The 72,089-nt window shown below is 44.9% G+C and overlaps 1 protein-coding gene across 1 annotated transcript; it reads right to left on the reverse strand.

Annotated features, from left to right (window-relative positions):
• Nucleotides 1–11,406: 11,406 nt before the first annotated feature.
• LOC119436846 (cytochrome P450 4V2) lies at nucleotides 11,407–54,323 on the reverse strand. The gene is given in 12 exon segments (XM_049660994.1): nucleotides 11,407–11,657; nucleotides 12,147–12,256; nucleotides 12,258–12,320; nucleotides 16,109–16,175; nucleotides 19,074–19,248; nucleotides 23,350–23,502; nucleotides 26,829–26,955; nucleotides 27,018–27,087; nucleotides 32,005–32,192; nucleotides 35,373–35,458; nucleotides 49,780–49,892; nucleotides 54,045–54,323. Coding segments are annotated over 12 exon segments (1,602 nt in total). The 5' UTR covers nucleotides 54,310–54,323; the 3' UTR covers nucleotides 11,407–11,472.
• Between the last annotated feature and the right edge of the window lie 17,766 nt (nucleotides 54,324–72,089).

Consider the following 72,089-nt stretch of genomic DNA (forward strand, 5'->3'; position numbering starts at 1 on the left):
ACCATGGCGCCGTTTTGCCATCCACTTTCTGGGATGATTCTACAACTAGAACTAACCCTGGGAGTGTTAGCCAGTGCCACCATTCACAAACCTAGGCGGCGGATGTGGAACATACTTCCTGCCGCAGGCATCACGAGTACGTGATCTTTTTGGGGGAAGGGAAGTGGTTAATAAGCGCGGTGGACGTTCCAGCGGTGAATGTTCCACATCCGCCGCCGAGGTTTGTGAGTGGTGGCACTGGCTAACACTCCCTGGGTTATATATATATATATTGGCGCGTGTGCTCTAGGCAGACGACAACGACGATGGGGGAAATCGGACTCCGTGTAGTGGGTCAGTGGGTTTTGGCTGACGACGAAGAAGACGTGCCTCTGTTCTGTTTGTGCCACTAACTCCACTACCTATCATTCTATCTCTGGGGGCGTCGGCACTAGGACACTGTAATATGAACATATGTGATGCCATATTTAATTTTGTAATGGAAACAAGGAGACTGCCATGCTAATTTGTTTTCACAAGACAACAAAAATATTTGCTTTAAATTTTGAGATCCTGTAGCATGAAAATGAATATTAACGATTAGAATTCATTTATTATCTCATTCTTAAGTAAGAAAATCCCATTTAAGTATCCTTCATTTTTCTACCCACTGCCGCCTGATTCATGGCCAATCCCCAGTAGTGGGTTGTGCTATTTCTATAGGCACCAAACCAAACCAAACTCCAAGGCTCTACATCTACATCTGCTTGAACAGGTTGTCCTGCTGTTCTTGAAGAACGTCTCGCTGTCCTCTCTTGGCGTTGTGCCGCGACAGTGGTGGACGTGCGGAGTATATTTACCACGCCTGATGCCCCGGACTCCTTCTGGAACTCGTTCATCTAGCCCGGACGCATTGTCACCAGTTCCGACCCCCGTGCATCGCTTCAGTCGTCGACTGCTAGGCCTTGCCCAGGAGTTCTAGCTCCCCTCTTCAACCACATCGTTCCAGGAGCTCCACACATCTGGCAATGGCCGAAACCAGCCCACCGCAAGCACCCGAATGCAGCCGGTCTCCCAGTCAACAACAGGTAACTGTTCTTCACCCGCTGGTTCCCGATCGCTATCGTGGTGCAGCCTTCGAAGACATTGAAGACTGGCTTGACAAGTACGAGCGCGTCGCCCAGATTAACCATTGTACTGAGCAGCAAAAGCTCTCCCCCGTCTATTTCGCGCTTGACGACAGTAGCCGTACTTGGTACAAGAACCGCGAAGCTAGCCTATCGACATGGCGTGACTTTCGGCAGAAAATTTGCCGAAAGTCACATTTGCAAGTGCCGACCGACGCGACCGCGCCCAGCAGTTGATGGAGCTACGGGTGCAACAACCCAATGAGTCGGTCACAATGTTCACCGAAGACATGGCCCGTCTCTTTCGTAGAGCCAACCCGAACATGACTGAGGATAGGAAGTTACGCTACCTCATGTGAGGTGTAAAATAACAGCTGTTCGCGGGGCTTGTGGGGAATCCACCAGTCACGGTCACTGATTTTATCAAAGAGGTTACGGCTATTGAGCGGGCCCTTCATCAACGATGCGGGCAGTATGATCGACTGTCCACCAGCACCGCAATCAATGCCGCCGCATTGACTCCAGAGTATCAGAGCCCATTTATTTATTTATTTATTTATTTATTTATTTATTTATTTATTTATTTATTTATTTATTTATTTATTTATTTATTTATTTATTTATTTCACATACTTTCAAGGCCCGAAGGCGTTACAGAAAGGAGTGGAATCAAAAACAAAGAATAATGCTGTAGAATTACAAACAAAAAATAATAACAAATGGCATTCTGAACAGCGGTCTTGAAGTTGGTAGGGTCGGTGATGAGTGCGACTGATGCGGAAATACGATTCCAGTCCGTGCTTGTCCTAGGGATGAATGAGTCACTGTACCGGTTTGTGTGGGACGAAATACCGGTCAGTGTGGGACGAAATATAAGACGGAGGGGCAAGAAGGGTTTCTTTTAAAAGGGGGTTCAAATGAAAAACTTTGTGAAAAATGGAGAGACGGGAACATTTGCGGGGTAAGTTTAGAGGTAAGTTAAGAGTTCGTTTCATTGATGAGATACTTGCATATCGAGAATAATTAGACAAGATAAAGCGTGCACTGCGGTTTTGAATACTCTCTAGAGTGGAAACTAATGAGGACTGAGTCGGATCCCAGATGGCTGAAGCATACTCCAATTTGGAGCGAACTGAAGTTTTGTATAAAGTTAGTTTCAAGGAGGAAGGGGCAGAGCTAAAATTACGGCGCAAGTAACCAAGCATGCTGTTAGCGTTATTAGTGACATAGTCAATATGCGAATGCCAAGAAAGTTTATTTGATATGTGAAGGCCGAGATACTTGTAAGAGGTAATTGACGTCACAGGTGCACCATTAATAAAGTAGGTGTGAATGGCAGTGTTACGAGATATACGCATGGCCTTGCGTTTATTTGAATTTAGTTGCATACACCAATTAGAACACCACTCCGTTACACGGGTAAGATCATCCTGCAGTTCTTGGGAATCGGAAGGAATAGTATTTTACGGTGAATAACAGTCATCCGCGAATAGTTTTATGGAAGAAGAAAGAACGCAGCTCGGAAGATCGTTAATATAGATTAAAAAGAGAAGTGGATCCAAGGGCTGAGCCTTGAGGAACACCTGCTGGTACATTAGAAAACCGAGAAGTACAGTTATTAGCGTTTACAAACTGTGTCCGGTTAGAAAGAAAATTTTTTATCCACTCGAGTCAGCTGATTTACTTCTGCTTAAGCGAGTGAGCTTAAGCAGAAGTAAATCATGCGATACAGAATCAAATGCTTTGGAAAAATCAAAAAATATGCAATCGATGCCTGTACCTAGATCAGAAATTGCAAAAAGATCGTTCGTAAATGATAAGAGCTGTGTTTCACACGAAAAGAACTTACGGAAACCATGTTGACAGGGGTTGAAAAAAGAGTTGGATTCTAAAAACTCAGCCAAATGCGAATATATTATATGCTCGAGAATTTTACATGAAATTCTTGTTACATAGGCCTGTAATTGCTGGGTAAGTGTGTGTTACCTGATTTGTGAACTGGAATCACCTTTTCCACGCACCAGTCGTATGGAACAGACTGCTGCAATGACTGAGTGAAAATGTGCGACAAAATAACAGCAGAAAATACATTGGTACACTTCAAAATTTTTGAATTCAGGCAGTCTGGGCCGGCAGAGGAAGACGTTTTTTGATTCCTAATTAGGCAGCTAACACCAACCCAGTCAATAGAAATTGAATCCATGGGCAAAAAACCTGAATTGGATACAAGCGGTAATCTATGTGGCATCGCGGTAACATGGGAAGAAAATACATCATTAAATACATTACAGCACTCTTCAGGAGCAACAGGTTCATCATTGGGGTATGTTAATTGGATTATTTTACTAGGAGTACCGTTAACTATGGTCCAGAATTTACGAGGATTGGTTTGCAAAAGCGACGGAAGTGTGGCAGAATAAAAATGCTGCTTCGCACTAGCGGCAGCTGCGTTGTAATCACTTTCAATGTGGTAGTAAGCGGACCAAGTAACTGCGGGAAGCTTTTGCGCGACGAAACAACCGCTTTTTTTTTTTTTTTTTTTTTTTTTTTTTTGTTACGAAGTCTCTTCAAAAAGGGGTTGAACCAAGGGGACCGTGGCTTGCAAACGACTGCTCTCTGCGGCACGAAGCGTTCGATAAGTGACAACAATATATTATTGAAAATGCACCAGTTTTCTACAACACAACGCTGATCGCAATTAGCGATGTAAGAAATTGCGAAATTTTACGTTTCAGCGGTAATGGAAGCCAAGTCGGCTTTGCTGTAATCGCGGATGATCTTCGCAGTTTTTTTAGCAGTAGCCCGTGTGTTGATATGAAAAGTGAGTGCAAGGTGATCACTTAAGCCTTTTAAGTAATGAATTGGGGAAACTACATCAGGGTTCGTAGTGAGAATCAGATCAAGAATGTTAGATGAAGAGGCAGACACGCGTGTAGGTTTCAGTACAAGCTGAGTGAAGTGGAAGTCCAAACAAGTGTTCAAAAACTGGATACCCTGAGAAGACGGGGGCTTTGCCGTGTCGTTATATATGCCAAATGATATCGGGAAAGTTGAAGTCCCCGAGAAGAAAAAGCGGCGAGTAGGAGTATCTGACAACTAAATTGTTTAATGCGTCATGAAGGTCATCGCAAAATGACGTCGAAGCTGTTGGAGGGCGGTAGAAGGTGCAAAAAATGACATCTCTGTTGTCGAGTACAACGCGCATGCAAACAAGTTCTAGTGGTATTTCTATGGAAACGGAGTTAGAAGTGAGCGTTTCAGTAACTGCACTCAAGACACCTCCACCTGTTCGCACACCACGATCGCAGCGATAACATGAATACAGTTCCTCACAATAAAAAATTTCGCTAGTGTTTATCTTAGCAGAGAGCCATGTTTCGGTGAGACATACGATGTCAGCAGCGCATGAATCAATCTGTCAGGACATTGCATCACGTTTATTTAGTAAGCTTCGCACGCTAGTGAAAAAAACTGATATGCTTTTATTCCATTGCGCATGTGCTAGTTATGTTGTAATACTACCTTCGACAGTTTGACGCGACCGAACTGACGAGCGTGCTGCACGTGGCATGTCGACTTCGCATACATTGTCAGTGGTAGAACAGTAAACGTAACACTTGTTCAAAAATAGCTTGTTTAGACGTAATGAGTATGGTTGGCCTGATGCCTTAGAAAAATCTTGTAACTTTTTCCTAGACTGGCACGTTGCTCGGCATAAATCTTCGCCCACAGATACCCCAGTGGATTTCAGATTAGATTTTAGACCGTATCTTACGCCTGCAAGAAATGCTCAGCGGCGTGCACTCTCTACCGTATCGTATGGTACTGCGCGCACAACATGACACTACCTACCCCCCCCCCCCCCCCTCCCAACCAGCAGTGGGAGGCTGTGCTGCTCAGTGCATGCCCAGAGGACCAACTCTGGGCAGTCCGGCTGGCCGATGTGGCCGCCAAGACTCAAAGTCTGGCCGCCGCCTCAGGAAGGAGGGCTCCGGTGGGGCTAGTCTCCCGGCCCCCCGCCTCCCTTGACCCCAGCAAGGACATTCATTCAAGTTTTGTCTCTCTCTCTATCTCTCTACTCGGGAGCAATGGAAGGACCTGCTGATCAGCTCGTGCCCCGAGAACCATCTTCGTCTACGGCGTCCTGGACTGAGGACGCCGCCCACATGGGGACGACCGTCGTTGTCTGCTTTTTAAAAAGAAGTCTATTTCTCCCTCTATCTTACAGCGTACGCGTTCGCGAGGTTATATTAGGAAAGCAACAGGTGCAACTGTGACCCAGATCATTCGGGTAGAGCGGATTAAAGACAATCAGAGGTACAGCGAGAATTCGCCGCTGAGTTCTTTTGTGAATATTTCACGCCACAAGGTCAAAAGAACTTAGGAATGTTTCCAACGATAGCGGATGGCCGTGATGGCATTCGCTAGGCATCAAGACCGCAAGACGGCATATATTCATGAATGCACATCTTGCTTATTGCGTATGTTCTATGTAGCGTACTTGTATGATCTGCTCATACGACATTGCAGCATTTTATGTATTCATGAACTCTTCAAGCAGCTGTGTGGCGAATTGTACCCATTTTCGTTTTTTGTAACTTACGGAATAAGTCAGCATTGCTCCGTACAAATTCTCCGTAATATAACAGACTTTCCGTATTACGGATCGTCCGCTTTCCTACCCGTCGTGGCAACTCGGTGGTTACGTTGCGCCGCTCAGCACAACATGGCGGGTTTGATCGATTCCCAGCCGCGGCGACCGTATTTCGATGACGATGAAATGCAAAAAAAAAAACATTCCTGTATTTTGATTTAGACGTCTGGTAGGTGCTTGTTAAACCCAATAACTGGATCAATCAATCAATCAGGTTTCCCAGCTGTTACGTTTTCTATTTCCGGAAATAAGGGTGACGATGTTTCATTAGCAGATTTCTCCGGAATCCAGATCAATTTATTACAGTGTAGACTGCAAGAACTGTTTCGGTTTTTCGGTTCTTTTGCTTTTCGAATGAAGCAAGTATTTGACAACATCGAACAGTGAATTTTCAAATCAAATATGTATCGAATAGCAAAGGCTATTCGAATGATATTCGAAATTTGCAATGTGCGCACACCCCTAGTAAGTATAATAAAATGTAGCATGTAGTGTTTCTAAGTGTAGTCGAACAAAAAATCGTCATGCAATGCCATAGATGTGGACGAGAAGCATTTGATTATTTCTTTAAACAAGGTTTTGCTGCCAACACACGGCAAACTCAATCCGAGCCGCTGTTTCATTTTCTACGCGATTTCAGTCGCCTTCCTTTCATGCGTATATATGTCTAGACGTCTCACTCCTTTCTTAGTCACTGTGAATTTTAGCTGACTGTGTGCAGTGAACACAATCACACATTCAAGCATGTGGATTCGGTTCCCCAATCTCAGTTGAACTGCCCATTTCGCACTGTTGTTCTCGAGTCTGACGACTCCGTTTTCACAGCCTTCGAAAGCCGATAGCTATCGTTCATTGTTGCCGCAATGTGCTTAACCTTGTGGTTTTTTTTTGTCTTGCAGTGGCAAAGATGATCCAAGCTCAGGCCCGGCCTAAGCAGAATGAAAACATACACTCAGGTTTAATTTCATCGTTCAGAATTTCAGAAAAAAAAAAATAGGGAAAGTGGAAGCTGGAGGAGGCTTTCACGCTCTAGTAGCCGTTGCGCAGCAGTGTCGTGAGAAACAGACTCTGCATTAAGCAATCAGCACGGCGTCGACGGGCATTTGTGGCCTCTGGAGACATAACACAAGCAGTCTCCGCAATCTTCGCCATTCTGGCTCATTGCAGCGAAGGTGACAGGGCTGCTGTGTAAACGTACTGGAACAGGGGCTGTTCACCGGTGCGAGAAGTGCTACATTTTTTTAGCACCAAGCGTTATACGCTTCGCTATGCATTGAGTTCGTTTGAAATATTCGATGCAAATAAGTTTAAAAGAAAACATAATCAAATTTAATAGATTCCTATCTTCCCGGTAATTCCTCTCTTTGCTAAGGCGAGAAGAGGAGCCTTGGTAGTTGTCTTACGGCATTTTTCGAACACAATTTGTTTTGTTTTTTCAAAACAGTCACCCTAGAAGACGACATCGTCGTTTGTTGTATTTTAGATACACGCCAGCGCGTCGAGTTCAAAACCATGGCGATAAATATGGGTTTAGATGATCAATTGTGAGTCAATTTTGAAATCATAGAAAGCACGGTAACCAATTAGGTACCAATGGACTGAGGAGGCTAATATTATCAATAACTTAAGTATTTATTGGCATTCCAGTTTGCGGCAAAGTGTTGGCACAGCACTGCAGTATTAGGAGAGTCGGTCGATCCAGCAAGGTTACAGTAACCTGACAAGGCTTCGCATTATAAAGCTATTTTTTAAACTTCTTTACCGCACTGTAAAGATGATGGCCAATGACACAGAAAAAAAAAGGGGGGGGGGAATTCACCGACGATTACGATACTCCCTAATGCAAAATTTCAGCGCAGCTCTATATACGTGTTTTCATTTCGCGATATACTGAAGCAACGCACCTATCACCGCACCGACTGGCAGAGCCGTTTCGCGCGGCGCTATATATAGACCGGCCACACATTTGCCGCTTCCCGGCCACTGCAGCTTATGCAACCGTAATCTTTACTGGGAAACGCTTGCGGCGAACGCTATGCGCGAAGGCGAGATTTCCGGTCCTTTTTTTTTCTTTCCCCCGCACGGCCCAAGCCGCCGCCGCCACGAATGCACTTACGTGAGCGCCATCTGGCAGTGCTTCAAGGTGGCGTCCTCCGCTTTCCTATTCGCGCTCTCTTCGCTATCGCCGTCTTTCATCTCACGCAGCACTCCACGTTCGATCTTTCATTCCTCACTGTGCTCATTCGCTCAGTTGCGCCGGGAGACGCCGACGCTCAACGCAGGAGCAGGCACCTAAGAGCTGTACTATATAAAAAAAAAAACTCGCACACAATTACAGCCGCTTCATATCTGTAAAAGGAGGAAGTGCAGTTTTGGTGCTTTTTTCAGTAATAATGGCCAGTCGTACAACTCTAAACGCACTGACTTTTATAACGGCACCCATTCAGATTTGAAGAGTGACGGTGCCCTTAGCTTTAAATAATGGTAACATTATAATAGTTGAAGTTTGGATGTTTTAGTTAGTTTGCCCTATGTCCGTAATCTGGGGCCGTGTAACGTAAAACTATTCCATTCTGATTTGATTCCGATATCATGACGTCAAATTTACGTAACCGCCGACGAAAACATCGCGCGTTCACCCACATCGTTGTTTGAATAGCCTGTTGAAACGCTCACCTCGTTTATAGATCACTTTTGTTAGCTCGCAAAGCGAATAGCTTTGCCTAGCGGGACAGGATTTTCACATATAATTGACTGACCAGAGCGTAGAAGCACGCTGAAGTGTAGAGGGTTTTGGTGGGGCAGAGCTAGCGCAGTGAAAGTAGATAACCGGTTGAGGAGGGCGGTACCGGCGTCTGCGATTTGTCCGCTTGCCATCGCTTAGCTTGTGGTGACGGGTCGAACATCGCGGCGGCGTTCAACTGCAGGTTAAAAATTCCCCTAAAACGGCCGTGTCTTCAGTGAAGAAGAGTTGGCAGAGCGATGTAGTATACGTGCCGAAACGTCTCGATGACAATATACTGTTACGCGAAAATTTTTATTATATACGCAAAGAAATACATTCTCGCCGGATGCTCCGAGTAGTGAGTGCCAGAGTGATCCGCGGGCGGCCATCTTCTATTCCTTTCGGAACGGGGCAGTCTCCGGCTATTAAAAAAAGTACTTTTGTTGGGCATAAAATTAATGGGGCAAAAATGTAGCTGTGCTGTATGGCGTGATAAAGCACTCAGTCTCACCTCTGCTGTTGAATTGACTATGCTTCTATCGGGAGCTGCGCACAACACCAATCCGAATAAGATCGCGGGATGAGGAAAGTCGACGGCAGCTTCATTTTACGCCGCTTTGCTGGATCAAAGGAGGGTTGCACCGCAAGCTGCGCGTCGCAGTGCTGCATGCGTAATCAGGTAAATTCAACAAATAATTTGAACCCAATTATTTCGGTTTACATGGCCATTCACATGGCCATTTTGAAATGTTGAAGCACGGAACTAGACTTTGATGACAATTCCCTTCAACTTTCCAAAATAAACATGGGCCATAAGGTTTCGAACGAAGAAGTTAATCAATGCAATTAGCTGAATTAGTGAATGGATTTATTAATTTTTTTCTTGCAAATGATGTCCACCTGGGCACATAAATAATGAATAGTGACGTGATTCGGCCAACTTTTGTAAGCTTTTTTTTTAAGTGTTCGAATGAAAACACACACACACATGCACTGTATATCTAGTCCACCTGCATTTCCTTGGTAACTTCCGGATTAATTATTACAATTTTGCCAGAATTATCGATGGTAATGACGCTTATTCCCCTGCGGAGCCCTGCGTAAACGTAAAATCTTTCGCTGATTATTGAGGTACTTATACAGCAGTGCCTGTAATTGAAGATCAAATAAAGCTATACGCCACGTTAAAATGTGAGTATGAACAAGCTCGCAAAGTATACCGTCGCACCACTACGAAGCGCTGAAGAACAATTATCGTTGAAAGGTCACTGTACATAGATTGGAGCACTCAGTCATGCACCGCAAACCTGAAGGTCTCATAGCAGTGCACTCGACTTGTTTTAATTTCTCACTTGTTGGCATTGATTGCATCGCGCGATATTATTTTTTTTTTCTTCGCTGTTGGAATTGACCATGTCCGGTTTCTGCCAACTACAGCATCTGCTAACTGTTTATAGCGTAGCCGCTGTAGTCGTGTATTTGAGCAAATTCTCGGACATAGCTGTCGTTCGATGTACGTGGCAACCGCATGAGAAGTTTGTGTTTGGTGTTTATTTATTCTGTAAAACCATGTTCAAATAAAGACACATGCATCCGTCCTATAGATAATTACCGTGGTGATAAGGATAAACGGTTTGCTTCTGGGTTGCTACGCTACACTGCAGTGTACAGACGAAGGAGGAAAAGGGAGAAGGAAATGGTCAATAAGTGATGCGCGCACGCACACAATCGATAGCGCGCATAGAAACCGATATGCAATAGAGTAGCCACGTCTCGCAGCCAAGAACTCTGTGCATATCCAATAGCTCTCACTTAAAATTTCAACCCATGGCCGAGTCTTTCTGGGACGGCAGAATATGAAACTGCATGGCAAATCAGTTCTGCGGAAATCCTTGAGGTGGAGGAAGTTTGTATGAATGATAAAAAATAAGCCTTCTAATCCGAGAGTAGGGAGAAGCTGAAATGTAAACCCATACGCATTTCTCAGAAAGCTTCGTAAGCGAAGAAAAATTTCTCGTGGTACGGGCATAGACACCGGGATGAATGCCTTTTCAAGGCGGAAAGTGTACCATCTGATCTTATCAGGAGGGCAGCAGATGGCCCGAGTGAAGCCAATTTGATCAACTACTCTAAGCATGGGGACATTGATATTCCGAAACACTGTTTTAAATAGCCTTTCAATTCCAGGCATCACGTATGGCACGCGATTTTAGCCACTGGCCGCAGGCATCATAAGAAGGATGTGCTTTCGGCTCCTACCGGCGAGAAGTTTTCCACTTTCGTTTCCCTCTTCCTTTATTAAGATTATCAAGGTTATCACAATTTTATCCCTATTTCATGTTTAAATTCTACACTTCAATGAAACAGCCGTTATTTCCCTTATGATTACATTGGCTTCATTATCTGATGGATTCATATTGTTTTTCCTAAAGATCGAGCTCTCTGGTTAGTCGGATTCTTCTTGCTCAGTGAGTCAATTTGGAGCATTAAAGTCCTTTATTAAATCACTCAGTCAACCTTAAAGCAGCAAAAGCTAAAGGATTAACATCAGATTGTTCAACAAAATCTGTCCAATAGCTCCCCATATCCTTTATGTTGTTCTTCATAGGAGTAGCCGATACTCATGATACCCTTTCGCGTAAGGGTACTCATGATTCAGTATAGGAAGGATGTAGTAATGTTGCAGGTTGTTGTTGCAACTGCAGGTTTTTAACCTGCAGTTGCAGGTTGATGCAGTAATGTTGCAGGAAGAACATGAGAAATTGTGGCGGCCACACTTATGTTTCTACCTTCTCGCTACCGCGGTGGTAAATCACGCAGGTCTTCAGAATTACGAGGAAGTATCGTGAAGATAATTAAAATGCTTTCTTTGTTAAAAAAAAACTTTATTTTTGCGTCAAACTGAATGTACATTGAAGATGTCAGCGAGAGATGTCGATGAAGAGTGTAACGCGGCACATGTTCCGGGCGCGTGGCTGCCCTTATGTTCAGCTGCTTTCAACTCGATGAAGGAGCGTTCTCGGTGTGAATTTTAATTCGAGGCCTTGAATGGGCTTCAGGACCAAGTCTATGGCTAACTCAAGCTCGTCGATAGGAACTTTGGAACTGACGTTGAAGCGGCGTAAAATGTGTGCGAGAATAACCTTTTCTTCTCTCAGAGCGAACTTTTGCCCTATAAAGAAAAAAAAAAGGGGGGGGGGGAGAGGAGTGAGGGGGGGGGGGAATAACATCAAAATTAAGACTAAAGTACTTGAGTTGCATTTTTGCACTTTGTTACGTTAGGAAGTGAGGCAACCGTAGAAAATGATAAGTCTACTCGACAATCTGGAACGTTATTCGTGATAATAACCTGGTTAACGGCTAACTAAGAGGACAGCTAACCTATAAATGTATTAGACAACTTATTAATATCTTGGTTTAATGGATACACATTCGATGAGAGGTTGCTAATATTATGGTCATATTTACAAAACATAAGCTACGGTAAACGTTGCCTATATAACCATTCTTGTTGAACAAGAAGGAAGTGTGAAAACATATCGTTATTTGCTTTTAAGCCATCTACTACAGAAGCATTTTTTTATCACAAAGACGCATTGCTGCTTTGAAGTTGCAGTTTTAGCGAGCACATGTGCAAGCTATCAACAAACTTTTCACTTACCGAGACAGTTTCGCGGTCCCGCTGAGAAGGGCGCATATGCGTAGGTTGGCATGCTTTTTGCACCCATGAACCTCTCGGGCATGAAACTGTCCGGGTTCTTAATGTACCTGGGATGTCTCTGAAGAAAACAGAAAGCCACGATGGCTACTGTACCCCGAGGAATAGTGTGCTTTCCTGCAAGAAATAGAGGGAGAGAAAAACAGCTACTCAGATGCACACTTAAGCACACCGACTGCTTACACGAATAGTTTCGCTTTAGTGATTGGGTCCCGGTACAATAAATGAAAGCTTACACACTTGCAAATAATATTAACTTCGCCACCATGGCCTTGAGCGGCGCTGGCAAGCGCCCCAGGGGCGCTATAACGTAAAATGATTCCAAACTGTTTTGATTCCAATTTCGGCAATCAGCCTCCACGATTGGTCAGAACATTTTCGGGCCACTCCCAACTTCGCCTGTTTGTCACGCGACGTCACGAAAACCGCGATAGCTCCACATATGATATAGCGTGTATACACTGATTATGCATGATTAAACCGCACAAAAGAAAAATAATCATTCCTGCATGATTCGACGCCTTTTCACCATTAGCCCTTGCTATGGGTCCAATGTTTTCTGGCTACAGCCCACTTCGCCACGGGAGTTCAGTTCTGTCACGCGACCTCACAAAACCGCGAAAACTCACCACGTCAAGGTGACGTGTACGCGAAAAAAATGCACTAATATGCCGAACAAAACTGAAATTTTTTCTGAATAGCCACAGACTGCTCCGTTCCGAAAGGAATAGAAGATGGTTGCCCGCCGATAGCTAAGGCCCTCGCTACTCGCATCTGCCGGTGAGCATGTATTTATTTACGCACGATAAACCCTTTTGCGTGGCAGTAAAACGTTATCGAGCCCTTTCGGCATGCATACGACATCGCTCTGCCAACTCTTCCTTGCTGAGGATCCGTTTTAGCGGCATTCTTATCCTTCCATTGCACGCCACCGCGATTTTCGACCAGCCACCGCAAGCTAAGTAAGGCGAAGCGGACCAATCGGAGAAGCCGGCACCACCGTCTTCATGTGGTTATCTATTTTCACTCTGCTGGCTCGGCCCCATCGAAACCCTCTCCACTAGAGCGTGCTCCTCGCCTCTTGTCAGCCAATTAGATAAGAAAAACCGCTAGAGTGTAGACAATGTTATTGGTTTTGAAAGCGAACAAAGGTGACCTCCTATAAACGAGGAGAGTGTTTGATTGGGTTGAATTCAGACAACGCTGCGGGTCACCGCCCGATGCTTGCGTCGGTGGTTACGTAAATTTGACGTCAGGAGGTTGGAATCAAAACAGTTTGGAATCATTTTACATTATAGCGCCCCTGGGGCAGTGCCTTGCCATTTGAGTGCCAAGTGCCAAAACATGCAAGAGCAAATATTTCCCACAGGATAATTCATCTGCCTACAGCAGAGAAAATCCGGAGACAACTTAGCACATCCTAATGAAGAGCGAAGGTTTTCACCCTGCGAGACCCGTAGGTAAGGTTCACCCTTTTAGAAGCACTGGAATTCAAAGCGAATGGCAGCATTAACCGGTCATCAGTCGAGATAAGCTAGAGACGATTAGCGTGTTGATAGAAAAAAAGTATTGAACAGATTCACAGGACTCGATCTGCTAAAGGCATAAGTAACTACACAAGGTAGATTAGAGGTTTCAAGGAAGCGAGAAAATATTAAGCAGAGATAGTTAAAATGCTTAGTTGTTTAGATTACCTGATAGCTCAAGCAGGCTAGGTGACTGTCGCCACCCCGTTTCGAAGGAGATGCCAATAATAATAATAATAATAATAATAATAATAATAATAATAATAATAATAATAATAATAATAATAATAATAATAATAATAATAATAATAATCGGGATAGATAAAGTACACATACACAAATACCCAAGAAAGTCAACGGGGGAACGCCGCCGCTATAGCTCAATGGTAAAGCATCGCACGTGTAAATACAGAAGACGTGGGTTCGTCTCCCTCCGGCAGCAGGTTGTCTTATCGTCCACTTTCATTTCACCTTTCCTAATTATTTCTCTATTTTAATTCAAAAACAAACAGATAATTTTACACATGCTTTCGCTGGCTTCATCGTCTGTTCGATTCATGTGGTTTCTGGTAACAACAAATGGAGCCCCTCGGTTTCTCTAATTTTTCTCGCGCACAACGTTAACTATAGGTGCACATAGGTGATTCACCTTAGCGCAATAAAAATTTGGAACATTCAGTTCAGTTTTGCTGCACCGATGTCACCATCAAAAAGGTTAAAACTCCCATAAATTTGAAATTTTGGTGATAACACAAACGCGAACTTGAATTACGGTGTTTGACCAATTGTGAATTTAATTAGTGACATATCTAAAAACTAGGTCACTGGTGTTGGAGTCTAACCAGTAAGCCCACGTTCGATTTATCGCAAAACTATGCACCTTGGAGCACAGAAAATATCAGTGAAGGCATGGGCGTGTGTTCCTGTGGGTGGACAGGTTTATATGAACGCTCTTGCTAGATTATGTCACAATGTATTGAAAGATGACACTCATAAAATATTTCTGTGCGCTTTGCAGACGCGTTAATTCTTCTAAAAACAAGAAAGCAGAGTCCTTGGAATACATAGGTGCAGTAACATCTGCATTCGAATTTAGCATGGCTTTGTTGGTAAGCCATTGTCTTCAGCTAATTTTTTGAGATTTACAGGCTCCAATAGTTCAGATTTCGCTCGTGTTTGGTCGACAAACTAGGCCATGCAAAACAGTACCGCTGAATGTGTGATGTGTTGTTGAAAGTGCGTAGAATCTATTTCCTTAAATTTATTATATTTATGTGCTCCAGCAATTACATATGCGCGAAAAACTGCGTTTCATCGAGTGTTTTCACATTGCGGCTGATAGAGGCGTTGGTTGTTCATGTCTCATACTTGTGCTCTTGAGTGCATCACAATCCACGAACAAAAAATAACAAACCACTTTTAAGGTACGCGGCGGTGTTTTGGTCGTGGTATCATAGGTGTTGTTCACTGACGACAGTTGTCTGCAAGGAAATCATGAGTGTATCCGGGTCTGATGCGAAGAGTCAAGAAAAGCGAAGCCATCGGGCCGCCACTTTGTCTGTTTTATTCATTCTAAATCCACCTCAAGAACTTTAGATCGTATTTGCGTCTGCATTTATAAAACTGAAAGCCACAGAGATCCATGAATTATTTGAGAAACGCATGAGAAAATTGAATTTTTAAGTATTTATTTTTTATTTATTTTTTAAAAATTTATATTTTTAAGTACGGTGTAACTTGAATACTGTGGTTCTCTAGTATAGTTGAGCCGACTCCAACCCGCCCGACTTCCTCTTCTTATAAAAGCTAAACTTCGTTGACATTTTTTTTTTTTTTTTTTTTTGCAACTGCTGGTCTTCTGAGCTACGCCCACTGATGGAAGCACGTTACCCATATGATCGGCGCGCAGAATTTTTTCGTACGGTTATCAGTTAAAATCTGACTTAATTTTAGTCGCGAATGACTTTTTTTCTTGCTTTTAGATCTTATTTCTGCCGCTGGAATATAACACAAAGGACAAGCTGGGAGAGTTCCAGACGATTGCAAGGCGCTCAAGGCGCAAGCAACTGGCCCATGGCTAATTCGGAGGGCAAACCTACTGGGACATAAGCTAAGGCACGAGAAAGACAGGACACAGCGCTCGTGCCTTAGCTTGTGTCCCAGTAGTTTGGGCTCTGAATTAGCCCTCCTTCCATACCAACTCGCCCATTTTTAGCTTTTGATCAACTGTGCCAACAATATGTTTTGCTCACTGGAATACTATTTTCAGGTTGAGCAATACTACAAAGCAGCTTGATTTGCCTACATTTTGAACGCACAGCCGCGGTTACAATGTACAGCTACTGTGGCAGGTAAAGCGTGACACAAGAAATTGCCCACCAATTTTTGTGTCTCTTGTTATCAAACGGCCCAAAAGTGGTCCCGGGGGATAGAGCCTCATAGCCTCCTAGAGAGAAAAAACACAGAATGTAATTATAATACTGATGAAACTGTAAAAACTTTTACTAATTTCTCGGACTACAATAAGGTTCCACTCAGTAGGTGGCACAGCTACTTAGATTGCGTAGACACAACTGTGCACTTATTTACTGCACGAACGGGAAATCGGGAAGAGGCTTCGCCAAAGCATACGCCCAAACGCTCTAGCTGACGTTAGATTTCAGTATATGAAGTAATTCTGATGAATTTTCCGTTTTCTGGAACACTTTTATAATGAACATACATTGAACCTAAATACATTCTTGCGTTTTAAGTGCAAGTATTTTTTTTCTCTCAGTCATTATGTAATATGCGTAATTGCGTACCTTGTGCGCTTATTTACATGTGTAAGCGTAATTTCATACATATCATTGTCAGCTGTAGTAGAATATTCTCCATATAGCCAGACAAACCTATTCACAGTTGATCAAATCTATGTGTCATGCTATTTTGATACAACGTAAAGTGTTCTTATTAAAGCCCGTACAATACATCTGAAATCTCTATTGTAGAACCCCTGTAATGCTGCAAATGAGCTGTATAACGATTAATGTCTTCGCGTCAGCAATAACAAGCCGAACAATCCCACGTTTAGCAGCGCTGCTCTAAATCCGAACGGTAATTCGCAAACACAAACTCAAGATAGCACAACTGGTAGCACAAGAAGCATAAATCTGAACTCTGTCGTAGCACGTCAGTGTTGTTTTTAAACTTTAGGGCAACCGGTGGCCAAATGAAATGTCAGCACATAACAGAAGAAACAAACGAGATGCTGTGTCGTCTTCTCTGGGGCTGTCTTCAAATTTCCATGCGTTACACATGCAACGTACAAGGTGTTCAAAATATTTGTGCCAATACTTAAAAAAGAAGGTGCACGCTATGCGTGCGCTGCCGACGCAGCATTGCTCACTGCATTCCTGAGCAACTTAGTTTTTGCGAAGCGCACAATGGAATAACTAAACAAACAAGATCAACCCAGGTGTTAAACTATCCAATTATATCCCGAAACAAACTATTAAGTTGACAGCCTATTAAGGAACACATAATGATCCGTTTTCATGAAGATATTGCTAGCGGGTTTGGTTTTTCTAAGCTCCAACGAAAGCATGTGACATCTAATACAATAAAGCGTGACAACAAGCTTACACGCAGAAATGTTGGTGCCCCCCCCCCCCCCCCCCCCCTCCCTTCCCCCCCCCCCAAAAAAAAAAGTTGCAGTGGCTTAGCTCGGCTATGCCAGGATATACGTAGCGTTAGCAAAGGTTCAGCTGATTATTCTTAGCTTTCCTGTTTGTCTAGATTGTCAAGGATTAGCTTGATTGTCATGCTTACTGCTGCTCCAATGACACACACGTGGTATACGTATTATGTGGCACATGTATATAGCCTTCTTCTGTTCATTCCTCCTACGCTCAACCGCTAATTGCCAGGCAACTACTTCGGGATCCGATGAGTCAAGCTTCTCCGTTCTTCTGCGCTGTTGAGCAGCATTTGCGCTCTCCTTCTCCATGGCTATACCACACTGGCAAACGCCAGTCAGAAGCGCAGCGGCTCCAGCGCAGTGTCAGACGGCGACTGCACAGCGAGCGCGCGCCGGCGCCAGTGCGTCTACCACGGCTACGACGTCACTCCTCTGGAATGCGCAGACCGGCGGCGGTGAGTCGCACGCGGCGGCGGCGGAGTGCGCGAGAGGTGCCGGCTCCGGTGGCTCCGGTGCGCAAGCCGCGTGACATCACTGATTCTTGCGCATGCGCAGCACGGCTCTTGATGTGCCGCGCGAAACGGGCTTGGCTAGGCCAGTGTAGCTAACGCTACAAAAACAAGCTTCGAACGAATGATCTCTGCTGTTCGCAGAATAGTGCAAGCTTCATCGTAAGATTTACTTTGAATTGGTCAAGAGAACAAGGAAAACTACTACGTTGTGGGTTGCATTCGTATCGCGTGTGTCTGCTTTTCTCGATTCCTTACTCAAGTTAGCTGGAACACCTGTATGGCAAGAAATTTCTCTGGATAATGATGCGATTAGCTTTCTTGAAATTGCATGTTCCCTTCAGGATGTAGCCATAGTCAAATGAAAAGGTTCTAATTTGACCCTGCAATCGCTCAGTGACGGTGGGAGTCAAGGATACAATACATGTCGTTTTTTTTTCCAGTTTTGCCATGTCTTCGTTAAGAAAGCATAGTGCAGCATATTAAAAGCTTTTGGAAGGCATTTTGTATCGCGTGCCTGCCTCTCAGTGTTTCTTTAGAATAGTTACGTGTTTTACGATCATTACTAAGTTGTTCTGTCGGTTAATCTAGCAGCGTCTAAATAAACTACAGAATAATTCCTTAATTTGCATGATAGATTTGTGAATTAGTTCTCCCCTTTGGTATATTACTTTTGATATATTAAACGAATGTTTTTCACATCATTGCTCTAAAACAACCTAACGACATTAGTAAGACGTTAGTACGTTCAAAGTCATGCACAGAACGGCAAGAAACATTTATGTACTGCGTATGATTCACACGCCTGCCTAACTGCCATAATAGCGCTTCGTGGAGACATTGGCGCGAGATTTCCTCACGCTAACCTTCACTGAAACGTTGCAATTTGTGAGGATATGATAACCCAAAAGCATTTCTTTGAATTTCGTTGAATGACCCTCAGATAAGCAATCCTTCTGAATCAGCTTGCACAGAACCGTCCAAAAAATGGCGGCATGAAGTGCTTGGCATTATATTGGAGGGTGTTACTTTGTGCTAATAAACGTTACGCATGTTACCTTGCAAATAATCAGTGCTTGCTGTTTGAAAGAGGATATATATCTTGAAGTGCTCAACCAACTATTGAAGTTGGACATATCGTGCGTTGACGACATACCTTCAGCACGCATTCCGTATACGTGAGACCTTTTATTTCTTCTAGGGTTAAGTGACTTCTCCCAGTCGTCTCCAAAGGCTGCGTCGATCTCGTCCCGGACCTTTTCTTGAATCTCTGGATGGTGGCCGAGTAGGTAAAGCGCAAAGGCGAGTCCTGTCGCCGTAAAGTCGAAGCCCTAGATGTGAGAAATCCGTACATTATATAATTTGAATTTACCTGATTTAGGCTGTTATATCCAATGTGTAGCAAAAGAGTTTGTGTCCATTGTTTCACTGACGCATAACAATTTCAGCTGAAACAAAGGGGGAATTTTCATTGTGAAAAAGAAACCTTGATTGCGAGGTGGGCTGTCATTAACCTTTGTATAATTGTGGCGAGAAATGTCCTAATGCAATGAATGATTTGATGCGTGGCTTCGCACCCAAAATTTTCAAATTGCACAGCATGTATTTCATAAAATATTCCATGAACTTTACTACAGAATGTTCGCAAACTACTATTTGTCCTTGTGGCGTGCTTCTACAGCTTTTATTTAACTTTTTCATAGATTTAATTTAACCGTAATTTATCAATCACAAATCTAAGGAAGTGACATATGAGTTTGCAAGCGTAAGTGCACAGGAAGCTGGGAAAGCGTTTGTTAACAATATTTTACACAGCTTTACCCACAAGACGTTAATGGAGAAGTAATTTAAGTACAGTGCGCCCGTCTCTGATCATCTCCAGTCTAATTACATAAAAAAGTATTAGCATTATATTTATAATTTACCAACTATTTGCCCTTACTCTAAAATAAGTATATCTAAGTTTCAATTGTACACTCGATTCAGGAAAAAGAGAAAAATGTGTTTGGGATGGCCCACCAGTTCGATTATCATTCATCTGTTATGAAGAAACAAACACGGATATTTCCTGCTTCGTGCAATTAAGTGACAAAAACGTAGTCCTGGTGTGGAAGCGAGGACTTCTCATTAACCTGATTCTGAACTCATTAACCTGAGTCTGATTCTGAAAAAGTTGGTAATGAACGATTCGGGGGAGGAAGCCGTAGTTTTTACGGACTGGCTATTTTGTGCTGGAGACACACTGACCAAATGTTAGCTGTTCTTATTCATTCCTGGAGCTGTTACGCTCAACCATTAGCCTTTTTCCCTGCATGCGCCTCCAGCCAATCTCTATGCGCTCCACATAATATATCCGACCTTGAAAGCGCGACGCTTCAAGAAGTTTCAGAATGTGGAATGAGCCACGTCCGACCACACAAATGTCTTTGTAACAGTGGTTAGTCGGTGTAAAATGGTCACCGGAAAAAGGTATGCAATGTACGCTTGTACAATATCATTATGTACGATATCAACACTGTCCCCGCGAAGAACTTCCCACACAACATTGATCACCTCTATAGGAATGAACAAGACGCATTATAGGAAAGTATATGCGCCCTTAATTTGAGGAAACTTAGACTGAATAGAATCTGTATTAGTTTTAGTAGCTTTAGCAATGGAGCGTTATTGGTAGAAGGGCTAAACAGTGTAGACCGGTCTAAACGTTAAGCTTTCGGGAAATATTATTCAAGAATTATGGCAGCCAACTGCGTAAAATACGTCAGTGCAGCTATGCTATTTGGACAGACACTGACAGACCATTAAATGCCACAAAAGCTGCAACCCAATCAATGCTACACATCATTTGAAAATTAGTAAGGCAGATGTGTCTGAAATCATGGAAACGCAACACACTGCCCAGCCATGCGTGTTTCTGCGCGTGTGTATGCGCGTGTGTGTGTGTGTGTGTGTGTGTGTGTGTGTGTGTGTGTGTGTGTGTGTGTGTGTGTGTGTGTGTGGTGTGTGTGTGTGTGTGTGTGTGTGTGTGTGTGTGTTGGGTGTGTGTATGTGCTAAGAGTTGAGGTGGCTGGCCATGATTAGGGAGTTTTCAAAATGGGGGCCATGCTTGTAAAAGAGCACAAGGAAAGTACAAATTCAAGAACGCCAAAAGCGTACAAGGACGTTAGGGCACGCAAAGACACTTGGTGATGGAATTTCTGAAACTGCCTATACTGTCCTAATTTTAAGGCTAGTTTAGATTTTTTTTCGAAAAATGCAAATTCGACAATATAAAAAGTTTCAAACATACCCTTCGGTTCATGAACCTCCATCGCACGAATCAAAGTGGAAACCACGCCACAACTCGTATACTCGGTTTATAGAAACGCTGTTGATCTAGTGCTTTCCTTTTGCCCGGCGGCTGACACATAAAGGTAAATACCCACCCGTCCAGTGACATACCTATAGGTCCCTCCCTCTACCTGTTACCAAACGTGATGGATGAACCACCAACTAATATCTCCTTTGTTGAAGCGCATACGCACCAGGACGATTCTATTAAAGGCGATTCACTGTCGTCAGCCACTTCGTCGACCACTTTGTAATACAAGCACAATTAAATGCTAATTAACTGATCTTTTATGACTAAAACCTAGTGACAGAAAGCTGCAATTTATTTCAGCGAAGCCTGACATTATAAATACAATAATTCAATCTCCGTACGTGTTCATGTATGTTTTTATAGCACTTCTTATCTTAAAAAGCACTGCATGCATCTTCGCGTGAAAAACGACTCCTGAGGCGCTTCACCGCTGTACAACGTCTCCTAGGTTAGGTGCATTTTCTGTAACAAGATCGTGCAACACAAGTTGGCGATGTTTCATAGAGTGCAAGAAGAAAACGCACGGAAGTTGGACGTGCAGAAAGAGTCGAGGTTGGCTAACGTTAACTATGGGCAAGAAGTAGCATGGTGTCACGGGCAGTCACAATTTTGTTTTCGTCTTAGGAAAGCTTAGACTACTGTTCTGCTTTATTTTCAATGTGAATGTAAACGGACGCTGATCTCGTTTAGCAGACGTCCACGACTCGGTTTGTCTGTAATACAAAACATATAAAAGTGAATGAATACGATGTGAGGGCGCAGTTTGAAAATGACAATAATTCTTGAAGCGATATTAATATTGAGAGGATTCTAACATGGCGCGCACTTTTTGATATGGACATATTCATATTTGGCATGCATTTTTCGCGTGTATATGGAGAGTTATGTGGCACACATATACTTAAACGAATATTTTTCTAAAAAGCCATGCTCACGGGCATTGCGATAAAGAAGTCTAATAGTTAATAATTTCTTTTATGTTTGGTTACTTCTTTAACAGACTTGCTGCTCTCCGCCGCAATCCACTCATTGACCAAGGTTGGAAAATATTTTGCATTGACGCTACCTTCCTCTTCGAAGCCCTCGTTTTGATCCTATTTCTGCCAGCTAGTTCCGTATTTATGATGACACATTTTGTCTCTCTGGTTCTATAGCCTCCTGAGACCCGAACACAACCACGGGACATAATCACTCTTCAAGGTGGTTTTTATTGTCTAGTGTTACGAACCTGAAAAACAATTTTACAATCTTAAATACAACGGTTGCCTTCCAAAAGCTGCGTCTTCACGTACAGGAAAAAAAATAACGATCTCCATGATCTCCTCATGTTTACTATGGTAAAAAGTGCATTTCATTGCTTAAACGCAGACATGAAGATGGAACTACATGTCAGTACATTGCCATGTTGCTGCCGCGTCCGGTATGTTCACGCATTCTCAGTGATTTCGAAACACACCTCAATGTTGCTTTCGGCCATCTGGGACGACACAGAGGTCTGGATCAGTTGCGTGTCAAATTTCTCAAAATTAGATGACAAGAATATGAGTAAGCCACTTCTGCACAGTTACACATGCACCGTACTTCCTACACAGCATGAATATATTGCGTAATCACTTCCGAGTGAATTTCGAAAAAATGTTGAAGGCAGTGTTCAATGCATTGTACAAGGGGTCTTGGGATGATAGTGCGAGAGAGCCCACACCATTTATTTTTCACTAGCGCAAGTTTAAATACTAACTGCAATGTAAAAAGTATTAGTATACTTAGTATACTTAGTATTAGTATACTATTAGTATACTTAGTAAAGGTTGCAAATGGGTGCAGCATAGTTAGCTATCCCTTTGTATTCAGCCCCCTCCGTTTAGTGTTGTTCCCTTATATCCTTTCCCTCGGTTTACGTGAAGAAAAGCCGACGCGCGTCTCTCTGAGGCCCTGCATTTTCTTTTTCCTTCTACCTCGTGCCACCTTTAGGAAAAGATAACAGGCCCTCTCAAGAAACGGGTCATAGAATGAAAACAAATGTCGCTGGCGATAATTTCGATTTCGCAAGCTGTTAGTTTAAATGGCTTACCCCAATTAGTGTGGAGAGAACTTCGTCTCTAACATCAAGTTCACTGAGAGTGCCTTCGTCGACGAACATTCGTACAAAAGTTTCCAGCAGTGAGTTTTTCGAAACAGGATCTCTGATGCCTTTCCGGTAGTCGGCGATTCTCTTCTGCAGGATCTGTAAATGAGTTCAAATCTTCTCGTCAGAAAGGCTCGCATATTGGCCGCTTTGCTGCCGTTGCCTACAAGTTTCTTCATTCGCGGTTGTCGCTCCCCACTTTGCAATTAATAATAATAATAATAATAATAAATTTATTTGGCACCTATATTACCCATGCACATCAGGTACCAGAAAGCACTGTTGGGACAATAAATATATTAAATATTTACTATTTTTAAATATTAAGTATTATCTCAAAACTCCTTGCATCGCAGCGCATGTTACTCGCAGCCAGTATTGCCAGGTCCGACGAGGCGGCGTAGCCAAAAGCTAGAGAAGTTGTAGCCCAAATGTAGCCAAACACAAAAAAGGCTCCAAAAAATTCGTAGCCAAATATAGCCATTTTTATTTGCAGTTTTATTTGTGTATACATTTTCACATTCGACTACGGCAATCCTATTTTGCAGAACCCGTCGTAACAAAATGTCCGTGCCGCCGTGACGGTCGGACATTGAAATCAACAACAGCGATATCATGCTTGCACAGAACAAATTTTGGTTGGGCCCGGAAGCTCTTAGGTTCCAGCGAAATGCTGGAGAGGGCGAAATCAGTGCTATTATTTTATGACAGATAGTACTAAGTTATTATTTTTAGTTATTTACAGTAATATTAACTACGAACTCCGCTTTTTAGCTGTCGTGAACGCAAAATATGTTCATCACCATCGATCTCTGACGTCATCTCTGCCTACGGCGTAGAAGTTCAGCAGCGATCTGCGACGGCGACGTGCTCACGGCTTCTTTTTTATGAGCTAAAATAAGTCTTTCGCGCCATGATATCTTGTGTTATTTGTCTCATCGTCCTATCTTGTTATCTCGTTTTTTTTTCAATTAGCTTGGCCCGGTTTAGCCGCCATCTTTGGTCTCTAGCACGGCAAGAACATGCCTTAAAATAAAGTGTCAGACAACAGATGCCACTCACTGTCTGAATCGGTATAAGCGAAGCTTTAAAAGATTACTGCGCAAAATGATACACCAGTGTAAGAAGCGCGCAGTCGTTTACGGTGACGAGCAAGTCCCGACCATAACTCGCTCGAAATGGTAGAAGCCGCGACGGCGCACAAAGAGCAAAGGTAAACAACACATTGTTAACAGTGGTTATGCTGTGAAAACCGGTTACTGTCAAAAAGCAAACCATGTAATTGTGTTAATAAAGTTTTAGAATAGGGGCCCCCAAAGAGCTTTGCGGGTGTTAGTTGGGGCATGCAGGAGTGAAGAGTTTTAGAATAGGCGTTTTGTGTTTGCAGATAGCGTGTTTCGCTTGCAGCGTCACTATGGCGTCAAAGAAAGCGCTTATAAATATTAAAATAAAATATACCATTTTATGGTAAGAAGAGTGATTTAGATTTTCGTGTTTTTGCGTTTAATTACACTGTAGAACTTATTTTATTAGCAGCAAGCAACATGTTGCGCTTAGTTTTGAGTAACCATCTTTACGTACCTTCACCCAGCCAAGTCAATCCGTGTTAGGCCTACGAACCATGAAATCGACAAATGAATTCGGAATCAGCAGCGTCTAATGAATCAATCTTCATTACACATGTTAGTTGAGAGAAAGCGATAATCGCAATCACTTCTCCTAGCTTACGAACTTCACGCGTGCCCAGTTTGGTGCTAGGTTAGAGCCGTCGCTTCGAGGGGCGCCGCCATGCTCGTTGACGAAAGCTTTTGAGGCAGCTTTTGGGGCTCCTGCTAAATCGACGAAATAGCGTGCCCGACGCAAAACCCAAACACAGTTCGCGTCTTGCGCATGCGCAGTGGCTTCGACGCTATTTCTTTGGGGCCCCAAAACGTTTGAGGCCTCTATTGTAAAACTCTCTACTTGCTGGTGTTTTACGTGCCAAAACCACGATATGATTGGGAGGCATGACGCAGTGGGGACTCCGGATTAACTTTGGCCACCTCGGGTTCTTTAACGTACACCTAAATTTAAGTAAACGGATGTTCCTGCATGTCGCCTTGATCGAAATGCGACCGCCGGGGCGGAGAATCAAACCCACGTCCTCGAGCCAGCAGCGCGGCACCTCACAAGCTAAGCTAACACGGTGGGGGAAGTTAATGTGACGTGGTGCACTGATGTCATTGTGGCAATCATGGTTTGATATTAGCAGAATGAGTATCCGTATCCGTGACATTACGTGCAAACCATCTAGAAGTAAAAGCACCAGAACCCACCTTTGGCTCGGGGTCTTGCTCCCATTCTTTTTTATACGTTCTCGCATACTTGGCCCACTTCCCCATGCTTGGATTCTCCTCTCTGAGGAGGATCCGATCTTACGTCCAACCTATCGAAATGAATCTCGAATGTAAGCACGAACAAAAATTCATCTAGCAGGAGAAGGAAAATGGCAGTAAAAATTCGCACGAGAAACATGGAGTAGGTCGAAGCTGTGCCCGGCGTGATACTTCACCCAGAAGACATGGCCATGAACACACTGGAGCGTGTCATCAACCCGTGCTTCCCTTCTTTCATGTCGGCGCCACGATCGCCCGACGGCCCCGACCCTATGTTATTGCTCTCCCTTCCTGAACATAGCATTGTTAGTACAGTGTGCTGTGAAAAATCTACTACTGCTAGGTTCATCCCGATGCCCGGGGAACGGGTGCATAACGGTCAAGCGGGGTGTAAGTTTAAGTGCATCAAAGATAAAGCCACCAGCTCAGACAGCGGCGCAGAGAGGGAAGGAAAGGCGAGGGGGGGGGGGTCATTCGGGCACGCACACACGCACAGCCAGGCGGCCGGCTCAGCCAGCTAAAACACAGCCTTCGAGATTTGCTTCTACCCGATCAGAGCCACCTCTGGAGTGTGGATTAGGGCGCCACTTATAGCCCAAACAAAGCCAAGTCGCAGATTTTCAGTAGCCCAAATATAGCCACATAGCCAAGTCGTCCAAGTCGACGAGAAAATTTTTTTTTCTGTAGCCCAATTTGGCTATATATAGCCAAACCTGGCAACACTGCTCGCAGCTGCAAGCCATTCACCATCTTAGCTCTCCGACAGATTTGCTTTCACTGATCGTTTTCGATAATTACCAAATTCCTGAAAAAAAAAGCGTTTGAGTACATTTGTCGCGCAGCTATCTTTCCGTCTTAAACCGAAAACGCTGAGCCCTCGTTATAATATAGCCCATCGTTGGGTGCAAAATAACACACAAGTGGTAGCGCCATTTCCATTGATTCGGCACTTGTCCCTGATTGATCACTTTATTAGAGTAAATGGGTAATGGCCGGAAAGGTAACTTTTGAGAGCCACAGAATGAGACAATGGATGAATAGAATACTCACGTTATTGACAAAGACCTTTGCCTCTGCCACATGTTTCAACATATCTTTGCGGTCTTTGCTGAATGCATAAATGTAGTCGAACCAGTGGTGGAAATTTGTGAATCGTTTTAGGATGTATTCGCAGATTCTGGAGACACAAAAATATCCTAATATATAAGCCAAGATCCGTTTCAATTTTCCAGAACTTACGCGTCATGAACTTTCAGGTATCCCACTGACTCAATGTCATCCTCGTTGTAATCGATGCCCATTGTTGTTTCTGTAAAACAGAATGAAAATCATATTATCTGCCCCACTTAGAAAACGTTTTACTAGGGCTGGAAGTGAGATAATTTTAATGCATCTTTTATATCCTAATAAAGGGTACTCTCTTCCATCGGGCGAGAGATCGAATTAAATATTTTTTTCTAATGCATTTAATGTCCGGCGTTGCGTCATGGAGTATCTTTCGTGATGTTTTGCACAATATTTTTTATTTCAGGTATGCAACACAAATTCCGCAATAAATTAGTCGTTCTGACGCTTATTTAATAAATGCGTTAATTGCAATATATATTTTCATGGAAGCAATGAGCGAACATTCCGATGGACTTGACAGTATCGTGGAGGACCATAGGCCCTTCTAAATTTTGTTTCGTTTTCTTGACACCTTATTGGCAGAAAGCAATGAAAGCCCCTCATGTATAGATTTTAGTATTACGATGGTTTAAAACAGGATAATAAAAGAACGCTTTGGCACCATCAGCTGGCCTTCGTTACAACCTGTCTCCCAGCCTAACACAGGTGCTTATTGAATAATACTGTCACGCGTGCGTCGTTTTACTTTTTGTCTGTGACTGCTTTGGTAGAATTATCGCTGTTACCATGCTATCTCGGCGCAGAGATGCGCTTGACGTGCTCAAAAATTTGTGAACATGGCTGCCGATTCTATACCTGTAGAAGCGTATCTAATTAGATCACAAGCGCGATGCCCCAAACTGTGTTGTACAATCTCAAACCAACGCGAGCATCAGCGATTGCTCTGTAATGTTCGGTGACGCATGTATAGTCAGTGGACAGGTTTGACCAACAGGATTAGTTGCTTTCTGGGCGTAGGTTTGCCCAGGAAAAGTTCGATTATTTCATAATTCAGTCTGAAAGGGCTACTTCTTCATCGTTACTGTACCATGCCTTCAGACGCGCCAACAGGTGCATAGCATAAGGCACCTTAATGGTCCAGAACGCAAACACAAATTATTTGCAGAGAAACGCGAACAGAAACTGTTTAGAAGTCATACAGTTTTCGCAAGGTACCGCGGACAGGCAAAGTGCAGTCTGAAAAGCAGCGTACATGATCATTTACTGTAAGTATACATGTGACCGTCATCATCGTCATCCTCATTACTGCCTATTAATGCTTATTCTTGGCCGAAGGCCTCTATGAGCGATTTTCAACTACCGTGCTCAGCATCAGCAGCTGCTGATTCATTATGCCACTTATTTCATTATGCCACTCATTGGTATTTATTCTAGTATTCGAATATAGCCCCGTTTATTTGTTACACAGTGCATGGCCTGTCCAGTCCAATTTCCCCTTAATTTAGCTTAAATATTATCAAACTTAACCTTGTTTATTTTACGTAAACCACGCTGTTCTCTCAGTATCTGTAACATGGCGCCTATGATTTGTTTCTCTCATTGTGCTGCGCTGATTTTCCCTTCAAACTTTTTATTGCGATAGCAATTATATGGACACTCTAGGCAAATTTCTGTCGTCGTCGCCCTCCCCGTGAGGTTCCGTATAAAGTCCACGGGCCATAAAATCGTCGCCGTGCGCCGTATGCTGTATGTGCGAGTGAAAGCATGCGACGGTGAGCCGGCAATCGCGGCTCGCGCACTCAAGGGCGGGAAGCTCGAAGGAAGCGCGCAGTCTTCCAGTCGCGCACAACGCTCCGGAGGGAGGGTAGGGAGGTGGAGGGGCCGCGCTTTACTGCGGCCGCGCGCTCCCGCCGGGCCGGAAGGCTCCGAGAGCAGGGGGCGGGGGGGGGGGCGTTCTGCGCCGCGAGCGCCCGCCCGCGCGGCTGTATCTTGAAAGCCATCTGTAGCGTGGGCAGAGTCCACCCTCCTCGTGTTTTCGCGGCGAAGATCGTGTAGGTGCGAACGCCGGCACGAAGCTCAATTCGCTGATGCTGCTGCGCCGACTCACGTACTCCAGTGTTTTGACAGCGAGCTTCCGCGGTCATCGAGTGAGATGCGTTCATGTTTGCTTGTGCGCGCGTGACACCGTGCTGTTAATTTAGTTAGTGTACCTATGTTTACAAGTTTATACGGCCGACAAAACTACTATCCTTACTTTGTATAGCCGTCCACTAATTTGTCATCGCAATCAATGCTTCACCTTTCGGGCGAAACTGCGACTTTTTTTTATTGGCCTTCAAGCACTGACCCCACAGGTGAACACTGGCTAATTTCATTGACCGTATACCTTTCTTTTTAAGTTATCTGGAAATAGCAATTCTTTCATTAGGAACTCACTCCCTTAGCATTTCAACTCCGTAGAATGGGTTTTCCTTTCATAAGGGGTCCGACGGCACCATTTGGACTCGATTCCTGTACCCGCTACGTAGTTGCATTATCTCAATACCTATGTTTGACTCCTGACTCCTTGCGAATCTGGTGACTGAGTGAGTGAAACAACTTTAATCGGTCCACAATAGACGCGAGTAAACTCAACGTCAACTGGCTAGGCCCGGGGACCATCAGGTCAAACCTGACGGCCCTCTCGCGGGCCCTCTGAACTGCCAGGATTTGAGAGGTCTGATCCTGGGCCTTAATAAGATTGATCATTTCCTCTTGAGTGAAAGGGGGAATGGCAGAGGCGCAGCCCCACAGGACATGCTCGAAGTCCGCATAACCACCACACATGGCGCAGTCCGGGCTTGGGAACCGTTCGGGGTACATTGTGTGCAGTGCCGCAGGGCTCGGGTAAGTGCGTGTTTGTAGAAGTCTGAGAGTGACTGCCTGGGCCGTACACAGCGAGGAGTGCGGTGGAGGCAGGAGTCTTCTTGATAGATAATTGTGCTTACAGATCTCGTTGTACGAGCATAGAGGCTCGGGTCGCCCAGTAGAGGACGCGTTACCCGGCGCACGGTCAGTCAAACCTCGTGCAGCCTAGTGTGCCTCCTCGTTGGGGTTGAGCGACACACCCTCAATGGTTCCAAGGTGCGCAGGGAACCAGGCCAATGAGTGATGTTTGAGGTCTTTAACATTTTGGATGATGCATATGGCCTGGGGAGCCACCATTCCCCTCTGAAAGGCCCTGATAGCGGTCTTCGAGTCTGAATAAATCGTGTCATGTACACCGTCCATCAAAGCAAGAGCCTGTTCTGCAACGCTGGAACTAGAAGTGCGGATGGGAGCGCAGCTCAGGATTTTGGAATCACAGTCGAGGACCACTGAGGAGAAGGCTTCTTCTTGAGCTTACGAAGCAGCGTCTACGAAGCATGTTCGATCCTTGTCCAAGCGGGCACTGGCGAGCAGAGCTTTACCCCTGGCAGTGTCTTCGTCCTTCGTTGTAGGTCGGATGCATATTGCGTGGCATTCGGTGTATAGAAATATTGGATCTTACGTCCTTGGGCAGCTTCACAGCGTCGGAACCGATGACCGTGGGGTTACGTCCCAGCATGCCAAGTGTGGCTCGGCCCGCTGGGGTGCCGGAGAGCCTGACAAACTGAGAAAACTCTTGGGCTTCAACGATTTCGTCGAACGTGTTGTGGATTCCCAGCTTGAGGAGGTCTTCTGTATGCATTCGGACGGGAAGGCCGAGGGCAAGCTTGAATACTCTTCTGATTAGGGCATTGCTCTTGTTGCGCTCCGTCACACGTCCCAGTTGTGCATAGCCGCCGAATAAGCGAGGTGGCATAGCACGAATGTGTGGATAAACCGGATCAGATTGTCCTCTCTGATTCCGCGGTACCTGTTGGCGATTCTTCGGATCAGTCCGAGGGCGGTTTCAGTCTTGGAACAAATGCGTTTGACGGCGGCTCCATTGGCCCCGTTAGACTCGGTAAACATTCCTAGGACCCTTATAGTATCCACCCGCGGAACGGAGGAGCCGTTACCAGGGAATAACGTAATGTGGCTCTCCGTTCCTGGCTTCCAGGACCGGTGAGAACCGCCTCTGTGCCTCTTCTTGTAGAGCAAGAACTCGGATTTAGGGGGCGAGCACCTTAGCCCAGTGAGGATGAGATACCGCTCCGTCACATCGATGGCCTCTTGCAAAGCACCCTCGACCTGACCCTCACATCCACTGGGGCACCAGATGGTGATGTCCGCGTAGATCCTGTGGTTAATGTTCGGGATCTTGTTCAAGGCTCTCGACAGGTTGATCATGGAGATGTTGAACAGCGTCGGGGAGATCACCGCCCCCTGAGGTGTTCCCTTTGGCCCAAGCTGGATTTCGTGGGTCAAAAAATCGTCAATCTTGAGTCTAGTGGACCTCGAGGAAAGGAAGGAGGGCACTAAATTGTAGGCCTGCTTGCCTACGTGAAACTCTGTCAGGCTCTTGAGAATAAAGGCGTGCGATATGTGGTCAAAAGCCTTTTCTAAGTCCAAGCTGAGAATTGCCTTATATAGTGTAGGCGGAGGTGGAGTAAATGATCTGGTGCTTGATCAGCCTGGTGAAAATTATTTCAGTTGTGTTCGTCTTTTTCATGCCTACCACTCTAATTGCCAATTCACGTTCTCCAGCATTGGTTGCAGGTCATCTCTCAGTGTATAGAACAATTTTTAGGTATTCCTCGTTTCTTCATATTCTCAAGTCTTCTCAGTTCATATACAAACGTGCAGTAAGTACGTTTGAATATGAATTCCTCCCTTCCCTACCCCCTTTGCCTTTCGCCCGACGGAAGATTGCTTTCAAGATAGGGCCCGCACGGCCATGCCATACGCAGCAGCCGCCGGAGTAGAACGCCCCCCCCCCCCCCTCTTTTCGCGCCATTTATATTCGAAGCATGCGTTGAATCTGCGTGTTAATTTTTTTTTCTCGGGAAATGTGGAACTGGCAGAACCACTCATCATACCTGTTTAAACTAATCCACGATTATTAACCTGCTCGGAGTCACAGCAACTCAAATCACTGAGAACTTCCGCCTCACTAAAAAAAGTCTTTTTCCATGCGGTGTTGCAAACAGCTTACCAAAGAGTACTCCGAAGGCCGCTGCGCGAAGGAGGGGGAGGACGTCAAAGTACTCCCCGCTTCTACTGGTGAGCTTTTGTACCAGCCTCTTCCCTCTTTTGTCCATGATGGGGGTGTAATCGTCGAGGATACGGAAGTGAAAGGACGGTGTCATAACCTTCCGTCGGGTTCTCCATGGCTCGTTCTCCCTGGGAGGGGGGTTCGTATAGCACATAGAAATGGGGCGAGAATTAAAACGAATTATAAAGCATGCTAGTTCACTGGACTCAGAGTAAGGCCTCATTTACGTAGCTTTTTACAGCGAAGCTGTCTATGGCTATCATGCCGGGTTGTTTTTCGCGTCTGTTGGCAAAAAACTATCATCATCAATGGCTCATACCGCCGTAAACACCCATACCCCCGTAAGCGAGGAAAACATGCAATAGCTCATAGCCCTGTAAGGCAGATGCTACAAGAACTCAGCAAAGTGAAGCGAACAGTGCACACATTCTTTGAAATCACGCATACAACATACAGAACAGCATGTCGAAAACTATCATCATCAATGGCTCATACTCCCATAAGCAAGGATAAAATGCAATGGCTCATATCCCCATAAGGCAGAGGCTACAAGCACTCTGCAAAGTGAAGCGAACAATTCATACATTCTTTGGAATCACGCGTACACCACACGTTTCAGTAAAGAACAAGCTCAAAAACAATCATCCGAACCACATAATTGATGATAAGGCGCTCGTGATAGCGATGCGAAGCACGTAGCTCTCCCCGCATACGTTTCCACGTACAGATTACTGTCGCAAGCTGCCGTGGCGACGCCAGCTTTCGACGAGGGGTGTGACGTCCCTAGGCTTTCGTATACAGGGTGTTTCAGCGAACACTTTCAAAAATGTTTAGAGGTTGCCTGTGGCAAATGCCACAATTCTTGTTCATGAGCTAGTCTACTCGAAGAGGCGGACAATACTTGCACAAAAAATTGAAATACATAATCGACTAATTAACAAAAATCTCTGATTAAGTGTTTAACTAATTACCTTATGACCCGTATTGCAATTTACAAATTCTAGCCGTGGAGTTCGCAAGGCGGATCCACTTGGAAGGAATTCTCAGGATGATACCAGATTCGAAATATTAATTCCCGAACTTTGCGGAGGAATGGATTGGCGTTCCAGATACTTTCTTAACAAAGCGTCGTTTTATGCATTGAAGCACACAAGTAGCACACAAGGTCTCAAAAACGTCGTTCTAAGGGATACAACGATTTAAACAGATTTTTTACCTCTTTTGACGTTTAGAAGACATCTCCAACCAGACAGAGCCGATAGATTACGTTTAGAAAACGTTTTCAAAAGACTAGTTATATCCGAAACCTCCGAAACTATTTTTAGAACGTGTTCCTAGCAGAATACGTCTCTTATTTGTCGTCCCTCTAGCGGCAGCAGAGCGAATATTGCTGAGTTCGCTCTGTAGCCGTTAGAGAGCCGACAAGACGTGGCAACGTGGCAGACAGAGCTGCCGTAGTGTCGAGACACCAGACTGAATTGCGTTGAGTGGACAAAGGAACTCGAAGTATTGTGACGCTTCGCCGCCTTCGGTGAGCCTTTTGTTAGGTATGTAGTGAGTTTTGTGCTGCTAGTTGTTGTTAGCAAATACGCGAAGTTGGAAGCAGTCGCTGCATGTGAATTTAAACATGTTTGTAGCGCATAGTAGACGACGAAAAATGGAGAGAACAGCTGCATTTATATCCTAGCAGTGCTGCCACAACATATGGCTTTATATTAATTTTAAATTTAAGTCGACAGTTTCGGTGTTGTATCGGTTATACCTGAAGTAGACATCGGTAGTCGCGGGCGAAGCTGTGCAATTGTATCTTACGGAATATAACGCGTTGCTTGCGATGGGCACTTTTTATAGCTTCCAGGCAACGCTCTCATACGCGCACGTACAGATGCGGATGAGCGGCGGCACGCCCGTTCACGCTCGCTGTCAGCAATGAGTTTTTGACGTAAATCGATGTCGTAGTTCCCCAGCCTGCCTTTTCCCCACTTTTGGATTGAAGTAGCCCATGACTACAGTATACTGAGTTTGCACCTTTCTCATCGCTAATTGAACGTCTTCATCAAGCTGTTCTATTTCTTCATCATGGTGACTGGAGGTTGCATAGGCTTGTACTACCTTTATTCTAAACCTGTAATTCAACTTTATTACGATGACTGCTATTCTTTCATTAATACTGCAGATCAATGTTGCCCGCTATGTCCTTATGGATTAAAAATCCTTCCACGTATTCTGTCTAATCTGGAAGACCGTATTCTGTCTTATCTGGAGGACGTGGCCGCTAGTCAGCACTGTATAAACCTCACCAGTTCTTCTAACCTCACTAATGCCAATAATATCTCAGGCAATGCCTGATAATTCCTCAAAGAGCACTGCTAAGCTAGCCTCACTCGAGATGGTTCGCGTTTTAAACGTTGCCAGGTTCAGTTTTCACTGGCGGCCTGTCCGGATTCAGCGATTGGTAGCTCCCTCTGCCACGTCCCAGTTCTGACCGCCGCCTTGGTCAGGTGCTCTGTAGCCGCTGGGGACTGAGGGCCATGGGTTAATTGCAGGAGTCGCATCCAGATTACGCTGCAGAAATGGCTCACACATACAAATCAGTACTACTTCACAAAGTACCCGCGCTTGATGCACAACATACGCTTGATTAAACCATAATAACATAATACAACAGTAACGAATAAAACGCATAATGAAATATCTGATACGAGATCGCACAACATCTGTGTTTGAGTTTCTAACCGCGATTTTGGCTGCACCGTCAAAACACTTCATCGCATACGAGGCGTGGCCTATATACACGCCAAGATTCTTGAGGCGTATCAAGAAAATGGAGTCCTGAGAGTGCGAGTAATGTGACGACCAGAATGCTTCAGTTAGACATGTCATGATCTATTGTCGTTTATATCACCGATAATAACCGTGTCAGTGCCCTATCACCGTAGACAGGTTCCTTGACTCCAGCCGTACACTTATAGCAGGTGCACTGTCAGTGCCCTTCGAGTCTTTTTTGTAGACGATGATGCTATTCTCTCAGTAGTGGTGGTAACTACCATATTTCTGTTTCTTGGCGAGCCAGTAGACGTTCATTATGACTTGCATATTTCGTGACTATCTAAGATACTCTGCTAAATCCGGGAGAGCGAATACGGGGATCGCTTTATATATATATATATATATATATATATATATATATATATATATATATATATTACAGATACTGGGAAAAATGCGCGAGCACTTTAACACGGTAAGCTGAGGCACCCGAGAACACACCGAAAGTCCCTACAGATTTTAGGTAAAAAGCTACTCACAATGTGATGATGCTTTCACCAATCCATGGCTTCAGCATTTTGTAGAAGAAGGCCTTGGTCGCGTTTTTTGGGTCGCCCAAGATAGCCTGCGCAATGATTGGAAAGTGCAGTTTTTCCTATTACGTTGCCTTAATTATCTAATACAGCAAGCTGCCGTGTTCTTCACATTGATATTTATCATTGCTGAAACGGTTATCTCGTGCAGATAAACATAAGTATACTGGTATTTTACAACCGACAGCCCTAGGCATCGATACAGTACACTTTAAGTCAGTGCTTCAACAGCGCCTCCTCTATTTTTTCAGTGCCAGTGCTATCGCCCGCTCCGCAATGGGAACCGCTGGTCCGCCTTAGTTCAGTGAGTAGCCGCGATGTGACGCTACCCAGAGGGTACGATTGCTTGCGTCACGCTACGACTGTTGCGTCACGCGTGCGTCTGAGCCACTGAGCACGCGCCGCTGCCGTTCCGGGGGAGATGCGGTAGACGCTTCAAGCGTCTGTCAGGATTACTTCCTCGAACTTCCGTCGTGAGGCGCCACCCAGAGGGTACCCTCCCCCGCGACCGTAAAGCAGGCGCGAGCGCTAGCCAACGGGAGAGAGTCGGAAAGAGTAATCGGAGAGGGTGGCGAACCGTTGAATCGGCCGCATCTGGCTGGCATTGAAAAAATGGAGTAGGCGCTCCTTCATCTCCCATCTCCTTCACCTTTCGCCTCGTCCAACTGTGCATGAGGCAGCAGCAAGCAGTCCTGGCATCCGTTCACTGTTTGTAATGTCTGCTTCTGAAGCTTTGCGCAAACCTCACCTAACTTTCTTTCTGCTCTTCCTCCACAACAATGCGACCGCCATCTAGGAAAATCACACCCTCGAACTACTTCTGAGGTTCAAATTATTGACGTTTAGTTTACTTCAAGGCCACTGCAGAAAACGAAGTCTCTAGTCTCGTTTCAATCAGTTTCCTGTGGCGAGGTTGTCAAAGGGTTCAGTGAGATTAAATATAAACATTTCTATACAATATGTAATTTCTTCTCCTACTTTTAACAGAAACGACAGACATGTTTTGAGACGCCAACAGACCACCAATTTCTATATGCTTTTAGTGCGACACTATGCAGATAAAGGTTAGAAACAGGGCTTGCTGGGTTCGTGAAACCGTCTTATGCGCACTTTCCGTTACGACGCCGACGTCGTAATTATCATGTCGTTGTCGTTGTCTCCTCCCTGTCGTCAAACGACCTTGTCGTCCTCATCTGCACCTTTGTCATAAAGTGAAAGAAAAGAAAACTTCGCCCACCAGGACCACTGCTATTCGTTCTCATGACCCTGCAGTAATGTACAATATTCAACGATGCTGACATCCATCAGTCATATGAGTTGTTACAAAAATGATACACTAATAAGAAAGCTCTCACAAAGTGAATCGTTTAATAAACAAGCATAAATGAACAAATACAATAAATAAACAATCTCTGGCATAGTGAATAGATGCAAACAAAAAACTGAACAGCAAAAAAGAAATTTGTCCAAACATCAATACTGAATGGAAAGTATAACTTCTACAGAACTTACGTATAGCTTCTAAAGTAGTTGTAGTAGTAGTAGAAAACTTTATTTGATGTTTTGTAACGAAGTCCCAGAGGGTGGAGCCCTCAGTGCAGGGCCCCATTTGCTGCTGCTATCCGGCTGGCCCGGTCGATCAGGTATTGTTGGTCGTCGAAGGCTGTGCTGGAAAGAGCGGCTTCCCACTGAGATGGGGAGGGGTTGGGTATTCTAGGTAAGCCGGGTGGTTTGGAGCATTCCCACGTAGAATGGTAGCGGTTTGGGTGATCACCACAGAAAGGACATTTGTCGGGGTACTGGCTAGGGTAAGAAGTGTGGCGGAGAGCAAGGCTGGGGAACGTATTAGTTTGGAGCTGGCGCCAAGCGGCTGCATCTGCACGGTTTAGCTTCACGTGTGGTGGAGGGAATGTTCTACGGGATAGTCTGTGGTGTTGTAGTATATGCGTGTATGTAAGCGGTATCGTTTCCACCTTGTCTGGGTTGGACTGGTCTTCCACCGGTGCCTGGAGGGTCAGGCCTCGGGCTGTCGCATGAACGCGCTCATTGCCAGGGAGAGACGCATGCCCAGGTGTCCAGACTAGGTGAACTAGTGGAATATTTTGCTTGTTATGTATAATTTTATGAGCGATCGGTGAAATCCATCCTTGTGTGTAGATGCTTGCTGGGAATCTGTAAGAATATGTATGATCTTATCTGGGGGTTGAGCGCTGATAGCGAGGGCTATGGCACATTCTTCCGCTTTCGTGCAGTTGTCAGTGCGTATTGTGGCTGATAATAATGCTTCGCCCCTCCAGTCGGCCACCGCTAACACTTTGTCTGTAATGTCGGGGTAGCACGCGGCGTCTGTATAGACGGTGTCGAGGTCGTTGCCGTATGCTCAGTGCAGTGCCATTGCACGTGCAGCGCGCCTACCTTTATGGTGTTCGGGGTGCATATTCCGAGGTATGGGGGCCACTGTAATGTTTAATGTTTGGGCCGATTGACAGGGGCTCTCGTGGGGCAAACTCTTATGTTTGGTAACGTAATTGTCTGAGTACATGCCTTCCTGTCGATGTACCTTTCAGTCGTTCGATCTGTCCGACTTTCTGGGCTTCGATTAATTCGGCCATGGTGTTATGCAAACCAAGCTGTAATAGTCTGCCTGTTGAGGTGTAGATAGGAAGGCCTGTCGCCGTTTTCACCGCTGTTCGTATGAGCGTGTTTAGCTGGTTTGTTTGGTTTTGGGTGAGTCGGTGGTAAAGTGCGTGATAGGTAATGCAGCTTACGATTAAAGCGTGTATGATGCACATGACGTCGGATTCCTTTAGGCCGTGGCGGCGGTTCGTGACCCACCGGATCATGTGCACTACCTGATTAATCTGTTTCTTCAGTAGCGTCAGGGTATATGTCGCTTTCGCACTGGCTTGATCGTGGAGTGCTAGTAAGCGTAATTTGTTAACCTTATTTACAGGTTCACCCTCGATAGTCACCGTGATGCCAGGCGGTAGGTGACGTTTCCTTTGGAGTTTTTTTACTATAAGCAGTTCTGACTTTTGAGCTGCGCACGTAAGTCTCCTTGCTCGTGCATATTTCTGGATGACATCGGCTGCTGCTTGTAGTTCGTCCTGTATTTCACCATCTGAGCCACTGGTGGCCCAGATGGGGATATCATCAGCATAAAGGGCATGCCTAATTGCCGGTATGGCATCTAGTAGTGCAGGTAGTCTGCTCATAACTATGTTAAATAGCACGGGGAAAAGCACTGACCCTTGTGGCGTGCCTTTTTCCGCAAGAGGGATGAAGTCCGAACGTATATTTCCTATACCTATAGTCGCAGTGCGATCTTTAAGAAACGCCCGGACGTAATTGTATAGTCGTCGGCCACACTTTGCTGCCGCTAGATTGGTGAGTATGAGGTCGTGAGCTACGTTATCAAACGCGCCTTCCAGGTCTAACGCAAGCATGGCTTTGCTTTGTTGAGTGCTGATATGCTCAATTATCTCTTCCTTAATTTGCAGTAGTACGTCTTGAGTGGATAGCTCCGGTCGAAAACCGAACATTACCGAACCGTACCGTACCATACGGCTGAAGCCTTGCCAGGACGACGTTTTCAATTAACTTTCCTATGCATGATGTGAGCGATATGGGTCTCAGTTGGTTTACAGAGGACTGCTTGCATGGTTTTGGCATCATTGTAATATTGGCGTGCCGCCATTCTTGCGGCAGCGTGCCCTCTAGCCAGTGGTACTGAATATAATCTCTAAGGTCTTTTATCGATCTGTCGTCGAGGTTTTTTAAAAGCCGGTACTGTATTCCGTCTGCTCCCAGGGCGGTGTTGCGTACTATTCGATGCAGTGCCGCTCTAACTTCATGTGGTGTGATGTCTGTCTAATTCCGAAGGCTCCGCATGCGGATAATCTATGTAAGTTGGTTTGGGGCCTGTACTTATGTAAGCGCCTTTTAGCTGTTGTATTATGGCCGCATCAGTCCCAGGTGTTTGTCTCAAGATTTTTTGAAGGGTTTTGCTGCTCGTTGCTTTGGTTTGATTGGGGTCGATGAGATTTCTAAGCAGTACCCACGTTTTGGCGGTGCCCAAGGTACCCTGCATTTGATGGCATAGGTTCTTCCAATTGTTTCACGTTAGTTTGGTTGCGTAACTTTCCGCCTGGGCTGTTAAGGCGGATATCCGCTGCCTGAACTTGCGATTGTGTTTTTGCTTTTTCCACCTTTTTTGCAGGCAATGGCGAGCCTCCCAAAGGTGTAATAGGTGCCTGTCGACATCGGGATGTTCTGGTGACGTGTCAATGATTTTCGTTGTCGCACGGAAGTCTGTCTGAATTTGTCGGATCCATTCCTGCAGAGTTTCTGGTTTCAAGCTGCCTTCGTAGGTTTCGTTGGTGCTTTCTTGCTTGCTCCACTGTCGGAACTTGTCCCAATCCGTCATTCGTATTTTACGTTCTTTGATTTTTGTTCGCGGTGTTATTAGATGCGTTTCTATTATATTGTGGTCACTACCGAGGGTCTCAACGAGGTTGTGCCATCCCTGGTACCTGATGTCTTTGATCAGCGTAAGGTCGGGGCAGGTGTCTCGACTGACACTGTTGCCTATTCTCGTCGAGTGAGTTGCGTCTGTAAGTATGGTCAAGCCTACTTGTGCTATCGTCAGTGCTAGCCGTCGACCCTTTGGATTAGTGGTCTTGTAACCCCACGTTGGGTGTGCTGCGTTGAAATCCCCTACAATAAGTAACCGTTTCTTTGCTTCCTTTAGTGCGTGTTTGAAGAGCCCATCGACACAGTCTGCCCGCTCATTAGGGGCACCATAGATGTTGAGGACAAAGAAGCTAGGCTCTTTCCTGTCTACGGGAATGATTTCGATGAGTGCGTGCGGTATGCGTTCGGAGCTGAGGGTGTGGTCGATTGCGGTTAACCTCTTTGAAAACTAATGTCGTTGTTTAATCGGACCATTGGGGTGATCTTTGTACGCAAAAGTGTTGTATCCAGTCAGTTTAGGTTCAATGTATATGTTTCTTGTAGTGCCAATATGTCTGGATCTGTGTGTCTGTGCGTGTATGAACTGCGTTAGATTTCTTCGTTTCCGGAGGAAACTGCGCCAGTTCCATTGCCAAATTTTGATGGGTTGTGTTTGCGCTACATATTGTTGTCTAGCCATGTTTTATTGTAAACTGGCCTCAGATGAAGGGCGTGCGTATGGATGTGCCCGGATATCTTATCTTGCCTCGAGCGGACTAACACGGGTGCGGTTGGGGGTGGCGTTGTGGACGACCGTCTGAGTAACTTCGTCGCGAACTTGTTGTCTAAACTCTTGGGTTAGCTCAATGAACATCTGTTGCAGGGTGGTTTTGATTTCTTCCTTTATTTCCTGCCTATCTTGCGTGAAACTCTCCTTGAGTTCCTGTCTGTCCCGTTGCATTTCTTTGCTCAGGCGCAAAGAAATGCAATCTTGTTGAAACTCGTGTTTTAACTGGTGTAATTCTTGTCGAAGAGTGATTGTCATTTCGTTTACTTATGTTCGCATCTCTTGCCTAAGCGTTCGGGCTATGTCATTAATCATTTCTTGCACCTAGGCGTTGGTAGTGAAGTTATTTGTAAGAGGCACCTGCCCTGTATGAGTACTGCGTGTGCATGTTGTAAGGGGGTGGAAAATTGGTGGCAGTGGGAGAAGGTAAGGGGGCAGGATTTGAAAGCCGCTCAGCCCAGCTCACCTTTGGCGGATTCGCACCAGGGCCCTTCATGACCGCTTTCCTCTCGCTCTTCTCCAGCATGTAGATGGTTGGCCGTGATTCCGCCCCTTGCTCGTTTGCAGCTGCTTCATGCCGTTCATGTCGGGGTGTCTTTGCACGTGGTAGGCTTTGTGATCTGGATGTGGACGCGTCCCTGGATTTATCTCGTTTCTTTGAGTCCGTTGATCTTCGGGGTGATCGGCCTCTGTCTACGTTCGTCTCCGTGGAAGCTGGCGGCGATTTTTACCCGGGAGTTTGTGGTTGATTGGACCTAGTCCCAGGGTTGGTGATGGTGGGAACGTTGTTGGCGTCACTGGTGTAGCCGGCTTCTGAAGAATTTACCTTGATGTTAAGTCATTATAACTCGCATTGTCACGAGCAGTAGTGCATGACGAAACACCAAATATTTTCGCACTTGTAGACTGACACGTGCAGCAATGGCATGAGAACTGCACTAACACTGAAATTGATATTCTTCCGGCACCATTTGTTCTGTGAACTGGTTACCAAAAGTAGGTTATTTGACACCAGTCATAAGAGGCAGTAACTAAAGTGAAATGAGTGGAGACTCTTGGTGGTTGTCAGTATAATGAAAGGCAGCGGCCAGTATTTATTCCCTTTTAGTGCTACACGTTCAACTCAGATCAGTGATTTACAGATTTATGTTGCTTCAGGAACAGTTATGACAGGTTCGGCTTGCAAATCTGACAAAGCTGCTCGGCCCAACTTTTGAGGCTATATATGCCTCTGAAAGCGTGCGGTTGCATCTAGACAGAAGTCAAAGTCTCATCAGTTGTGCGAGACGCACTGAAATTATAATTCACTGAAGTGTTCCAAATCAAGCACACTCATAGGAAGCATGTGGGGCCTTCTTTATGCAAAGGTGTTTCGTGGGTTGTCGAAGGGAACAGTTCCTCTTGCACTTAAAAGATAATTCTAAACGTAGCGCTGCACAAGGTACTTGAGTTTTTCTCTTTAAGGCAGCACGAGCTCGACTAGACTCCAATTATACATTGTACAGTGAACCAGGAAAGTACTAGTTCCTGGTTCCCATTCGAAGTTGCAATGAATGGATAGATTTTTAAAGCAGTATGTACTACCTCACCACAATGGCGGCCGGTTGGTGCCTTTGTGAAACGCGCGTGCCGTATCGTTCAATAAAGGCTGCTGCATTATGTGAACCATTACATCGCTTTTAATATTCTCGCTCTCGAACTAAAAAATTGGAGGACGCTTAAGCTTCGCCTTTAAGAGTGTAGCGCGATAGCATTCAAAGATCCCTGGCTGCTTATCAGGCTTCCCGACAACTGCTGCTTTTTTGTCCAACTTCGTCTCGGCAGGCGGCTGCCGTAGGGAGCCTACATGCAACGTTGTTGTAGGCTGCCGAGGATGCGAGCGTTATCTGGATGATATTTTGGCCAGGAGGACACCACAGCGCGCTGCTGTATGAGTGGTAGAAGTGCTGGAAAATCGGTTTGTGTTTGAGTTTCCGCGTAAGATAATTATGTTTTCTCGTATATTCAAATTCCAATCCAACGCTATCACGTCTGTACGTTGTGGTTACGTCGTACTTCACAATTTTTCTGACGCATTTTACTTTGAGAAATTCGATTAGTTCGCCAGTGCTTCTGCGCCACGCGGAGGGCCTGCGTGGGCGGGGTGGTTCGGGAGAATTTTCTTGGCTGGGCAACGCCCCCGATGCCGACACCGGATTTTCTGCGACACCTGGAGGGCCTGCGTGGGCGGGGTGGTTCGGGAGAATTTTCTTGGCTGGGCAACGCCCCCGATGCCGACACCGGATTTTCTGCGACACCTGGAGGGCCTGCGTGGGCGGGGTGGTTCGGGAGAATTTTCTTGGCTGGGCAACGCCCCCGATGCCGACACCGGATTTTCTGCGACACCTGGAGGGCCTGCGTGGGCGGGGTGGTTCGGGAGAATTTTCTTGGCTGGGCAACGCCCCCGATGCCGACACCGGATTTTCTGCGACACCTGGAGGGCCTGCGTGGGCGGGGTGGTTCGGGAGAATTTTCTTGGCTGGGCAACGCCCCCGATGCCGACACCGGATTTTCTGCGACACCTGGAGGGCCTGCGTGGGCGGGGTGGTTCGGGAGAATTTTCTTGGCTGGGCAACGCCCCCGATGCCGACACCGGATTTTCTGCGACACCTGGAGGGCCTGCGTGGGCGGGGTGGTTCGGGAGAATTTTCTTGGCTGGGCAACGCCCCCGATGCCGACACCGGATTTTCTGCGACACCTGGAGGGCCTGCGTGGGCGGGGTGGTTCGGGAGAATTTTCTTGGCTGGGCAACGCCCCCGATGCCGACACCGGATTTTCTGCGACACCTGGCCCTTATCGCTATCGCGTTAAAAGGAAGCTTCAGTTCATGACCTGGGGTGCTATGCAGGATGCGCCGAGTTTCTCGTTCGCCCGAGTTTTACCCGAGTTAGCTCGATGGCAGTCAGGGAACGGATATAGTAAGGAAGGTGCAATAACAGCAGGCAAAAATAAATGTCGAGATAAAGCCGCGTATGACAACATGAGCACACCCTGCGCTGCACAGTGCTTCCGCGCTTCAAGCACAGAGGACTGCGCAACAAAACGCGCCAGCGCCGCGCATTGTTATCAACGTATTATCGCAATTTAGCAATACCGTCACTGTCCCGCTGTCTATCTGCACACTTGCCGTGAGCCGCTTGCCACGCCTTTCTCGGGCTCGTCAAGGGCGTGCCTCCTCTTTCGGGCATTATCTTTCTATCCTCTTTCTAATGCGAACAGGGCACATGAGGTGCATTCTTGCACATACACTTTCCCTCAATCGAATACATTGAAATACAGCAAATAAAATAACAAACATTTCATTTCTTAAAGTATCAGTTTTTCGTTTTGAATGCTATAAATTTGTGATGACAAACGGACATCGAGTGAATTAATAAATTTTGCACATTTTGCCGCGAGTGGCGACAGTGAGGCGAAAGCTTACAAGCGGATACATTCTAGAGGGTCGCACTCGCACGCACGAGGGAGTTGATATACGGGGAGCAGTCGCCAGGGGCGCTGCAGTGCTATTCTCGATAAAATTGATGCGATAAATTGATGCTTGTTTTGTTTTTTAGTTCAGCCACTGTACAGTTGTAGATTTATTTCTGAGTTTTTTCCATTGTACTCAACAGTTCATTGTTACATTGCCCCCCTTACTCAATGCCCGACAGGGCCTGTAAGGTGTTTTCTAAATAAAATAAATAAAAATAATCACGCATAAAGTCAGTCATCACAATGATCTATCCATTCCCTGTCTATTATAGGGGAATGGCAACGCAGCGCTGCGGCATGGCTGTTCACCGCAGGTGCTTTCACTGGGGCGGCTATTAAGGGCGCCGCTTTACCAACTGAAACGACACTCTAGCCATAGAGACGGGGGCAACGGCTGTCGCTGCAAAATTGCTGTGCGGTATTGTAGGGACCGTAGTGACGCAGCACAGTGAAAATGCACCAGTTTATCTGCGTGCGCGAAGTCTCCGCGATGCATTGCAAAGCGATGCATCGCTTGTCTCCGCTTGCCCAGTGAAGGTGCCTCCGTGCGCATGTACGCAGAATTTGAGTGTGTTGTTCACTCCAATGTGCTTGCCGATTGCCTCTGCTGCTGAGCTAACAGCAATCGCAGATGGATATCGTAACAGCGCAGTTATCGCATTTTGGCGGGGGCTCTTGTGTGCAGTTAGAAAATTAGACTTCGAACGCAGGAAGGTGTTGCAATTGTTTAGTGTGTTGTGCTTGTGATGAAAAAATGCCATCGCACTGGGTGCGTTTGCGCTGACCGCTGACCGTGTTTGCGACACTGCGGGTCCGATACATCACTAATGACAGAGCAACCATCTCAAATGACAGCTGCGATACGTTGTCGTTGGAAAACACTACGCACTGCTCAGGATCGTCGTCCACTGCGGCGCATCGACGCCTTGCAAGCAGCTACAGGGACCTGCCGATAATTATTTGCTGTGCGCTACATCGCCACAATGCAGGCAATGAACCGTGTTGTGGGGCCATCACAGCCCAAGGAGATATATGCATAAGCCCGGGAAAGTCGACGCTTTTTTTTTTTTGATAGCGGTGCTCAGTACATCACCGACGACAGTGCGTTATGCGTGTTTTATTTCGCCGGTCAAGATTGTTAACGCCTCTCACTTCCGCACGAAGTCGCTGTTGCTGGATAATAAGTTGGGCGTGGCCCAACGGTGGTAGGCACGCACAAGAGTTACATGCCTCGCGCGGGGCGTGACCTATGGTTTTGATTGACAGGCGAACTCGTGCCAAACTCGTACATCGCGAAACCCCCCTCGAGTGAGTTGAACTCGTGAACATAGCGGCGGCAGCAGCAGCCTGTGTCATCGCATCCAGCGGTAGTAAGCGTCAATATGACCGTCTGGACTCGTTCACCTACATGACCGACGTAGAGTTTCAGCGTAGTTTTTGCCTTTCCAAAACGTCAGTGCGCTGGCTGTGTGAGTAGTCTGCGCAGACTGCGTGGCGGGCATATTATACTTTCCGAGCAGAGACTCGTGTGACAAGGCTGCGGAGGAAAAGTTCGTCCGATCGCTTCAGCTCTCTCCTGTACAAGCACTGCTCGTCCACCGCGTCCCAGCCCCAGGCCAAGTCCGGCGTCGTCATCGGAGTACTGGGGCACCAGCGAGCACTTGGGATTCAACCCGGACCAACCAACCTGCGCAGGCGAAGTGGTCACATTATATTGGAAGGCTCAGAATGGACGCCGGTCTGCCTTCCGGTGCCACAGCTGCCGAAATCAGTTTTCGCAGTTACACGGTACCGCTGCACTGCACGGGCAGAGAGGCGAAGGAAGTTACTTCGCCAACACTCACCACCTCGGCCGTCCGAACGACCACCTCTCGAGGCGGCAAATGATTTGGCTGCCTGAGCCAAAGCGTAGACATATGGCTGTTGAAGGAGATGACCGGTGACTTGTTTCCTCTATCGGAGCACGCCATCGCCGACTAGAGGAACTACCCCCGTAAGTTCGCGAGGGACAAGCTGCTGGCGCAACCTCCACTCGGTGTCCCCGGGCAGATAGCGCATATTGACGAGTGCCTTCTTCGGGGCGATCAGAAGTACAATCGAGGCCGCCTAATGTCGGGCGACAACTTTCCGCTGAGCCGCCAAGATTACGGCAGTGTTAAAGATGGTGGCCCATGGGTCTTCGGCATGTTCTGCGCGACCAGAGGGGTGCTGCGAATATCAAGGTCGACCGACGAAAGGTGGCGATGCTAGGCGCCATTATTGCAGCCAATGTTCAACCGGGGACCATTATTCATAGTGACGAATTGGCCGCATACAAATATATCACAAATTTAGCAGATGCTGACGGGGCTATGCCTCAATCTGCATTGGGAGATAGTCAACCACAGCGTGAATTTTGCGGACCCCATCACGGGCGTTCACGGGCAAAAAAAAAAAAATTGGAAGTTCTTGTCAAAAAGTGAAGCGCCACCTCGTCAGCGATGGGTACAGGGTAACTGCACCGATGCTGGAGTCCCACTTGGGATGGATGTGGTGGCACTAAACGGCCACGCGCGCTGCAAAGACCCTCTTTTGCGTTTGTTAGAAGCCACGGACCGCTCGGGCTACCCAGTATAAAGACTCTTTCCTGCGGTTGATAGAATCCATCGCTCGACGCTCGCCAGTATGAAGGTGCATCGCAAAGTAAAAGAAAATAAAGCGTAGTTTTCTGACCCTTGTATGAGTGCTTTCCGGCGTACCTGAGTGCTTACACGGTAAGTGCGCGGCAAACCACTTCTGCGCTAGCCGACGCTCACTTCGTCTCGCAGCCTTACTTTAGCGCGAGCAACGAGCAATTTATTAAAAGCCCAGTGTGAAAACCAGGCGCACACCAATTTGTGCTCGGAAATGGGAGCGCAAGCACGTAGCGAGCCGCACCAAACCAATCCAGAGGAAAGAGAAGAGCAATGAGCGATCTGTGGGAACCCCAGTGAGAAAACCAACCTCACACCAATCGGTGCTCGGAAATGCTAACGCAAGTACGTAGCGAGCCGTGCCAATCCAATCCAAAGAAAAAAAGAGGAGGATAAGCGTCCCCTCGTGGTGTAACGCGAAACGTAATACACTACAAATTAGTCTAATACACATTCAGTGTACATCTTGTAAACTTTAAAATGCTTTTAACCCACATTAATGTCACTAATATTATTGTACTAAATGCATTTATGTTATAACTTGCTTGTGCCTGTAATGTACTCGGTGGAACGACAAACAAGTGAAAGAAGGCACAACCATGCACCAACCGTATGATCACGTGAGCCCCAGTTTGTCGACCGCCCATATGGCAATGCCCAAGGGTTGATAGCCACCCAGAGTGAATCTAGATAAACCAATTAAACTGGAGGCGTGCCGACGGACAAACTTTGTCATGTTACCATTAGTTCTTTCATCTTGGGGCGTCGCCAGAGCTCGTGAAGATCCCGAGTTTCGCCAAACTCGGCGCATCCTGCATAGCACCCCTGCTATCTATGTATGGGAGTGAAGAAATAGTATTTTTCGGCAACCAATGTACCGATTTTAATGCGGTTCGTTGCGTTTAAAACACTGTTAAAAAATACCTGTAAATTTTTAATTTATGTATGCCACCGATTTTTTTGAGTAGGATAATTTTAAATTGCAAAACTGCAAGAAAATGAAGCTTAATATTGGCAACTCTAACTCTGCAAAAAAAAAACAATATCACATTTATGTAAACTGGACCTAGTAATATACCTAAAGTTTACGAAGGTGATGTTTTATACAACGCCCTGAAATACAACGCAATTTTGTGAGTAGAGCTCTTGCAAACCCCCGTAAACACTAACAATTGAACATAAGCTGTAAACTCACATAGAACACTTTTTCCGCTTGAGATGGTCAACAGATGCTGCTTACGGAACCGCGATGTCTGAATTTTTTTCTTTCTCTTTTATCAGATATACGAACTTGTAAAACACGTTTCAATTTATGAAATACGTTGACATTTTTTAAGGTATCTAATTTTGGCAATTTGTTTAAAAACCGTCAGAGTCCTAAATCGAAATTCGGCTTACTACAGTTGTTAAAGTTTATATTTGCCACTGATACGCCAAACATTTCATTCGAATAGGTTGAGTGGTTGTCTCACGAAAGCATGTCTGCGTTTTACATGTATTTGAATTGAGAAATTGGTCTTAAGCCCGAGCTAAAGCTTCCTCTTAAACATACATTCTTTTTCTTATTTGAGGCCATTTCTGTCCAGGTATTCGTGTAGTATATACTATATTTGATACGCAGTCGTACTAATCCCCGTATTCAGAAATGCATCTTAACTTGAAGCCCATGTTTGACTTGATATAAATGACGCCTGGCGTGAACATGCGCAAGACGCTCATTGCATTTCTTTGGTGCGTTCATGACAGACGTCACTTAAATCAAATCAAGCGTGGGCTTCAAGTTAAGATGCATTTCTGAATACGGGGCTAAGAGCCCTAAACAACGTTCTTTTTCTGAGCGGCTGTTGCGGAGAACCCAAATAGTTGTAGCAAATTATTTCGTAGAAAATGAGGGCCTAACTCTTCCTTTTACGCATTATCATAGTGCCGACATAGGACTAGAAAAACTGATCAGGCCAATAGAAGCTTGATGGAAGATACGCAGGGAGCATCCGTCTTGTATGCGCATTCACAATGTTCGCAACAAATGGCAAGGTTGCTGTTGAGTGTAAAATGCAGTGTCCGCCGTAATTAACTAATAAAAGGAATTTTCACGCCTTCAGCAAAAAAGTATTCACATTTTTACGCGCTGAATTCACCGGCATCCTTTATCAACAAGATTTATCGACATCCACGGCGCACCTACACAGTGCTAGAGCAGTCGACCCATTTACGTCTACATTGCTTCCAATATCTAAGACTCACTTTTTCACCAGTTGCGTGGTTTTGAGCAAAATCAAACTGCACTTCAGGCTTGACAGAAAAAAAGCAACCGAAACATCCTTCAGGATGCCTAGCTCGCGCATACTCAGTTCTTAGCATGCACGGATCCGGACCGCGCGGCAGCCGATTGAGGCGTAGCGAAAGGCGTCCTGGCCATGACATCACTCACGTTAGGCTGCGGCACCTTAAAATGGTCTGAAAGAATTAATTGATTGGTTGATTTGCTTTAACGTCCGAAACCAACACAGCCACTATAAGAAACCCAATAAGGGAGAGCTTCGCACTAATTTTCACCACTTGTGCTTCTATAACGGGAACCCAAGACATCGTACACAACAGTTTCTTGCATTGTGACCCCACATGAATGCTGCCACCACGTCCACATATCGAAACAGCGACCTCGCTCCCGGCACCACAGCACCATAGCAACTGGCCCTACAGATTGGTTGCCTATGAGAGCAGTTCCTGAGCTTCCCTGAAACGGATCGTCTCCCCTCCCGCCATCATATGGCTAATGGCAATAACTCTCCGAAGATGGTCTTGGGTTTGGACCGCGTATCCTTCAACAGCCATTGCTAACGTAACCAAGCTCAAACAATGCTCAACTCTGCTACAAGTTAGGCTCACTCAGGATCACGTGGAGGAACTGATTAAACCAAGCAATTACCTCTGCCACTTGTGGCGTTGCACCTAGAAGAATGGGGTATGGTCCGAAGAAAGCAACTGTCACGTCCTGCTCTTCAAACGACTTGAACAGCCCTTTAAGGTACCTGAATGCCTCTGCATTGAAAAAGAAACAATAAAAATGTATTACTATTTGATTTCTGAACCAAAGTAGGTTACCGCAGAAGCTGTGACCACTCAGTGCCATATAGCAACAGTGAATGCAGTCACAAATAGGTTTGCAAGTATATGGCATTCGAATGGAAGAAGGGTACATTTCGAGAGCATAGACTAGAAAAAAAATATTCATTTAGGCCAAGAAGTCTAAGGTAATCAGTTCTTGATTGAACAAGGCTCAAGAATGTTTCGGAGGAGGTTTCGCGTCTGCTATCCGCCGCTCGCACTGTCGCGTTTCCCGAAAACAAGAACAGCCGAACTCTCTTGTCCCGAATAAATTACGATACACGTCGTTACGCAAAAGTGTCGATGTGTGGCGTGTAAACAATGACTGAGACGATGCGATCACAAACGCCAAGCGCTGTTGTCCTATTGATACAAACGCAGCAAACGAGAAATTCAAAAATCAGCTATCATATTTATCTACTGGTGGCTGCAGTTGATATACCCCAGCTTTCAACTATATGTGAAAGCAAAAGGAGGTATTCTCAATTAACGCCATACGCAATATTGTTGCATTATTGTGCTCAGCACGTAAACCATCCAATTGCGATAGGCGTATAAACAATAATCAACGTTAGCGAAGACGCTGGCCGACGGCAAGTCACACGAAGAAACTGGGAGAATGTGTTTCTTGAAGACGCGAATGTCGAAACACCTGATGATGACATACCGTGTATGTCTAGGTATGTCCCGATTTTCGTTCTTTTTTTTTCTGTACCCAAGTTACATGCTTACTGGTACCTATCTCTTGCGATGGCATAATTTGTAGGAATGGAGCTGTGCATGCAGTAACACGTTCAGTTAATTTGCAAAATACATGTTAATGATGGCAATAGTAATTACCTGTTGCAGAGTATAAATGGAAGCGGATGTTCAACAATAGATTGCATTCACGTCATTATTCAGGTTACTAAAACATTAGGCGGAACCTTTATGAACGGGAATTGTCTAAGATAGGCGTAGCATTAACTGGCGGTCGGCGTGGTGGGTAATGTGTAATGCCTGGTAATGATGTGTGTGGGGGTTATGCTGATGTTGTATGCTTTATTTATTTATATATGCACGAGGAGTGCGAGCAGAGAGATGCACATATTTACATTACCGAACATATACATTCTGCACCACGCCGACCGCCATATAATGCTACGCATATTTTCGACAGTTCTCGTTCAGAGGTACTGCTTAATTTGTTTACGCGACGCCCAGCGCCGCAAAACCAATGTGTTACTGCTGTCAAAGGCGCGGATGGGGGTACGCCTGCGTGTGCATGCGTAATTTATGCACGAGTGGCGCATCCTCTCGTTTTGGGTCCCTTTTAGTCACCTTCCATCCTCACTGGTCCAATGTTTACTAGGGCGTCTCATACTGCTTGCTGTCCTCCTTTTAGTATAGGCTTAGGCATATCTGGCCTAGGTTTAACGCCTCCTTTCTACGCATGGGGAATGGCGAAAGCGGACGGACTCGCAGAGTTTTGCGCCGGCGTGCCTATTGTTATCGCAGACAATGGGTCGTTTGACACTGCACTCTGGATGGCACCTATCAAACACACACACATTATGCTTAAACTGCGAATTCTCACACTGTATTGGGAAAGAGATTTTCTGGCTTCACATGGAATTTTTCGACCAACCAATCATATAACGCAAGCATTAAAATTCTGCGGAACATCATCAGCCCCTCTGTATGATCTTCATAGCGTCAGGTTGCAGTGACGCCGAGGAATGAGACCGTTGCACAATGGCTAGTCACTAAAATAACTCTTTATTTTGTGAGCCTGGGCCCACAAAAACAAATTACACTCCGGCAGAGCGATGGTGACGAGCACGTGCGTCGATCGTCAAAATGTAATCTGCGGTTCAGACGCGTCAGCTAATTATGCTTGACTCATCAAACGTTCCAGCGTAATCGCTGGTGCTCGCACAAGTTCTAGAATGTACCCAACTATTCGCGTCATGCATGCAATCTGATTGCAAAAGGTTCGGCGACAACACAGACAACGGATAGTATCAGCTACAAAAGTCGAGAAAGTCGAAATTGCTGCCCACGCACCGTGATACGGACGTAATCCGCCCAGAGTAACCCCCCTTTGGGAACACATGCTGTGGGTGCATATGGGGGCTAGAGGTAAACACTTTCGCTATACAAAATGAGTTACAGCGCATTTAGCAGACATTCCTGGTTCATTAACAGCAGCTTCGCGTTATTCTCGAAAAGTACATTCAATGCATTCTGCCGGTGCTAACCCCTTGAAGCAGAACTTGTGGGTTAACCAAGAAACTTGAAATGAAGCTCGGCCTCGCGCCAGAGAACGATGAAACGGGAAACGGGGCTTTAAGTTGAAGGATACGACGGCAGCAGTATGGGGTCATTAAAGAGCAAACGCGAGTAGTTTGTATTCTAGTTGAGTTTAACCGAAAGGTAAAATCTGAGAAGGGATCATATCATGCGCAGAATCGTGACCAGTGGTGTATGAAAGCAACAGAATGAGTGCTAAAAGAGAGGAAGCGAAGTCAAGGGCGGAAGAAGATTAGTAAAATAATCCGGAAATTTGCAGGCATAGTCAGCTGATACAGAACAAGGTTAATGCAGATCACTTGGAGAGACCTGGAGTAAATCACTTTAGACTGGAAACCATTCGAGTGAGTCAGCTTGAACTGGTTAGGCATACTTCGAAAACTCTATTGTCATTCATCTGGTGGTGAAAGGTTGGTTATTGCTGCAGAAAATCAGGCCAAACTTCCTGATTCTTTTTTTTTAACTTCTTAAACAAGAAAAATGTTGTGAAGTCACGGGTTTCAAAGAAGTATCGGGTGTTTCACCCTTTTTTTTCCCGCAATAAAAATATTTTTGAGACCTATCAGAAAGCTGTTATGAGCTAGGTATCCAGATATTTCTGTAACCTTATAGCTTGTGACGTCACGCTCGAAGCATCGGCAACGAAAATGAAATGAGAAAACGTTTCACAAATTTACGTGGGTTCGAAACAATAACCCCACGACTCTGAAGGCAGTGCGCTACCACTGCTCTACAACCGTGTATTTTAATTTCTCTCTTTCTTTCTCTTTTTAGCAGGGAAGCAAAACCGAAGCCCTTAGAAGAATAGCACAAACAGCAGCTTAAGTCAATGGTCAGGCAAATTCACGTACAAATAAAAATCGAGCACGCTATGAGCGGTAGTAAATGCCGCGCAATTGAATTATCGGTTTCTGGAAAATTATCTTGGTTGTTCGCACAGGTTAGGAATTTGTGACACCCATACCTTCCTTCCAGAGACTATGTAATCTATCCATAAAAATGAATCCATGCAGAAAAGTTTCGTCTTTTGTTACACTCAGATACTTGATGTTGACTTGATTAACTTCGAAATATATTTTCAATGTGCGCCGTAGAAGATAAAAAAGAATACTGCATCTCAACATTCAATCAAGAAACAATTGGTAGTATTTGGCTTTCTACATAATCTGCCATTTGTGTCCCATGAAACAAAAATTCCTTAGTCTTTTGTCATGTCTTCACAGTAAGCGTCGAAGTACGAAGTTTAAAAGGAGTCTTTACTCCGGAGACGCGCAGATTATAGATGATCTCTACGTGCCCTTGCCTACCCAAAATAGGCGGCAACTCCCAAGTCTGTATGTTCAACGGATCAATCAAAGTCTGTACGACGACCACCGTATAAAACGGTGGTCGTCGCGTATGAAATCGAGATTCCTGAACTGCAAAAAATAACGCAGGCTCGGAAATGAATATTGTTTTCATTCTTCTCATCGGAGCTTCATACATATTTAAGAATATCTAAACAGTAAGTAAATGAAACCTTCGAAAAATGGAGGGGATCCGTACTTCCTTGTTCAGCACATTATTGGAAACGAATTGCGGTAAGTCACAGCAAGACGCCTGGGTTCCCGCTTCAGGGCAACAAGATAACGGCAGCAGTGCTTAGTTATCGTTTTTCCTCGAACTTGGCCAACAGCCTAAATCCGTTTAGTAATCTAGGCACAAGATACATGTTTCTTCAGGAAACTGGCACCTAGCTTCGTTACCACATTATCCACATAGATCACACTGGGAGAGCAGAAGAAGCATACTCACTGACTTTAGCGTCTACATGAGGTCCCATGGCCGACATCTGTTTGTACACGTCGAGAAACAGCGCGAACGACTTCTGCGGCTTGGGCTTTGGCACATCGCGCAGGCACCACCACAACCGCAGCCAGTCGGCGACGCCCCGCGCTACGTGCACGAGGAGCGCCGCGAAGAGGATCCAGGCGACGGTACCCAGGGCCCACACGAAGAGACCCGGTGCCTTTTCGGAAATCCGCATAGTTGTCAGCGCCGAAATCATACCTGAAGCCATCGTGGTGTCCTACGAGCGACTCCTCCTCGTCTGTAAGTCAAAACTGGCGCTGATCTTTTTGTACTCCTTTCCTTGTCGGTGAATCACCGTAAGGTTTGCCCGTTTTTTTTTTTTTTTTTTAATACACGTTTTTTTTCTCTCTCCCCTTTCCCGAAGACCGGTTCAGTATAGGCGCGAATGTCAGCTTGCTAGCAATGTGCGCGCGCTGCGGCTTTTGAGTGCAGTGATTGCGCAAAAGCACCGTCGTGGGCAAGGTATTTCAAGTTCGTGGAGAGGGCTTGCTTTTTACAATAAACGTTTTTCAATTTATTTGCTGTGGCGACTCTAGCATATCTACACGGGATCTAGATGACACTGTCGATTAGAACTGGGCACGTAACCGCCGCCGACCTCGTCAAGCAGACGCGACATAGCGGCGAGACCAATATCTGGTCTATCGCCGCTTTAGGTTTCATCACCATTTTCTCTAGCTATAAATCGGGAGCACAACATTTTATGGGATGGAACTACTGGATATGCGGGGAGTCGCAACTGCAAATTTTTCTCGACACCAATTTTTGATGAATAAAGGGCCCATTCGCAAAACATAATTCACCCTATACCTGTCGCGCAAAGTGATGGCCCGGACGCAAACGTATGTCAATGTTCGTTGACATATGCATATATAAAAGTGTCATAATAACTTTCACTGAGAGCATAGATCAAGACACGGGTATGCGCATACGTGCACAGGGCTGGCCTCAAAGCGTATAGGGGAGGACATCCACCACCACAGTTTTACTGGCTGGGCACCGCACACAATATTGAGGCGGTCAGCAAGGTAATTTTTATGAAAAAATAATATGCACTTGCTCATTGGTAGAAAGAGATTGCATTTATGTTATCGTTATATTCAAAAAGAACTTAAAAAAGGAGTCGGAAGGCAACATATGATAAGAAAATGTAAGCCATGAGCTATGCGTATACGCAGTTCTTTTCGAATGTAAAGCTAACATAAATGCAAACTCTTTCTACCAATCAGCAATGCACATTATTTTTTCATAAAAATTATCTTTCTGACCGCCTCAATTCAATTTGTAATGTCCTCTGGACCACGATTACTTTTGCGAATACAGATTAAGGAGATAAAAATTAAAAGAGACATGAATACTTATACTTGAAACAGCACGCCTGAAGCTTTTTTTTTTTTTCGTGGACATTTGAGAACGTTTATCTTACTTCGGCGTCACCGTGATGTTCCGTATAAAGTCTAAGTGCGATAACATCGCGGTCGCGCGCCGTATGCTGTTGGTGCGAGTGAATGCTTGCGAGAGAGAGGTGAGAGGCATGGTGTCTGCTTGCCCTCACAAGGGATGAAAGCGGGAAAGGTGCACGCTGTCTTCTCACGTGCCCGAGGGGCAGGTCAGTGCTCATCTCCCCTTCTACTCCAGCTGCGGCGGCTGAGCGCGGCCGCATACATCCTATGTTGGAGGAAATCTGCGGTAGGGTCGAAGGAGCCGACCTTTTTTTTGCGTTAGTTTGCCTTGCGGCATCTAGAGGAAGCGTTACACATGATTGCGAAGATTTGTTTCTTGCATCAAGTTCAATAAGGAGCGAAGATGACCATCAAAGCTCCACTTGTGTATGTCTGGCGGCCGATTAGGGTGGAGACCCACACGGCTCAGATGACGTCGACGAGTTGATTGTAGACCAGGGCATGTCCATAGCAAGTGCTGCAAGTCTGCCTCCTGTACTGGCGCAGGACAGTACGGGCATCTATAAGAGGCGTCGATGACCTCAATATAGCTGATGCCTTCGTATGCACTGTGTTCTCACGCACCTAGTTCACGTTGTAGCGAGAGGCAGCACGAAGGGGGAATTCGCTCTCCGCTGCGGCCGCCATTCATCACGCCAGCGTTCTCGCAGAGAGTGTCCGCGGTCATCGAGTGAGATGTGCTCGTGTTTGCCGGCACGCGCGTGACAGCGTCCTTGTTAATTTAGATAGTAAGCAAATGTTTACAGCTGTTTATGCAGCTGATAAAGCGACTGAGCTTACTTCGTATAGCTGTCTAATTATTTGCTATCGCACTCAATGCTTCGCCTTTCGTGTGACACTGTGACTCTTTTGGAACTGCATGTGGATCTTGCGTAAACTATCACCCATTGGGGTTGCTTGCTGGCTTTGGCATTGCGCTGCTAAGCACTGAGGTCGCGGCACCAAATCCCGGCTGCGGTGGCCGCATTTCGATAGGGGCGAAACGCAAGAACGCCCTTATGCCGTGTATTTGGTGCACGTTAAAGAACCCCAGGTGTTCAAAATTAATCCGGAGTCCCCCACTACGGCGTGCCTCATAATCAGGTCGTGTTTTTGGCACCTAAAAGACCAGAATTTTTTTTTTTTCGTAAACTATACTTACGTTCACAGGCGAATATGAATGAGACGTGTTCGTGGTCGGACGGCCGGGAAGTTGTCACTATTACTTAGTGGCGTTAGGAATCGCGGCTTACCACCCACATTTCTCCATGCTCACAGCTAGGGCGTCAGTGTACAAGTAGCGCCTACGTCATGCGTCTGCTTTATGTCGTGATGTCATTCTGACAGAAGGTAACGTGTTCATTGCAACCATGTGACATCACTTGTCATGTGATTTGATTTTGTTTTCTTATTTAAGCGTGTCGTGACAATAAACAAGGTGGTTACTGCCATTCCCAATATTTGAGGGTGGGCTCCCTTCTCCACGGCCGCTTGTCCTACTGCCACTGAACATGCAGCAATGGCAGTAACACTAGAGTACTTCCACAAAAAAAAACTGTTTACTTTAGTATATCCCCCTAATGAGCCAAACCAATAAAACTGAGAATCCTACGCAAGCTCTAACTGTGTGAAAATAAGGTTGTAACTATAGAGGAGCCTTTGAAGCAACGCACTCCTCCGCCGTAATGACCTCGCCGCTGTTCCTGCCCTCGTATTCAGGGGATTATACCGCATTTCCACGTAAATAACGCGACCACAAATATAACGCGAGGGGGGAGTGTCAGTCTCTCAGAAATGGAAAAAAATATATATTAATTACAATTTATATATATAAAATGAAGTGATGTCACAATGAAACAGCAAACGACGCATCAAAGCGGGTGCCCGGGGGCCTTTCTTCATCGTTACTGTAACTGCCGTCGCAAAATAAAAGGGAATAAGACGAGTGCATGCAGATTACTCGTTGACACTGCTGGCGTCTTTATCACTGTTGGCGAGAACGGCGATGTCCTTCGTGACACCCGCCAAGGTTATTGGACAGACAGCACTTCAGAAAGGCCCGCGACAGAATCGAACTCAAATTGCGCAGTGATCCCCCGCGCAACTCCGAAGACCGCTCACTTGACGCGCCTGCACAACAGCGCCGATCGTCTTGCTCAATGTTGGAATTAATATGCCTTAACGACATTCATGCGGCACTAACAGCGTCCTAAATCGGGATATGAAACATGGCGCTAAAGGCATAAAGGCAACTCCCATTTGAAGTGATAGAGAAAATAAAAGACAACGAAAAAAATATATATTTGTGTCATGATATTCGATTATCACCTGCGGCACCATTCTGAAGCCGGAACTTTTGAAAAAAGAAGAAGAAAGCTCCTGTTATAATCGTACATATACGGTACTCGCTACTACGCACAGCCTCCGCAAACATTTGTACAGGAATAACAGAGCATGAAAGCTCATTGCAGAATATTTTCTGCTGTGTTCTTTCCATTAGAAACCAAGATGTTCGGGCCCACTGGAGGATTTTCTCGCCTTTGATATTGCCGGATTCCTACCGGCCTTTAACACTTCTCAGCGTTCATCGCGTTTTGCTTTTCCTTGTAGATTTCGCCCTTACAGCAGATCTTCGGAGACTTTAATTATTCCTATCCCTACAATGCCAGTTCATAAACCAGATTTGAATAAAATTCCCGCATAGACTTTTTCTAGCGTGTCATTGCAAGACGTATAGGTGCGATTGACGATACACTGGTAATTGGCGATAGTAACAAGTGCTCATATGTCGATGTGCGCCGTGATTGGAGGGACATGAATGAGCTCGTTAAGTTTGACAATGCCATAGGAGGGTGGGCCAAGTATTGAGCCCGTGCAAATATCAGAAAATACTGTTGTTGATCATTCGTTCGGGCATTCTAATTTGCCTAAAAACATCATTCTTTTGGAAGCCTTCTTTATGCTTCATCATTATCATCAGACTATTTTTACGTCCAGTTGACGACATGGATGTGATCCATTATAGAATACCCCTTCCTGAAGCCAGCTTGTTCTCTTAGCTGATTCAGTCAAGGGTTGTCCTTACTGTGTTGGAAATTACCTTGGTTAATATGCCATACAATACTGAAATCTAGCTAATGGGCCCCTAATTCTTCAATCCTTTAACGTCTACCTTCTAATAAATTAGTATAATGTTGGTATTCTTGCAAAAGCAAAAGCAAGATGGTATGCTATCAATACTGGCTCACTTCAATTCTGCAGTTGGAACACGCCCCCTAAAGAAATTAATTTAACAAGCTTAATAATGAAAATCGTTCCCCCAAACCCATTATTCTCACACGTATGGTTGTGCAATCTATTACGATTTTTTTTAAGTTTCCTGTTGTAAAGTTTTGTTTGATTCGACTAAATCACTACCAGCGCCAAGTACCACTGCCTGCATGTGCAATCCCTGAAAGCTGCGAGCCGTTACCATGATGACAGACGAAATCGTATGAACTTTTTGAAATATCAAGCAATGAAGCCCATCCTTCCACCAGCTTGCTAGGCCAGTATGTTATATTCCTTTCGCTCGATTTGATGCCTTTCTTATCATCCATCAATCACGACCGGCCAAAAGAGAGAGAAAGGCAAAGGAAAGACAGGGAGGTTAGCCAGAGATTATCTCCGGTTGGCTACCCTGTACCGGGGCAGGGGGAAAGGGATGCGATAGATGGGAGAAAAAGATTACGAAAAAAAGAAAAAAAACACACACACAATAAGAACTGTTTTTGTGGGCGCTGTCACTCAGTCTGGGAAGGTGTTACATAGGTTACACAGTGTCGACGTATCACTAATACATTCTATGTCACACCGTGTCAGTGTACAGTTACAATGTGTCACGAAGTCCAGTGTCTCTTAAATAACGCAACAGTGCCTTCATAGATGTTTGTGTAGGCCAACTTCCAAGAATGTTGTTTTCCATTAGTGGGCGCTTGTCCAGTTGATCTAGTGTGGCTGAGAGGGCTGCTCTTTGCGGGCTGAAACGAGAGCACTCGCAAAGAAGTTGCGCGATCGCTTCGCTGCACCCGCAGAAGTCACAATGTAGGCTGTTGGCCATTCAGATCAGAAAGGAATACGCATTTGAAAATACTACTCCAAGCCATAGGCGGACCAGAAGGGTGCAGTCACGTCGTGGAAGGTCGAACGGAATACGAAGCTGTAAATTATGGCCCGGGGTATGAAGGCGTGCCCTTATGAAGTCGGATGAATTCCACTGAACCAAACTTAGGTTACGCCAATCCTGGAGGTGACGAAGGTGGGGTGCGGCTCACACCACTGACTAAGCGCGAAAAGGAAAGGAATGTAGGAATAGAATAAGTTTATTATACCATCTCTGACGCCTCCGTCCGTCCGCACTTGTATTAAGGTCGATTCACATGGGCCACGAAAGGTGGGTTCACATCCAATTCACAGTCTATTGCCAGTGACATCAGCGTGAAGGCTGCGTGACTGGAGCGCGAGTACGCATTGCAGGGACAAATAGCATTCCTAGAAACTACTCGTGCTGCAGTATTAGCATGAGATAAATATTCAATATATAGGTTAATACACATCTCATTACACTTAACGTAAATACGTTCAGTAAAATAAAGCAACGCATTATATATATATATATATATATATATATATATATATATATATATATTATGTGACTTGTTGGCGCCATCTGCGAGTCTAAGCACATATAGACATGTGCTTCTGTTCGCTGGCCTGCTATCCGTCTCGCTCATTCACGTGGGTCATGGAACGGGGAAGGTAAATGGCGACATTTTCTTTTTTTTTTTTACTTTTTCTCGTTCCTGGCTCTGTCCGAGCTCTGGTTCATCGCTGCGTTCTTCCGTTTCTGCTGCTCTCACCTGGCTTGAAATTTATCTGCTCCAGCATCACGTTCTTTTTTTTATGTGCACAGCGTGCTTATTGTTCCTTCCCTATGGCTCGGTGCTCTTCACGATCACAGGTCTCCGTCATATGAAGAAGTGCTGCTCCGTATAGCAGGGTGCCGAAGTTCTGATGGCGCTTCCCGAACGTGGGGCGCACCATAATTTCTTTGAGGGCTCTCGAATTTGAATTTAGGCATCTTACACCAGCAAAGACGTGTGCTTTATACACGCAGACCTCAGCTGGTGCAAACTGCAGTTCGATGATCTGGGTAATGACGTTGGTCATTTCAATGAAATGAGTTACAGAGTTCTAAACTCTATAGTTTCCATTTTTTTAATTTTGCAATCTTCAACAATTTTTATTTTAAAAATTGACGGCCTAAATTAACAATCTGCTTCCAGCAGTCATAAGATATTTTTTTTTCTTTTAAATGCGACAAACTTAATAAAATTTGGTGCTGCGCTTTTCTAGAAAAACGATTTCTCCGTTGCCATGTATTTAGATAGGAGCCCCCAAGGAGCCCATATAGGAGCTCTCTTAACTGCTAACCAAGGGGAAACACGAATTGTGGTAGCCAAATTCGTAGATTTCTTTATGGCGTTTCCTGAGTGTATAGCACCAGGGGGGTCCTTAAGAAAAAAGTCATGTTCCCGCCAACATCCCACTTAACTTTTCTGTGAAACTAAAAAAAAAATCCTTGAAGGAAGTGGCAACATTTGCATTTAGTCCGCCGCGCAATTAGATGTCACTATATTCTGGACGTATGGGCTTCTATTCGCCACCATGCATACTTAAAGCGGTGTTTCTCTCTCTCTCTCTCTCTCTCTCTCTCTCTCTCTCTCTCTCTTATGTCTCTCTCTCTCTCTGTTATCGTTAACAGAATTTTTTCAATCGTCCATCATCCGTGACAGGAGCACAATTCTACTGATTGAGCTGGATTACTCTCAAAGGTGGTCATTATTTGCACGAGACATCAAAATGAATATTTCACTAATTAACAAAGTGTCACTAATTAACTTCAAACTGATTACTTTATGGCACATATAGCAATTCCCGGATTGTAGCCAGCGGCTTCGGAAGTAATATCTACTTTGAACGAATGCTGAGGAGGACACCAGTTTTGAGATGTGCGTTCCCAAAGTTTGCGATGAAATAAATTGGTGTTCCCGTAATTTTTTAGCTACAATGCATAAAAGGGAGTTTTGTTAATAAAAGTGAGGGAAAGAAGAGTGCATTTTTACAACAAGTTTGACAGCGGTAATCTCAAAACTCTTGCTGGTTTCAAAATTCGTCCCGGGTGAATGTACAGGGTCAACCACATCTAAGGTGAACACCTCATTAGTATTCAAGACACCATAGAAGCTGATGTTCAGTAAATAATTCGAAAAATAATTATTGTGTTTATCGACACCATGATTACACATCGTATAATGAACATTTCACTCCTGAAGTAGAATAAACGCTGTAGTTTTACTGGCTTGAATACTAATGAAGTGTTCACCTTAGATGTGGTCGACCCTGTACGTTGTGAAATCACTGGCTTCAAATCGCACATTTGAATTTGTGCGCTAAAGTAATTAGTTTAATAGTACATTAGTAAAATGATATCAATTAGTCAACTATGTATTTTGATTTTCAGTCTAAGTAATGTCCGCTTCTTCGAGTAATCAAGCTCAATGAGTATAGTTGTGCCAGAATTGCCGCATGACTGGCCGCTCGAGGCATTTTCCGTGTATTCGCAGGCTTCTTTCACGCTCGGAAAAACACATTTATGTGGCCCGTATTGAGCAACAGAAAGCTGTATCGGGTTGCGCTGCTGAGAACGAGGTCGCGAGATCGAATCCCGGCCGCGGCGGCCGCATTTCGATGGAGGCGAAATGCAAAAAGGTCGTGTGCTTGCGTTGTAGTGCACGTTAAAGAACCCCAGGTGGTCAAAATTAATCCGGAGCCCTCCACTACGGCGTGCCTCATAATCAGAACGGGTTTTGGCACGCAAAACCCCAGAAAGAAGAAGAAAGCTGTATCGGGCGTTTTTCATGTTTCTCTACAATCTTCTCGTTGACACTTCGGTAATTAGGACAGCACTTCTCGAGTTAGATAATTGATTAGAATTACCTAATTAAATCGCAGTAACCAAAAAATTACTGGCGGCTACTCCACTGTACAGGAAACAATACGCACTAGGTTTGCTTCGCGTAACGCCGTTCGTCTTTTTTTAAATCGTGCTGCGTGATAGCTGGGACACCCTGTATATATATATGACTAGAAGAATGGGAACAGGGGTGACCTATTTTCGTAAGTCACAGTAATATGATACCACCACAATTATTGGGATTTATGCATTCTTTTTTTTACAACCACATGGAGAAAGCAGACGATGAAGCCACAGACACCATAGAGGAAATAATTGTTATGTTTAACTGTGTAGAAATAAGTAAAAGAGCAATATTGAAAGTGGACGAAAAGAAAACTCGTTAGAGGAGGGAGCCGTACTCACGTATTCCGCATCACGCGTGTCATGCTGCACCAATTACGCAGCCGCGGCGGCCACTTTCCTGGTTTTTGTGTATGTATGCAAGGTTAACCATGGGGGATGTTACATGAAGGCCTGCACAATTACCCTAAGTGCACAAGTGCAGATTAAACAATTAACGACACGCCTGGTCATCTTCTTCAATCTAGTGATTCTGGCCCAAGATAATGAGGTGGTTGCCAGTGAGGCAGATTAAGAGAGGTGCACAACACATGAAATTTGATCTTTCGCTATATTGCTCACTGTATTCGAAATCATTTTATACCTCCAAGTTTGCCTAAGCAATGTCGAAGGGGGTTCTTCGCTTCTTACTTCGCATAGTTGCGTGAAGTGGATACTGTTGGCGAAATGGCAATATGCGCAGTAAAATAATTAACTAGAAATCTTATTGTGTTAATTGTTGAATTAAGCATTTTCATTTCTCGTAGAAGTAATGCCCGCCTCACCATGTATTTCAGTTCGAGAGTTAGAATTGTGCTATCTGCCTCAGGCCATTTTTAAAAATTTGGTACAGCTAAAAAGAAAACACCAGGTATATGAAAGGCAGTTAGAGGGACCAACCAGTAGCATTCTGAAATTCCTTCAAGGATAAACAACGGCTCGTACCAGGGACATCATTCCAGGGTTCAACAGTCCTAGGAAAAAAAAACTCTATTTAAATGTGGTAGTGCGATCGGGACAGATTCATGTTAGGGGAGTTTAAGGTAGGGAGTAAAATTCCCTTAAGGGGGTGTAGAAGTTTGAGAAAGTTGATGTGACGCCGGTGGTAAAGAGGAGCTAAACCAAGTACATTCAGATGAGATGACGGTGAAAGGTTTCTATCATAGTGGCGGTATATGAAACGAATAGCTTTCTTCTGAACAGATTCAATTTTGTTGATGTCGAAAATTTTGTAAAGGTTCCATATAGTAACCGCATATTCAACGATATGTCTTACGAGTGTTTTACACATTATCGGTTTAGTTTCTTTTGGAGCAGCACGTAGTGTTCGGCCTAGGCCAAGTTTTTTAAATGCGTTATTGCAAGCTAGCTGCATACGTTCTGACCAGGATAATTTTGAAGTGAAAAGGAGGTCTAAGTACTTATATTCTGGGACGTGCTCAAGAAAAGTTGACTTATAGAGTAATTAAAACGGGAGCAATTAGTGCGTTTGGGAAAGGACTTAACAACTGTTTTTTAAGTTAATGTTCATTTTCCAGAGCTCATACCATCTGCAAAAACTTGAAAATGAGTTATTCAGAGTGTTGTGATCGCTAGGTGGGGCAATAACATTGTAGAAAACACGGTCGTCACCGTAAACGCGAATTTTTACTGAAACATGGCGCGATATATCATTAATGTAGAGAAAGAATATCAACGGCCCAAAGTCAGAACCTTGGAGTACACCATAAGATACTCATGCGTCTGGGGTATTGCATGAATGAAAAGAAACATACTGCGAGCGATTCCAAAAAAAAAAATAAAGAAAGAAAAAGAACTATGGATCCAGTCTACAAGAAAATAGTTATTAAGGGTAAGCTTGAGTTTATACAATAGCTTAAAGAGTGTTACAGTATAGAACGCTTTTCAAATATCTATGAACAAAGCATCTACTTTGTGGTCTAAATCAAGAGCAAGACTCTTGATATGTGTGAATTCAGCTGAGTGATGGCGCTAAAGCCATGACGAAAATCATGCTGAGCACTGCAAAAAATGTTACCAAACTCAAGAAAGTTTATAACGTGTTTACAGGTTATGTGTTCTAAGAGTTTGCACGCATGATAAGTTAGCGATATGGGTCTGTAATTTAAAAAGCATTGTTTCTGCCTGGATTTGTACAAAGGGAGGGCTCTTGCCCGTTTCCATGAAAAAGGCACCGTACTGTTTCCATGAAAAAGGCACACACTGATTTTTCGAACAATAAAGTCAGATGTTGACTCGTCCAAAGAACATATCGACGAAGAAATACATTGTTGACGTTGTCTAGACTAGAGCCTTTTTAAAAATCAACATTTAGGAAAAGGTTCAGCTCACTTTGCTGAGATATACTCACATTGTAAATTTGACAGAAGATGTTAGTTGCCGAATAGCAAGGACGAATTTCACAATTGTCCTGCGTAATACTGACTGAAAATAGTCGTTTCATGCTTTAGCAGTAAGACCAGATTCATTTCCGATTCATTTAGAAGAAATGTCTTAGTGTTATCCTGGGTAGGCAAAATTGAGCTCCAAAACTTTATTCCATGGGTTGTTTTGAATCTGGTTAGGTAGAGTTATCTGGAAATAGTTCTTAGTCGCGCCGATGTTTTGGCGAAGTTCCTCCTTAACAGAATGAAACTGAGCGCTTAATTCTCTGTTATATCTAAGCCATTTCCGGCGTATTCTAGCAACATGATGCTTCAAACACAGTATTTCCCTTGCCATCCAGGGAAAGCCTAGGCTTTTGTCTTTGTCTTGCTTTTATTGGCACAAAGCGTTCAATGAAAGTTTGAAAACTGTTTCGAAAGTAGGACACTATGGCGTTGATGTCACCGGAAATGTATATCTGTGAGAACCTGTCAAGTGACTTTCTTAAACTATCAAGTATAGACACTTCATCTGTATGACTATAATCGCGAAAACTGATGTATTCATAGCGGCGTCTTAGAACTGAAAAATGAACAGAAGTTAAGACTACTTTGTGGTCGGAGGTGCCTGTCGGTAACCTGAGACTCGAAGCCATTTGTAAAGATGAGTGCACTTAGGAAAATCAAGTCTAGTATAGCAGATTCCCTAGTAGGATCTGATACAATTTGATTCAGTCCAAGGGTTAGTGAAAGCTCAAGCAACTCTCGGGAAAATGAAACATCGTGGCCAGTTACTAATAATGACCGCCGGAAAACGAAACGTCGTGGCCCAGTTACTAATAATGACCGCCACGAAATACCAAGTACTTTGAAGTCGCTCATACAGATTAAATTTGTATATAAAAAGCGGTGTTCTTGTATAAACGTATTAAGGCTCGCTAATTCCTTTGAGGCCTTTGAGGTAGATCTGGGAGGTCGATAAAAAAATGCCAATAATTAAAGGATTTTGGGGAATGTGCACCTTACACCAGACCGTCTCTATTTCGGGTGGGACCTCTAGTACAGAATACTGTAGGCCATAGCGCTAAAACAGAACGGCGCCTCCACCTCTGTCCCTTTTCCTGTCTGTCCTCACAACGTTAAATCCTGCACGTTAAAAAACCCCAGGGGGTCAAAATTAATCCAGAGCCCTCCACTACGGCGTGCCTCATAATCAGAACTGGTTTTGGCACGTAAAACCACAGAAAGAAGAAGAAGGACGTTAAATCCTAGGATTGCACAATTGTAATACGTACAAGTTCACCGATTCATAGAAAAAAGAACTGCCTAAAAGGCAATCATCACACACACGCACACGCACACGCACGCACACACACACGCACACACACACACATGCACACACACACACACACACACAAACGCATTACTTTGACAGTTCCATTTAGTATATGGTGCAATTACCTGACATGCAATGAAGTATGTGATTTTGTTTTAACTAGCGCACGGTGATTCCGAATGCTCGCAAATGGTTAATTGCCCTTCAGGCAGCCATTTCTTTCTTTTTATCTTTTTGTTTTATAAAAGGGGGTACTTATTAGTTGATACTTATGCCATACATTTCCGTATATGTCAGCCCCGTGTTCGTGATGTTTTCTTTTTTTTTTTTTTGATAACCTAAGATTTCTACGAACAGCGCCTAGTTTCTCACAGCGTCCGGTTATACGTAGCGTGTTTTCACAAGCTAAGCCAAGCGTTCCATACCTGACTGATGCCTGAGTGCGCTGCGTTATTGGTTTTTACTGTTGCACGTTTCACAGCTTTAAGACAGGAAAGTAAAAGTTAGTTTTCGCCTTGCAGTGTTCATAAGATCAAATGCCAGCCAATCCTGACGCTCGACATATTATTAGCGAAAACGACGAGCCAGTCGCAAATAGCATTTACGAACAAACAACGTTGAATTCCGCCCCAGATGTAGAACGTAAAAATAAATCTGATGAAGTTTTTATTTCATTTCTAATGTATACTAGCACTAGCTTCCAGAGTTTTGAAATGTAAATGCCGAGCGTTTGTTTTTGTCCACTTTCAGTGGTTCCATTGCAGTCTGCAAAAGTGCGTAGTTGTGGTGTCACCATGGTCAGGACCGTCTCAGGTGGCACTGATTTTGGCCACCATCAAGTATCATTTAGTCATGGTCAAGACTGCCGTGAAGTATTTCGCTAAGGACATCTTCGGCGAACTCTGTGGCATTGGCCTAGAACAGGGAAGCTGTCAACCTGCCGTGTGCATAGAGGATCACCAGGTCATAAGTGGCGGAGCGTATATTGTTGGTATTTCCTGCAAGCTCCCTTCTTCCTTGGTCTACATGTAAATGGCAGTCCAGACAGAGTGCGCGGCTATAGAAGGTATGTTGGAGCGGCGTCAGATTCTTTCATAGGGGTCATCACAACGAAAACACGTGACGCAGCGCTGGAGGTAGAACAGTGTTTGATTGCCCCTCGTTAGTTTCTGCAGGCATGGGTGGAATGGGGCCTCGCGCCAAATCGCGGAGGTGTCAACGGGTCAGCGCACCAGTCGCTTCTTCGCTATCTTGCCAGACTGCAGGTCGTCGATCCAAGCGGTTTTCGTTCCTGCTGAGGCGCTAAATTCGGTCGGCGTAGGCGTCATTTTACTTGCTGCAGCTTGCCCGCATCGTTTCGGGCCCGCTCGCTGTCTTCAATGTCCGTGTGCACAGTTACGCCGGATATTCTTCGCGTGTACACAGATGTCTCAGAAGGTGACCATCAAGTCACTTACTATACAAGGGCACAGAGACGCACTCCTTCTAGCACATTTGTGCACTTTGTACGCGTTCGACTGTTCCGTTAATAGAACGCGCTGTTCGTACATCTAGAAAGAACAGACAGAAAAGGGGGCAAGAAAGAAGGGCGATAAGAACTTCCCCTACCGTTACCTTTTTTTTTTTTCCTTTGCGCTGTATGCAAAAATGCGTTCTGCATCAAATCACGAATGAGCGGTTCATGCTTCGAGACACCTTAGTGAGTGGGTACATCTTATTATCGGATTAATAAGATTTACAGTGAGCTGTCATCAGTAGACCGATGACGACGAAGCTGCGCCTCTGCATGCTCCCCGTGCTCGAGCGAGGTGTCCACGCGGGGAGAACATACGGGCTCTTGGCACCAGCGCACCGACTCGTGGTCGCCTACCTTCGAGGGAAGACTCAAGTCTTTAAAGATGTGGGAAACTGACCGCCGTCCCGCAAATTACTTCACATGTGACATAATCGCCTGCTGATAATTGAAGGCGGCCTCCGGCATCCTTGGGAGAGAAAGTGGCTTGCTTCTCCGACTATTTAAACTGTTACTAATTTCTTCTCTTTTTAGCATGTTTTATTGAAGGAAGTTCGCAGACATTTTCGACGTTATTGGAGATGTCGGCTCTCGTCCGCACCCGGATGTGCTTGGGCATTCCATCCGTGCTCATTCTGTCATTATCACCCATGAAAAGATGTCTTTTTTTATGACAGTTTGTGGGCAGAAGTCAGGTGGTAATTTGTTTGCGTCATGAACTCTCGTGCTTTGCCTAAGTGCTTGCATGACTCTTAGTTGTCATGGTCGTGGTCACAAAATTTGCGGCAGTGAATTGCTGCGGGTAATCGCAATCGTACGAGTGAGCAAGCATTCGTGGGCGTATTTGATGGTTTGGGTCCTCAGGGACCTGCTCCTAGTTCAACGAGTTGTTTCGCTTTACTGATCATTCCACTCGAGGACTGCCAGCTCAGAAACACTTCAAGGATTTCTCAGTAACGCATCTGTGGCAATAGTTAAAGCAAGCAGGACATTAAGAAAGAGAGGGATCGAGAGAGGGAGGCGAATTCCACAAAGAAAGGCTGAGAGGTCGGCTTGGGGTATCTTGCTCTGTCCCGTTATTCTGCTTTCGGAAAGGAGGACGTAGAAGGAAAGCCAGGGATGAAAGACGACGATGAAGAGAAGGTGCATATATATATATACATATATATAAATAAATATATATATATAAGTATATACAAGTTGCGGCGTTTCTAAAGCCCCTTGTGCCTCGTATATATTTTATAGGTTGTTTCATTTTAGCTGCACCAATTTTTTTTAAGTTGCCTGTGGCAGATAGCACAATTATATTTCTTGATCTAAACTACTCGATGAGGCGGCCATTACAGCCACGATAAATCAAAACTTAATTCTCATTGAATAATTAACATAAGTAGGCTAATTACTTTTAATTAATTTTTATGGCACATCTTTCAATATACAAATTATAGCCGCTGAGTTCGCAAGGCGTATCCACTTGGAATGAATTCTCAGGACTGAACCAGCTTCGAGATATTAATTTTCAAAGTGTCCAACGAAATGCATGGGCGTTCCAGTTAACTTTTTGAGGAAAAAGCTCTTTTACGCATTGAAGCAAGAAGTTAACTGGAACGCCCATGTATTTGGTCGGACACTTTGAAAATGAATGTCTTGAAACTGGTTCAGTCCTGAGAATGATTGCATGCTTCTGCAACATTTCGGTAAAACTATAGCGCGCATGTGTCAAGCGAAGCATTACGTTCAAGTTTTTCGTTGCACTACCAAAGTGCTACCTCGCTTCCTATGTCCAAGAGAGTGGAAAATTGAGCTTGTTGGGGCTGTGTAGTTATACATACAGCGTGGGGCATGAGACGGACGGGAAAGAATACACACACTTAAACAGTTTATTATAATAAAGGCGGGAACAATATATAACATTCGCAATCAGCGCTCTATAGAAGGACAATTTGTCCACTTTGTGCAAGCAGATTTTTCACAAATGTCGATGCGTTGCATCACGCGGACGTTGGGTCTATGAATACTGTTTATATATCACTGGAGCCTGCTGCTGAGTAATGTATAACTTGCCTTGGGAGGGCACAAAATAGTCTTCAAATAATATTTGACTATATATACAGGGTGTCCCATCTATTATGCACCAAGGTTTAATAAAAGAGCAATTGCGTTACTCGAACAAAATCTAGTGCGTATTGTTTCCAGTACAGTGGAGTAGCTGGCCAGTAATCCTTTCGTTGCTGATATTTAATTAGGTATTTGTAATTAAATATCGAACTCGAGAAGTACTGTCTTAATTATCAAAGGGTCAATGAGAAAATTGTAGAGCAGCATAAAAATCTCCCGATACAGCTTTCTGTTCTCAATGCGTGCTACATAAAAGTGTTTTTTCGAGCGTGTCAGAAGCCCGCGAATAGACGCAATTAAAGTGCTTCAAGCGGCCAGTCGTTTGCTAATTTTGCGCGACTGGCATAAAAGTTTTCCTTCATTAAAAATGTTAGAAGAGAAAGGCTTTAGAAAACTAGATTCTTTCGTCAAAAGCGTTATCGAGGAAGTGCTTACATGAGAATGAGGAAGTGCTTACACATCTAAATGGCGTACTCACATTTAGTGTTTAATATGATAATCTTGATCATTTAGTCTATTGTTAGATCAGCGGCCTGTCTGTACGGCGTAATATTTTTCACGCGTCAGGTGTATTATGTACACTACATTACTGTACAACCGCGGTCAGCTTTAACGCGAACGATGAAGACAAACCTGGGGCGCTATAACATAAAATGATTCCAAACTATTTTGATTCCAAACTCCTGACGTCAAATTTACGTAACCACCGACGCATGCATCGGGTGGTGACCCGCAGCGTTGTCTGAACAACCCAATCAAACACTCTCCTCGTTTATAGCAGGGCACCTTTGTTCGCTTTCAAAACCAATAACATTGTCTACACTCACCGGTTTTTCTTATCTAATTGGCTGACAAGAGGCGAAGAGCACGCTCTAGTGGAGAGGGTTTCGATGGGGCCGAGCCAGCACAGTGAAAATAGATAACCGCATGAAGAGGGTGGTGCTGGCTTCTCCAATTGGTCCGCTTCGCCTTACTTAGCTTGCGGTGGCTGGTCGAAAATCACGGCGGCATGCAACGGAAGGATAAGAATGCCGCTAAAACGGATCCTCAGCAAGGAAGAGTTGGCAGAGCGATGTCGTATGCATGCCGAAAGGGCTCGATAACGTTTTACTGCCCCGCAAAAAAGGGTTATCACGCGCAAATAAATACATGCTCACCGGCAGGTGCGAGTAGCGAGGGCCTGAGCGATCGGCGGGCAGCCATCTTCTATTCCTTTCGGAACGGGGCAGTCTGTGGCTATTCAGAAAAATTTTCAGTTTTGTTCGGCATATTAATGCATTTTTTTCGCGTACACGTCAGTTTGACGTGGTGAGTTTTCACGGTTTTGTGAGGTCGCGTGGCAGACAGGCGAAGTGGGCGTAGCCAGAGAACATTGGACCAATAGCAGAGAGCTAATGGTGACAAGGCGTCGAATCAGGAATGATTTTTTTTTTCTTGGGGGGGGGGGGGGGGGCGGTTGAAGTCATGCATAATCAGTGTATACACGTTATATCAGATGGGGAGCTATCGCAGTTTTCGTGACGTCGCGTGACAGACAGGCGAAGTTGGGAGTGGCCTGAAAATGTTTTAACCAATCGTGGAGGCTGATTGCAGAAATTGGAATCAAAACAGTTTGGAATCATTTTACGTTAAAGCGCCCCTGTAGCGGCTAAACTTTAACAAACACAAGCTATACCACGTGTTTTATTTTTTCAATTTTAGACTATACAAAATTTTTAAAACTTGCCTGTGGAAGATAGCACAATTGAAATCATTAGACTGGATTTCTCGAAGAGGCGGACATTAAATAAAGATTAATAATGGGATCGTTAACAAAAATTCAATAATTAAGTATTCAGCTAATCACTTTGAGGCGCATATTACAATTTACAAATTGTAGCTGGTGAGCTTACAGACATATACATTTTGAATGATTTTTTTAGGATGACACCAGTTTGGAGATATGCACCGTGACGCCTGCGGTAAAAATGCACTGCTGTTCCGCTTACCTTATAAACAAAACGCCGTTTCAAACTCTGAAGCAGAAAAATAACTGGGGTGCCAATGCATTTCTTCACACACATTAGGAATGAATATCT

This window comes from Dermacentor silvarum, chromosome 1 (genome assembly GCF_013339745.2).
Source record: "Dermacentor silvarum isolate Dsil-2018 chromosome 1, BIME_Dsil_1.4, whole genome shotgun sequence".
Classification (NCBI taxonomy): domain Eukaryota; kingdom Metazoa; phylum Arthropoda; class Arachnida; order Ixodida; family Ixodidae; genus Dermacentor; species Dermacentor silvarum.